The sequence below is a fragment of the Arachis ipaensis genome, chromosome B1 (assembly GCF_059453495.1).
Source record: "Arachis ipaensis isolate K30076 ecotype BB chromosome B1, ASM5945349v1, whole genome shotgun sequence".
In the NCBI taxonomy this organism is placed as follows: Eukaryota; Viridiplantae; Streptophyta; class Magnoliopsida; order Fabales; family Fabaceae; genus Arachis; species Arachis ipaensis.
In genome coordinates this window covers 18,298,190-18,370,278 of record NC_142436.1, presented here as the reverse complement: position 1 = coordinate 18,370,278, position 72,089 = coordinate 18,298,190, and the positions used below count along the sequence as shown (strand labels likewise).

Sequence of the window (72,089 nt, the reverse complement as noted above, 5' to 3'; positions counted from 1 at the left end):
TCTGGTTTTATGGTTATGCATGGTAATGGTATGAATGAAAAATCCTCCATGTTGTGGCATCGAAGGTTGGGACACATCTTTATTGAGAGAATGAAAAAACTAGTAAGTGATGGGGTTCTTGAACCTCTAAACTTTACTAATTTTGATACTTGTGTGGATTGCATTAAGGAAAACCAAACCAAAAAGTCTCAAAAGGGTGTTAAGAAGAGTTCTGACATATTAAAAATAATTCACACTGACATATATTGTTCTAATATGTCCTTAAATAATCAGAAATACTTCATCTCCTTTAGTGATGATTATTAACGATATATATATATATATATATATATATATATATATATATATATATATATATATATATATGCTTCATAATAAATATGAGGCATTGGACGCTTTTAAAGTTTATAAAGCTGAAGTGGAAAAACAATGCGAAAAGCAAATTAAGATCGTGAGATCAGATAGAGATGGAGAATTTTATGAGAGATATACTAGAAGTGGATAAGCATCTGGTTCATTTGCAAAGTATCTTCAAGAGCATAGTATTGTGGCACAATACACCATGCTTGGCATACCAGATCAAAATGGTGTAGCTAACAGAAGAAATAAGACTTTGGTGGATATAGTGAGGAGTATGCTTAACAACTTCAATCTTCCTTTATCCTTGTGGAGTGAAGCCCTTAATACAGCTGCATATATATTAAATAGAATTTTAACAAAGACAATTTCTAAAATGCCATTTGAGTTATGGAAAGGTTGGAAACTTAGTTTGAATCATATACGCATTTAGGGTTGTCCTATTGAAGTTTGGGTTTATAATCCACATGAAAGGAAGTTGGACCCAAGGACGATAAGTGCCTATTTTATCGATTATGCAGAAAAGTCTAAGGGTTACAGATTTTATTGTCCCTCCCATTAAAGTAAAATAGTTGAATCTAGAATTGCAAGGTTTTTAGAGCATGGTGTAAAAAGTGGGAGAAATCATCCTCTTAAAGTTGTTGAGAATGATAATGTTTGTCAAACCTCTCCATGTACAAGAGTGATTGTTCAATACAATGTTCATACAGATAGGATCAATGTAGAACTACCTATTACTAATGTTCCACATCATGAAGATAATGTTCAAGTAGATCATATGGTGGAGCATCAAACTCTTCATAATGAAAATATTGTTCAAGAGCAACTTCAAGAAGAAGGAGAACCTGTTATGCCACTACCTTTATAAGAAGTTGATGATGTAACATTAAAAAGATCAACAAGAATAAGAAAGCCTGCAATTTCTAGTGACTATGTAGTGTATCTTGCTGAGTCTAACTATGATGTTTGTGATGAAAAGGACCCAATGACGTTTTCACAAGCAATGGAAGTCGTAATTCCAATTTATGGTTAGATGCTATGAAGGATGAAATGAATTCTATGGCGAATAATCAAGTTTGGGATCTTGTAGAATTTTCTGATGGGAAAAAGGCAACTGGCTGTAAATGGGTCTTTAGGATCAAGAAGGAGTCATCAGGCAATATTGAGTGCTACAAGACTCGACTTGTTGCTAAAGGATTTACTCAAAGGGAAGGAGTTGACTACAGAAAATTTTTTTCTCCTATTTCAAAAAAAGACTCTTTCCGCATCATTATAGCATTGGTAGCACACTTTGACAAGGAATTGCATCAAATGAATGTGAAAACGGCCTTCTTTAATGGAGATTTGGAAGAAGAAGTTTATATGAGATAACCCAAAGGGTTTATCTCAAGTGCTGGTAAGGAGTTAGTTTACAAGCTTAAGAGAGAAATGTATGGTCTTAAGCAGGCTTTTCGACAATGGTATTTGAAGTTTCACAATGTGATTTCTTTATTTGGATTCATTGAAAATATTTCTGATCAATGTATATATCACAAGGTTAGTGGGAGCAAGATCATATTTCTCATCTTATATGTAGATGACATTTTACTTGCAACAAATGATTTAGGATTATTACATGAAGTGAAACAATTTCTCTTTAGACATTTTAATATGAAAGATATAGGTAATGCATCTTATGTCATTGGCATAAAGATTCATAGAGATAAACATAGAGAAATTTTAGGTTTATCTCAAGAAACATATATTAATAAAGTTATTGAGAGGTTTAAAATGCAAAATGATTCACCAAGTATTGCACCTATTATGAAAGGTGACAAATTCTGCTTAGATCAATGTCTCAAAAATGAACTTGAAAAGGAACAGACGCAAAATATTCCTTATGCTTCAGCCGTTGGAAGCCTAATGTATGCTCAAGTCTGTACAAGACCTGATATTGCTTTTGCTGTTAGCATGTTAGGAAGATATCAAAGTAATTTAGGAATTATCCATTGGAGAGCTACAAAGAAGGTCTTAAGGTATCTTCATGAGACCAAAGACTTTATGCTTACATATAGACGAATCGACAATTTAAAAATTGTTGGATACTCAGATTTAGACTTGGCAGGATGTGTTGATTCTAGAAAGTCAACGTCAGGATGCATCTTTATGCTTGCTGATGGAGCAGTATCTTGGAAGAGTGCAAAACAATCACTTATAGTCACTTCTACCATGGAAGCCGAGTTTAATGCTTGTTTTGAAGCTACATCACAAGGTATTTGGTTAAAAAATTTCATTTCTGGGCTTAAGATTATAGATTTTATCTCTAGGCCTTTGAGAATATATTGTGACAATTCAACTGCTGTATTTCTGGCTAAGAATAATAGAAGTAATAGTCGAAGTAAGCATATCGATATTAAGTACTTAGCCATTAAAGACTGAGTTAGGTCTAATGAGGTACAAATAGAACATATTAGTACTAAACAGATGATAGCTGATCCTTTGACAAAAGGCATGCCACCAGGATTGTTTAAGGATCATGTTATTACTAGTATGTGTTTATGTTATGTAACGTCACTTATATGACTTATGTTATATTATATGACATATTTGGATATGAAATTCTTATTATTGTTTGTTTCTCATTTGGTTAGTATATATGCGCATATATGATTGAGAATGACTAATAAAATTCAGTGAAGGACCTAGAATAAGCATTAGACTTATTCCTAAAGAAATACCACATAAAGAGTTTATTCAATTAGGAGATGTTATATTGTAATACATAGAAGGTAATACTCGATTAATGAGAACTTACCACTATAATTCGTGTAATTTGTCTTAATTGTTTAAGTATAGTATGTAATTATAGACTATACGTAACAAATGTTGGATCAAGTAGGAGAATGCTAGAATTTTTTATTCTAATTATGGTCCAATTTGTTAATTTAGAAATTAGTTTGGGTGGTGTTATAATTATTAATTAATTATATTGGCAGTTGGTCTGTTCTTTGATGGAAAGAACACGACTGCTGATGAACTTTATAAAGTTTGGGTCCTCAATTCTGATCAAACAACAAAACAAACACATTTTGATTCCATCTGACTTTGTGATTCAAGAATTGGAAGTTCCAAATTAAATCAAAGAATTTATTGGCAATGGCTAGATGTACGTAAATTACTGATTTTATAAAATATCTAACATCACATCATTAATAGACTATACGTCAAAGAAATATTACCAACACCGGAACAATTTTATTTTTTGAGTTTGTTGTTTTTTTGTTGTTCACGGTATCTCTCAGCAACCGGATAGGTTAAGAACTAATCTGTTGCAGATTTGAGCTCCATTTAAAAATTTGTCGTTGGCTAATGAGTTTCTGTATACACAAAGTGGAATTTGAATCCCAACACTTACTTAATTAGGCGAGTAAGTTGACCACTCGACTAACTCAAATTTGTTTTTGAATTTTTTTGTTTGTATTCTTAAAAAAAATTTAAAATTAAATTTTTTTGTTTAAAAAGTGGATATGAAGCTGTTGAAGAGAGAAAAAAATTTAAAAATATTAAGATTATAAATTTATTTCCATACATTTTTCAAATAGATAGAAATATAAAATATTAACCACTACAAAAAATCTAAAAGAATGTATTTTAATATATATATATATATATATATATATATACCATATTTTCAATTAAAATATCGATAACATAGTTAGTATTTTCTATTAAAATGGTATGTAATTATTTTATTTTATACCAATACATAACTATAATAAAATAATCATGCTTTAAAAATATTATTTTATATAAATTAACTTTTTTACTATTGACCAAAATTGTAATTTATTAAAAAATTTACTTATATTTATTCTATCCAAAAGTACTTGTATAAATATATTTAAGTAAAAAGTATTTTTTTTCTGCAAGCGAGGCAATACTTTTGTTAAATGTATTTATTAGCATACTTTTCCAATTCTTAGAAGAAAGAATAAGTAAAAAGTGTGTGTAAAAAGAAAATGTTAGAGAAGAGTAATTTTATGCGCATTTGACCTAGTTTAATTTATTTAAAAGGTTAATTATTTTACGGGTTTTATAGTTTTATCGAATTTTTAATTAAATTTTTATATTTTTTTTAATTGAATTCCTAAACATTAAATTTTTTTTTAATTTACTCCTTATCATGACAAAACTGTTCGAGATAACAGAATATTCTATTAAAAAATCGAATATTTTCATAATTGGATTAGAGTAACTAATTGAACCCACCTTCATTTTTTTAAAATACCAAAACAATCCTTGGCATTTTGTCTCAAAATTAAAGAACCCTATCCAGCGTTTATTCTCTAAAGTCAGTGGCGTTTCTCCTCCATTCGTCCATCTGCATCGTTGTCGTCCATCGTCCTAGGTCTGTGCTGCTCTGCTCTGCACTATTCGTGCATTTGCTCTGCTCTGCTCCGTGGCCTTCGTTGCACTCCTGTGGCTTCCGTCGCACTCCTTTGCTGTGCCTCGCCACCACCAGCTAGCCATGATCCTCTTTCTCACCCAACAAACTGAAACTGAAAATTTAAAAGAAAAGAGTTTGAAGTTTCTTATATATGATGGTGTTTTATTTCTTTCTTCGTGTTGGTCAATTGTAGTTAGTGGTGAGGTTTCTATAGTTTTAATAGATTTGGTTTTTCAAGAATGATTTATTTCTTGAAGTGTGAAGTTTTTTTGTTCAATTTTACCCTCTTTTAAGTATGACTATATTGGTTTATAGATTGAGAGAGATTATTTTTTCAACAGTTACAAGTTATGTAGTCCCTCTCTAAAAGAAGAAAATTGATGTATTGTACATTACATTACAATGTGATTGTAGAAATGTTTATTTTAAATTTTTTTGTGTATATAGCAACTAGTTGTTTTCTGCTTTTTCTCTATCATTTCTTCATCTCTTTTTAGATTTGTTCTTCTTTATCATTTATTTGTTAATTTTATGGTGCATTACAGAATCTATTTGTATTTGTTTATATTTTCAGTTGTTGAATTTGTTGACCAAAAATGGCCCAAGCCATGTTATTTTGGTTACTAATGAGTGAAATGGTGAGATTTCTCTTAAATTGATTAATCTGTCTTATGTCTCAACAGTTTACTACATTTCTTTTTCAAAGTCTTAAGATTTATGATTATAATTTATGAGCATTTTAGGTATGTGAAATGTTGGCTCTTATGTGATGTTTTATTGGTCAACAATTCGGAATTACTACATTTATTCTGGATCTCCCCCACCCCTCTTTTTTTTGTTTGATGGTTGGGGTCATTTTATTTTCCGCAGTGGTATATATGGTCTATTATGAATGAAGAGCAATTAAATTTTTTTTTTCAGAAATTTGGTATCATGTAATTTTAAAGATTTTCATTGGTTTGCTTCAATATCTGAAGAGTTTAAGGAATCATTGAATAGGGATTATAAGAATACCTTTTATAGTTTTATTGAATATTTATAATTTTGTCGAATTTTTAATTAAATTTATATATATATATATATATTTTTAATTGGGTCTCTAAGGATATACAAGTAATTTTACAATTCACTAATATTTTTTATAGTTAATATTAATTAGGACTAAATTAAAAAAATATATAAAAATTTAATTAAAAAAATATAAAAATCTAATTAAAAATTTAGTAAAATTATAAAAAATTGCAAATAATTAAAATTTGAACATGTAAAAATACCATTTTATACTTTATTTTAAAGTATAAAAACAGTAGTATTTTATAGCATAAATCAACTTTTAAAAAAATATATATATATAATTTGAAGATTTATAATATGTTCTAGATCCCCTTTTCATATAACACCGGGGACCAAACATAAAATAGAGTTGCATTTTGCACGTTCCAATTGGAGATTGGTGGGTCAACTATGGAATTGGAAGATTTGAAACAATTGTGTTTTTGTATATTTGACTATTTGAGAATGTTGTCTTCTCGAATGAAATCATCAACATCAACGTCCTCGTTGTTGTTGTTGTTGTTAAAAGACGGAAAAGAAAGATGGGAGTCCGAGATTTCAAACCAGCTAACCATAAAACCAAATGTTAACTGAGGGCAGGAATTATCCCGGTTTTTAATTTGTGTCTTCCAATAGTAATTTCAAATAATGTGAAAATTTGTAAACGAATTATAATTTAAATAATATAATATTTTTAGTTTTGTCACCAAAAAATAAAAATAATGTGAAGATTTAATATTTTTTTTGTGAAGAATATAAATTTAAGAGTTAAATTTGTGATTTTTAATTTTTTTAAATATACAAATTTGAGAGTCAAATTTGAGTTTTTATTTTAAATTTTTTAAATATATAAATCTAAAAATCAGATTTATATTTTAGTATTAAAAATTTTTTTAAATGTACAAATTGAATCCTAAATTTTAAATCCCAGACAAAACTAAATCTCCGATTTATTCATCACCTTCACTATGTCATGAATTTTGACCCTAAATTTTGTATCTCAGACAAAATTATAGGGTTGTATATGGTTTAGTTAATCCAAAAATTAAACTTATTTTTTGGTTAACTAAAAATTTAATTTTAGTTAATTAACTAAATTAGTTTATATGATAAAATTGATTATTAACCGGTTATAAAATTTAAAAATTGATTTAAAAAGAATAACTGGTTTTTGAATAGAAAAATTGGTTTTTAGGAAAATAAAATCTACTTTTGGACAAAAAAATTGGTTTTGGACCAAAAAAATCGATTTCCTAAAGAAAAAAGCTCTACATCCATGTAAAAAATACATGAATGTTATTCAAGTAACTTTTTTTACATACGCGTTCCCCCACCCCACAGTAGTTTGTTATACACGCGCCTTATATAACGTATCGCGTTATAACATATCGCGTTTTCGTTCTTCTTATTCTTCTCTCTTCAACCTAATAAAATTCGTTGTTCTCATCTGTTCGCGTTTTTCTTCTCTGCTCGCATTCTTCATTATTGATCTGCATTGAATTCAACGTAATAAGCTCCATCGTTCTTCTTCTTCTTCGTTTTCTTCTTCGATCTACACTTCTGAATGGAAATAATGAATGATTCAACTTCAAATCAGTTGAATGAGGTTATTACGTTGAGACAGTTAGGGAATGATTACTGCATGCTATCACAATAATCTTAAACATTGAACAAAGTAAAAGGAGGCCACCGAACCGAATAACATTCATTTGGTGAATCAAAATCACAAAGGCCACCGAACTAAACAATGTTCATGTGGTGAATAAATGGTGATCAACTTTCAATCAACAAGAATAGTATTTTTCCTCTTCTTCCTCTTCCTCCTCTTTCTTCTTTCAAATTCGCGCACATAGGTTTTTCTTCTTCTTCAGTTCAGTGGATAGTTTAACTAGGGCTTTGAAATTGGTTGTTACTATGTTCAATACTTCTTTTGCATGGAGAAATACTATTCTTGTTTATTGAAAGTTGATTACCATTTATTCACCATATGAACATTGTTCGGTTCGGTGGCCTTTGTGATTTTGATTTGTAGGCAGAGTTATTTGAATTCGATTTTATATATGGATTATGTTTCGTTCACTTAGTACTATACAATTGTTTCACCATGAGTACTGTGTTCGGTTCATTCTGCAGAAAACTGTTTGAATTTGATTTTATATATTGGATTATGTTTCGTTCGCTCAGTACTATACAATTGTTTCACCATGAGTACTGTGTTTGGTTCATTTTGCAAAAAGCTGTTTGAATTTGATTTTATATAATGGATTATTATTTCACCATGAGTACTGTGTTCGGTTCACCATGAGTACCGTGTTCGGTTTATTCTGCACTATTGAAAACTCTTCTTTCTCACCTTCTACTGCTTCTTCACTCGAGAGAGAAGGAGGAAAAGAAAAAAAAAATGCAGCAGCAACAACAACAAAAGAATGACGATAAGGAGAAAACACGTGAAGAAGAAGAAACGCGAAAAAGGAGGAGAAGGAGGAGGAGGAGGAGGAATGCGAAGAAGAAGGCGAAGAAGAAGAAGACGCTCCATGCGTAAACGAGCTTGAGAAGAAGCGTGTGGGAGAAGAGAAGAAGAAGAAGCGTGATGGAGAAGAGAAGAAAAAGAATTGAGGAAGAAGTAAGGTTTTTTCATAATGAGCGGACGCGTGTTTTCACTCTGGGTGACTCTATTTGGGATTGAGGCAATTTGGTTACATAGTTACATGGATATGTAGTGCGCCCCTTTCCTAAATTGGTTAACCAGTTTTTTAAATTGGTTTTGGTTAACCGATTAAAAATTAATTTTTTTTAAATTTGATTTTGGTTAATCAATTTTAAAAAATATAAATATAATTTTTAAACTTATTTTATTAAATTAGTTAATCAAAATATAATTATAATTTTTTAGTTGGTTAATCACATTTTAAATTTTTAATGTACACCTCTATAAAATTGAACCTCTAATTTGTAAATTCTAATTTTTAAAAAAAACTTATATATTCATAAAAGATTCGTCATATTTCTATAACTGTATAACACATAATAAATCTCCATTACTAAAAAATTAGTCAAATTATCCATTTAGGCCATGTCATATATAAGCTGTGATGTACCTTTTGAAAATTTCACAAAAAATTGAGTCCAGTAATTATAGTGATTTTGGTGTTTTAAAATATGTAATTAGAATTAAAGTAATTTTTTTATTATTTATAATATTTTTTAATTTAAAAAATAAAAGATATTATTAAAATATAAAAAATATAATTTTAATTTAATAACACTTAACACTTATATATATATATATATATAACGAACTAATGTTAAGTTAAATTTTAATTAGGGATAAAATTAAAATATACAACAGAGCAAAAAAAAAATTTGTTATCAAAAAGAAAAATAGTCAAATCACTCTATAAGATGGATTTTTTATTTAAATTATTTAAATATTTTATTTATTAAAATATGTAATGTGTAGATAAAATATAATTTTATATACAAATTACACATCTTAAATACACTGTCCAAAAAATAACTAAAAACAAAGTTTGAGTATTGTGCACTTTATTTAGGATATATTATAGTTTAAAAAAATAATCTGACTGCACTCAGGATATGGTATAACTGGATATTTGTATATATCTAGGGTGAGTATCCGAAACAAGACTAGAAAATAATTATAGTTAATGTACTTGGGATGTGTGTACAATTATTTAGGAGTTTTTTATATAGCTACATAAAAAAAAAAAAAAAAAAAAACTCTAGAATTTGAAGGTTCTAAAGCTACTCATACTACATCTATACCACTACTTTCTATTCTCCTTCTCTTTCTTTTTCATAGATATGGCTAGAAATTAGTTTTGTTTTTGTGAAAATTTGTCCTAATAGATTCATAAGAAACAGTGAAAGAGAAATGACATTTGAGTTTAGGATATAATTATTTAGGGGTCTATGCATCCTATATATAACTACAAAAAAAAAAACCTCCTATATAATAAGTTTGAAGGCTCTAAAACTATTCACATTACATCTACACCACTACTCTCAATTCTCCTTCTGTTTCTTTTTTTTTTTTTCATAGATATGACCAGTAATTAGTTTTTCTTTGTGGTAATTTATTCTAATGGGTTCATAAGAAACGGTAAAAGGAGAATAATATTTGAGTGCAATTGACCTGTGATGTTGCCCATTTGCCATCTTGATTCCCTAGATACGCTGAAAAATGTCATATTGAAAAACATGGGGACAATAGGTTCCAAAGAGATTGGGAGAGTTGTCTATAGATTCCTATCAGTACTGCCGAATGGAGGGTTTCTTGACAGGACATTTTGGGTCGAAGTTGATGAGCATGTGAGCGTAATGTTTGATGTACATGCTATACTAATGCCGCAACATGTGATGGAGTGGTATGTTGCAGTTTGTAACGTAGGTGGTGTTTGTGGGTTATCCTCTTCGATCCCGTAGGTTGTCTCGGTAGCGGGGACACCGAATCACTATTCCGAGCCTTATGATCGTGTGTCGAAGAAAATGAGAATGAGTTTGATTCGGATGACGTTGCTGAAACTGGGTCGTCTAGTGAGAGCGATTCTTCTGATGAGTATCTGCCAGAGACTCCAACCGGTGGGGTACTCGGTTTCTTCTTCCTCCGTCTTTGGCAATTCTACAAGTATCAGATGTTCCAAGTTATTATCACACTCTTAACTTGAATGCTAGGCAACTAGATGATCCTTTCAAACTTGGTGAAGTGGAAGATTATAACACGGATGATGGCATGAAATTTTGGATGGACCATAGGTTAGGAGTAGAGATGTTGTTCTCATGATAGTGAAAAACTACAATATTCGAAGGAACGCTGAATGAGTTAAGCCTCACAGTGGTCCTTAAAGTTGTACTCGAGACTCAAAGTGGTCCCTAAAGTTAATAATTACTCAGTTTTGTCCTCGAAGTTACATTATCTCTCAGGCAATTTTCATCCATCATTGGCCAACGAAAAGATGAAGTGGGTTGATTCCTGCCCCGTTGGCATGCCAACGGCTACCTGACATGGCAAACTAAATTTTTTTTGTTTGCAATGTGGTTCTTTTCCCATTTTAAAATCCTAATTCCCAAATTATGTTCACCAGATTCTCTTTTTCACTCTCTTATTCTTCTTCAACTCTATTTTCTATTCTCACTCTTTCCAATCCAATCATCACAGCAATAAAATGATGGTTTTATGTGCTAATATACATTCCCTAGAAAGCAATGATTATCCAAGCTTCAGAATGTAATATTATTTCTTCAAAATTTTACTAAAACAAAAGTTTACTCACTTTAGCATTGCTACCATAAATTGAGAGTTGTTATCGAACGATACTGACAAAAAATTAAACTCAAAATAATTAACATATAGCCTAGTTGTAAAAGCATAGGACAAATCTTGCCAAGTTATGTTTTATTACCGATTTTGAAAATAGTAATTGGTGCTCCATATATGATTGCCTAGCTATTTCCTAATTAATCATAAATTATGACAACAAATGAAACATTATAACAGGAAGCAGTGCCTCGTAAACCTACTGATTCCAACTTAATTGTAGATTCACAAGTTCATAATAGACATTTGAAAATGATATTATGAAAAATAAAATATTTATAGAACATTTTAAATAAGTGAATCACCTAGAATTAGGAATTATGCCATATATTTCTATGAGGTTAATAACACATCCAACAAGTCAACACAAAATTCCCTCCAATTGAACTCAGAATTGGTTATGTAAAATTTACTGATTTTTGAACTCCAATTGGTGTCTCACCAAATATATCATCATAAAACATGTCATCTGATCTTTCACTATGTAAAGATCAGAAAGAAAATTCAAAACCCAATAAATAGAAGTATGAAAAAAAATCAAATTAATCCAATTTCCAAGCCCATCATCCTCCTTTTTAACTTTAGAACTCACTCTTACAGTAAAGAAAAATAGCAATAAGGGTTTGCAAGACAAGAGCTTCATTGACCCATCTTTCTGTTCTTCCAGCGCGAGTTCGCATGGCACAGGGCTTCATTGAGTTTAACCTGAAGGAGCTTGTCGGGGCAAAAATGAGGCTAAACAACCAGCAACCTTGGAGACCTTAAACACACGGTGGTGTCCCTCAACAAAAAAGACACCGTTTCATGCGCATCATCGTTTCCCTGCTTCAAAGAGGAAGAAGCACGACGATAAGATGGAGGCCGATGAGAGGCGACGATAGAAATAATTGAGTGTGAGAGACTAGGTTGGGGAGGGGGTGAGCATCGCGGCGCCGAGACGGAGGCTGGCAAGAGATGGCGATAGAGAGGGTTGAGAAAAACTTTGCTTCTGTCGTGTGTTGAGTTATGAGAGTGTGGGATAGTATGTTGGGTAGGGGGCCTCGGAGCCCATTAGGTTTTTTATATAAATATAAAACAATGTAGTTTCAGTGCCAGCGTGGTAGGAATCACTCCATCTCAGCTTTTCGATGGCCAGTGATAGACAAAATTGTTTGAGGGACTACTATGAGTTCCAGAGTATAACTTTGAGGACAAAATTGAGTAACTATTAACTTCAGAGATCACTTTGAACCTCGAGTGCAACTTCAGAAACCATATTGAGACTTAACTCAATGTTGAATACAAAGTTTTGGAGTCAAATGGGTTTAAATATCATTATCAATATAGGCAATTCTCTACTGGGTGTCCATGGTGTCTTTATGCAGCACTTCGGCAAAATTTGAGCTACTGGTAAATGTCGTTCTTTATAATTTATAAAATTAAGGGTTAAGTACTTTTTTCATTCCTAAGGTCTTGGGTCAAAATCAAAATTATTTCTGACCTTTTTTCTTATTAATTTCATCCTCAACGTTAGAAATCATTTTAAAATCATCCTTTTCACAAAAAATAATAATGCTTAGACAATTTTGTCCTTAAAACAAAAATAAAAAACCTCTCCCCCACCCTCACCAATAACCCCCTTTGTTCCCCTGCATCTTCATCATCTACTCATCAATATCACCCTCTCTCTCTCTCTCTCTCTCTCTCTCTCTCTCTCTCTCTCTCTCTCTCTCTCTCTCCACTACCACCACTCTACCCGCTACCCTTAAGTCTTTCCACTTGAACCTTTACCCAACACAACCCTAACACCCAACACAAAACTATACTCAAACCTCAACAAGCCCCAACACAGAAAGTGAGGATTTAGGGATGCGACGGGAAGGAAAGCCGCCGCTGGTTCACCGGAGAGAGAGAAGGTATGCGAACAGAAGGAGGGGGTTATTGCCGTGTTCACCGCTTCTGCCGCTGGAGCCTATCGAGTGTGGGTGTTGCTCCGGTGATACTAAACTCTACTTGAGACAATGCTGATATTCGAAGCCATCAAGCTCTTCCACACTCCATGGAACTAATTTTGCTGTCAGTTAACCATTTGTGATTCTCACTTTAAAATTGAGTTGTTGTTGTTTGGATGAAGAGGTAGCTAGCGTTGTGATGGATGAAGAGTTATGATTGGTGTTAGAGTTAAGGGTAGTGGATGGTGTGGTGAGGATAGTGTTGGAGATGTGAGAGAGAGAGAGAGAGAGAGAGAGAGAGAGAGAGAGAGAGAGAGAGAGAGAGAGAGAGAGAGAGAGAGAGAGAGAGAGAGAGAGAGAGAGAGAGAGAGAGAATTGCGTTGATGTAGGGGGAGAAGGGGGTTAGTGGTGAGAATGGGGGAGAGAATTTTTTTTATTTTTGTTTTAAGGGCAAAATTGTCAAAACAATATTATTTTTTGTGAAAAGAATGATTTAAAATTATGTCTAACATTGAGGATAAAATTAATAAGAAAAAAAGGTTGGGGAAGATTTTGATTTTGACCCATGACCTTAGGAACGAAAAAAGTATTTAACCCTAAAATTAACAAGTAAATGTTGTTTATGTTATATATTACATGATAAGATTTTTAAGTAATTTTGTAGAAAAGTGGGTAGGTTTGGGAATAAATTATGTTTAGTAAATAATATTACAAATAGAAACAAACAACAAAAAATAATAATAAGAATTAATTACCTCGATGCAAAGGAAAACCTGAGAACATTGTAGGCAGTTGGATAAAAAAAATGGAACATGTGATAAATCGACGACAATACAAACGGTATGCATCATGCAATGTTCATCACATCACGCCGAGTAACGCTACATAATGAATGGTAAGTTTGCACCAGCAATGCAGACGCTAAAACAATCGTCTGCAACTGTTAAAATTCTCGAAGAGCGACAACCCTCCCCCTTCGCATTTCCTTTCGCCCCCACCCCCAAAAACGCGTTTCCTCCCCCTCCCCCCAAAACGTGATCTTTTCTTTTTTTTTTTAATTTTATAATTTTTTATTAAAGTAGGGGTATTTTAGGAATAAAATTAAAATTTTTTAAAAAATAACGATTTTAATACAAAAAACACGTTAAGAATGATTTTAAATCAAAAGATACATCAGGGACGGGTTCGATTTCGACCCTCAACGTGAGGGACTAAAACAATACTTATCCCTTTAATAATAGAATTGGGTTTTCAATAGCTTTATATTTTGGTATTTCTGTTTTTACAATTTTCTGAAATAATTCATCGACATAAATTCTCTCTCTGTTTTTAAATATTATACTATGATGACTATTTGTTAAAGCATAATTTATTGCATATGTAATTGAAAATGGTTCATCATCTTGTTCCATAAACTTTTTCTATGAAATTTATAAGCTAAACTTATAGATCTTCCAAGATTTTCAGTTGATAAAGGTATAGCATATCCAAGATGGGCATTAAATTTAACATTTACATTTGCCAAATTTCTATGAACAATTCCAATTATTTGATTTATTGGGTCATGAGTAATTCTTTTGTCACAGATTGCTAAACTTATTGGTGAATTAATTCCTTTCATATATGTAGATTTGATTAAGACTTGTATGGTACTAATATGAATCCATCCAATTTTAGATATTTTTGTTGATCCTTAATTTTCTCAATATGTTTACTCAATTCTTCATCATTTATCAAAGCTATTTCAAGTTCTCCATTAGCAGATTTTATTTTTACAGGGGCTTCAAATTGAATTTTTTCATAGTATATTATATTTTTTCTATTAAAAACTTCTTTTAAAAGACTTTGTTCATTAAAATTTTCATTTGATTTGAAATTTAGTTCTGTTTTTAGAATAGCCTGTTTTTCATTATCTAATAAAGCAGTTAATCTATAATAATCAGATTCTTCCGTTAATTCTAGGCTTTCTAAATAATTCATAACTAAGAGACTAGGATAAAGATGTACCTTTCTGGATAAAAACTTCCTTTATTTAATATATTTTACATAAGGTGTTTTTATCTCCAGAGGGGAGATCGTAGATATTAACTCCAGAGGGGAGTTTAAAACTATTTTTCCCTAAGGAAATTCTTTGTCAGACTACAGAATCGCCTCGACAGCTTCCTCCTTGCTCTCCTAGCATATGAGTACTCTTAGCCTTCTGCTTTCTGTTTTCTGATATTTTCTACAATTGCCTAAGCAATCTATTTATAATGGTTGGGTCTGATGGACAATTCCCATCCTTACCCTTCTTATGACGTCATTGCTTACGTCATTGTTTACTATTTTACACCAGCTACATTATTGGTGCTTTATGACCTAAGCGCTTACGTCATTATGCAATAATGTTGAGGGATGCTTCAGATGCACTGTCCTCCTCTTTTATCATGTGGGTGGATCTCATTTCATTATTGCTTCCTTCAGATATTTCCGAGGCGCATAGCTGGCCTGTGGTCTTCTCTGACTTTTATCAAATAGCAGAGATTCCTTCTTATCCCTTCAAGGAGCTTTTCTAAAAGTCCAGATAAATTGTAGAATGCTGATTCAAATTCCACCAAGAGTCTCATTTCTCTTTCTTCAATTTCATTTCTTTTACTGGACACAAGTAGAGTATTTCTACTTTTATAATTAAATCTTGTGTGAGATTCTTTCGTTATTTTTTGAGTTTTTTCAAAGACCCTTGCTAATGTGCTGGCTAGTCTTCCTTCGTGACTGTAAATTGTTAAATCTTGAATTTGATCAATTGGTTGAAAGTTTCCTGAAAAAATAGACATGAATATTACTTGGTATGCTGGAACCAAGCATTCTTCTTCTTCATTAAAAATAGGTTGACTATTTGTAAATTTTAGGATACATCCCTTGGATTTACATTGTCAATCATATTTTTAAATCTCTTTACTGCATCAACGAATCCTGCAGGAAACTCACTAATAATTTTTAGATCATTAAAAATTAAAATTGTATCAATTAATCCATACTGGAAAAATTGATAAGTGTCAGATGGGAAAGCATCTGGAAAAATAACCAGCTTTGTTAGCTGTTCTTTGGCAATAGGATAATATCCCAAAATTGTCCTTTTTTCTTCAGTCCAATTTAGGATTATATTAAGGGTTTCTCTGAGATTTGATCTACAGACCCTTTTTTTTCCTTGATTTCATCCCTTGTAAGAATGTTTCTCATTATTCCTGTTCTCTGGGCTTGAATTGGAGCTTTATCTGCTCTTCTTAGGGTTTGCTCTGGGTGAAGAGCTTCATATTCCCTGAAGGACTCCTTTGCCTCTTCCAACGTTAAAAATTCTCCTTTATGAATTATCTTTGATTGATGTGTGAATGGTGCTGCTTTTTCCCAGGCATCATATACTCCTTTCATGGGGCAATTATAAATTACATAATATTTTTTATCTTGGGTGGATTTTTTAATAATTTCAGCAATTGTTTTATTTTCTGAAATTTTTTCTCCTCCTAGTTTGTCCACCATGCTTAGCTGGCTGAACTCTAATGGTTTTGCTTGTTGTGTTGTTTTCATTGCTTCAATGGCCTTCTTGAGGGATTGGATCTGTGTCCTTATTTGCTGATAATGCTTGCATTTTTCGAGTTCTTGCTCATATTTTTGAATTTCTTGATCTAATGCGTTGTAAACAAACTCCATTCTCTTGTTAATGTATCTGCAATAATATTTTTGTCACCCTTGATATATTCAATTTTTATTGGATATTGTAACAAAAATAATTGCCATCTTACCAATCGTCCATGATTATAATCAACTTTTAAATTATATCGCATGAAACCTGTTAGGTAATTTGAATCTGTCCTTAATGTAAATTCTTTGGGTAGTAAATCAATTTTCTATTTTTTAAGAGTTCTAATTGCTGCTAAAGTTTTCTTTTCATGAGTAGTATATCTCTGTTCTGTTGGTGTAAATGTCCTTGAAATATACCTGCAAAGTAATTCCTTTGGGAAATATTTAGAATCTAGTGATTCTTTTTCTTGTTCCAAGCTTTTTATAGCTTTCTTAGCTTTTAGACATCCTGACCAGGTTATGTCTGAAGCATCTATTTCTACTATTAAGTAGTTGTTTTCTTCTGGAATATAAAGTTCTGGAAGCTTTTTACATAATTCTTTGACTTTTTGAATTTGCATACTATCTTCTTCTTCCCATTTTCATTCTTTTTTAGTACTTATTTTTGGAAATAAATTTTTAGTGTATTCTATTATATTCTTTAAAAATCCTTGATCAGAAATATAATTTATACATCCTAAAAATCTTTGTAATTATTTTCTATCTTCTATTTTATTAGGAAATAAATTTACCTTTTCTAAAACATTTGGTTGAAGTTTTAACTTTTCTTGAGTGCATAGAATTAATCCAATAAATTCTATTTTTTGTTTTACTATTCTTGCTTTCTTTTTGCTAAGAACTAATCCTTTTTCTTTACATCTTTCTAATACTATTAATAATTTTTGAAGATGATCTTCTTTATCCTGTTTTGTAAAAATTAATATATCATCAATGTAAACTAAAACAAATTCATTTAACTCTTTTAGATTTTCTTCCATAAATCTTTGATAGATACATGGGGCTTGTTTTAATCCGAATGATAAAATATTCCATTCGTAGAGTAACACACTTGTTGATTCTTTTGTTGGGCAAGTAAAAGCAGTTAATTTCTTTGTTTCTTCGTCTAAACGAAGTTGCCAATATCCTGATTTTGCATCGAGAGATGAAAACTAAGTTGCTCCTTTGATTTTTTCTAAAATAAAATCTTTTCTTAGAAGTTTATGAGCATCACCAACAGTTGCTTCATTCATCTTCTCATAATTAATTACCATTCTTCGTTTTCTCCTTTTAATTTTATTATTGTTTTTGACATAAAAGGCTGGAGCCGCATGAGGACTTTTACTTAATCTTATAATTTCTTTTTCCAAAAGATCTTTACATTCTAATGAGAACTCCTTTCTATCTCTTACGGAATAAGAAATTTTATTTGGAACATTTATTTCCTTTGTAAGATCTTTTAATTTAATGCTTACTAATTCTTTATTTGTATTTTTAATATCTAAAGGATTATCAGCGCAAATTTCACCCAAAAGTTCTTCTATTTTTATTTCAAAATTATTTTTTGGGATATTTATCTGAAAATATAAATTTAAATAATATGTTTCTAATATAGAAAATATTTTAAATTTTAAAATCTTATCTATAGTAATAGTTGGTATTTTTATACGTTTTGATTTTTGATTTATTGAATAATCGTGTGGAGCTTTTAAAACTATATATGTTAATTCTTGAATGAATGGATGATATAACTTTAAGAAATTATTTCCTATGATAAAATCCATTCCAGAATCTAACATATATATAGATGGAACAATGAACCTATAATTTTGAATAAATATTTCAACCATTTCTACTTTTTGGTCAATTTTATGTATTGATTTGTCAGCTATTCTAACTCTTAATAGTTTCTTTAATTTTTCCAATCAAGTTTTATATTTGTACTAGCAAAGCATTGTGTTGCTCCAGTATCTATGAAAGCATTTATAAACTTTTCTGTTATTTTTATAGTAATAAATGTAGCATTATTGCTCAGTCTCTGAGTCTGTTTCTAAGACATATTAAAAAATATAGTCTAAATTATCATCTGATTCTTCTAATAGTTCCATGAAACAAGACTTAGCAATTTCTAATTATTTGGTAAGGTCCTTTTTATCCTTCTTTTTTGGACATTCATTTGCATAGTATCCTTCTTCTTGGCAATACCAACACTTACAATTTTCTTTTTTATATGGACAATAGTTATTTTTTTGTCTTTTGTTTTTATTGTTATTTCTTTTTCTAAAATACATATTTTTTCTCCAGTTTGGATAGTATTTTCTTTTTCTAAATTGATATTTTCTTTTTCTTTGAAAATTTTTATTAAGACCATATTTTTGAGGAATTTATTCATTATCTTGACAGCAAATTCTAATTATAGTTTCAAATCTTTTTTGAGTCGCTTCTTGCATACAACGTTCTTTTATTTCCTCTCTTATTGCAGAGATTGCTCCGCCAAACTTATTTTCAATTATTCCTCTATTTATTTCTCTTATAAATCTTCCCATTATAAATTCATTAGCAGAGTATAGAAATTTTGTTATATACATACCAAGATAATGGTCTTTATCTTCTTCTTTTAATTTATAATATTGTATTCTATATTCACATATATAAGATTCCACATTACATAAATCATATATTTGAATATTAGCTAAATGGTTTTTTACTTCTTGATATTCTTTATTATAAACTTCTTGTCTATGATCTATAATATTTTTTTCGAAAAATTCTCTATACAGAATCATCATTATATATAATATCTTATCATAAACTGTTATTTTTATTGTTAATTCTTCTATTATTTGGTTTTCTATTGATGTCATATAATCTCTTACAGTTCCTTAAGTATGAAACCCTATATAATTCCAGATATCTCCTCCAGACAATTTACTAAGTTTTGGATTAGTAAATGCTTTTAATAAGAAGGAATTCAACCAGTTCTCGAAAATTTCTTTTTCATTCTTTTTATAGTCTAAATCGAGCATTCTTTCTCCTTCCAGTTTCTGGATTTTAGGAACGTATTTTGATGGTATTTTTGTATACTTTGAATTTTTATTCATAAATCCCTTTTTAAAAGCATAATTTTCAAAACCTGTTTTCCATTTAAATTGAGATTGATTATCCTTAGATGTTCCAGCTTCATTTTTTACTTGTATTGGAATTGCTGGTTCTTCGTCACTTGAATAATCTAGGATGTGTTCTTCATTTTCTATATTTTCAGAATTTACTAGTTCTTCTTCTATTTGAAATTCTTGTTCCATAATATTATTTTTTTGAGCCATTTTTAATTGTTTAAAAAGGATTGTAACTTCTTCTAATTTTTTTTTAATATTCATCATTTTAATGGTGGTTTTACTTTTAGTTCTGTTATGTTGGCTATATTTTGAAATTTTTCTTTTTTGGAATTATCTTTCTGAAAATATTTATTTAATATCTGTTTAATTTCGTTTATATTAGGTTCTTCTTTTTCCTTATTTCTTTGAAATTTTATAGATACTAATATTTCTTCAAGCATATCTACTATAGAATTTAATTATGGGTTAAAAGTATGATAAAGATGTGAGGAATTATTTCCATGGTAACATTTTTTAGAAACTCCTTGTGAAATATAAGTTTTTTCAGATTTTTGAAGTCTTTCAATAAAACTTATAGTAAAATAAAGATTTTGAAAAAAATTATTTTGTATTGATTTTAAGAATTCGGTGTCATTACAATTAGCATTAGTTAAAATCATTAGTTTTTGATCTATTAATTTTGATAATTTAATTATTTTTTCTTTTAAATCTTCTAATTTACTTTTTTCCATTAAGTGACGCTTTTCTTATAAAATGCTATGGTTTTAAGTATTTTGTAGTAAAAAATGACAAAATGTGGCTTAAAATATATGATTTAAGTCTTACCACGTAAGTGTCTTTAACAAAAGTTGTTTTTAGAATCTTTATGTTAATGGTAGCCTTCTTGAAATTTATAACATTTATGTTGTATCATATTCTGATAGTTAAATATCCAATTTTTGTTTTTTTTTCCGTATTTTGGGTCTCAATATGTGAAATGTGATACATTACCTAAACCGATAAATTTTTAACACGTCATATATTTCAGTAAATATAATATTTTAATATTTAAATTAAAAGACCCTCATAATAAATGTACAAAATAAACCTAGGTTCATAAATATATGAATTATGCAGTCGTTATCGGATAATAATACTCCAAAGGGCAACTCTGTGCAAAAAGATACCAATGGTCGTTGAAACAATATTTTTGTTCCTGTCCTAACTCCAAACAAATATAATTTTTATTTTAACGAAATTATCCCTCACGAATATCCTAAGAGTTTAATTTGGCTAATTTTTTATATTGATTAAATATATATATAATACATTATTATTGAAAATTTAGGTATTTTTTTTATATGGCATTATTTTTTAATTAAAATTAACAAAATTAAATTATCCGATTTGTTTAAAAAAAAATAAACTATATGTCGAAAGATTTTATTTATACTTTTAATTTTTTTATTTTTAAAAAATAAAAAATAAAAAAATCAATTTTATGTAATTTTTATTCATTTTCAAAAATACAAATCAAAAGATTCGATTTATTATTTTTTAAAAAAGTTAAACAACATAAATCAATCGGTATAATTTATGGACACCTTACAAAAAAAAAAAAAAAAAACGAAGAAATCAGTGCCTCGACTTCCTGAAGACCCTAGCAGTGGAAATCACATTCCATGGCTCATCTTTTTGTGATACACACTCAGATGGAGCACAATAAAAATAAAGAGCGGTTTAATTTTAATAAAAATTTTACATAATTTCTTAATTAGCTTTATTCATTTAGATGAATTTTTTAGCAATGAATTTGAAAAATCAATCATTTTTACTAATGTGATTATAAGTTTATTTGAGTGAGTTAAAAAAAAATAATTTTTAACTAAAAATATTATTTATATAATTTAATTCAGATATCAAATTAGTTATTATATATTTGTGTATAAATATATGTATTGTTTAATTTATTTTTAATGTATATTTTATATTTCAATTTGACTAATTTGATGGATAATTTTTAGTATATACATAACATAATTATTTTTTAAGTGATTTTTAAAAGACTTTTAAAGAAATAAAAATAATTTAATATTTAAATATTTCATACAAAAATACTTTTTATCTATTAATTATATTTAGATATATTAAATTAAAATATTTATTTATTTATTATGTTAAAATATGTTTAGAAAAGTTTTTTAAAAATAAAAATTTTAATTTTAGAACAAATTGGAGAATATAATGTAGTCGTAGTGGTGAGGGTTGGAAAATGAAAATTGGGAGTGTAATAGGAATATAGGATAGGGTAGGTTCATAGAAGTAGTTTATGCATTTTAAATAATATTTTAGAATTTTGATAATTTTATATATAATATTAATTTTGTTTTTTCTTAAATAAATTTATCAGTATTATAAATATTTATGGATAAAAATAATATTATTTAATTTATTTTTAATATATATATATATATATTATAATAAAATTTAGATGTAGTTAATTTTATGCAAAATTAATAATTAAAAATCATTAAATAATTGAATAAATTTGATCTAATGATCTCAACTATCAACTTTACATAAAGATAATTGTATATAAATTTTTACCATTTTTTACACTTTAATATATATCCTATACAAGTGATTTATTTAATAGCTAGTTTTTATTGTAAATGAAGTAAGATTGAATTTATCTATGATGTATGAATACTAACACAAACATAGAATCTGTGGACACACAAATTTTAAAATCTTATAAGAGATGAGAACACGACATATATAAAAAATATATTAGATAAATGATAATGATATTTTGATATTTTATTGATAATAAAATATAAAATAATTTATAATATATTTTTTTAATTATATAAAATATTTAAAATATCTTTTATTTAATAAATAATAATATATATTATTTTTAAACTCATTTCAAAGATATGTATTAAAAAAAAGTTCGATACATTGACATGTAATAATATTTAAATATATCTAAAAAATATTTCATTTTTTATTAAAACATAATTAAATACGCATGTTACAGTTTAAACAAATAGGATTTTGTTAAGTAGATGCTGACTTTTGTGAATAATGTGAACAATAAATTTTAAAATTGGCTCAATAAAATAAAAATATACTACACTATCAAATTACTCATTTAAATTTTAATATTAAAATAATCATCCACACACCTAATAAATTGAACATCCAATATATCTATTATTCATATTATTTAATATATTTTTATTGTCTACTTATATTTTTCCAACCAGATATCAATATTTTATTGTGACTAAAATATATCCAATAAACGAATCCAACCACTCAGCAAATTATCTTAATAAAATATCCGTATTTCATATAATTTTATTATAGCAAAAGCTCCTTGGAAATCTGGTCAAGGAATACTATGCGTGAAGCCATTGAATTTTTTAAACATCATTATACGTAAATTGACCATTATAATATTAATATTAATATTAATTAAGTCTTCTCTTTAGCGGACTCTGCCTTTTCATATGACAATGCAAACTTTTTGGTTCCCAACACCCTGAATCATATAAACTTAGTTCTGTTTTCGGTTTTCCTTCTCTGTCTCTCTTGTTTTGTCATCTTCTTGCACTGCACGACTCTTTCTTCTTCTTCTTCTTCTTCTTCTTTGTTATTATTTAATCTTTACTACTCATTTTCCTTCTCTCTCTCTCTCTCTCTCTCTCTCTCTCTCTCTCTCTCTCTCTCTTGTGTTTATAGTTTCTTTCAAAATAATTCTAATCACAACTAGCAATTTCTCTTCATGATCGTGGTCCTATAATTAGCATGGATTTTGGTGGCTCTATGCAAGGTTATGTGAAGGCTTCTTATGTGGTCTTTGCTTTCTTCTCTGCCTTCTTCTTTGGTGCCATAAAAGGTGCTTCTCTTTTTTCCTTTTCTTTTCACCCTTCTTTTCCATTCTTTATAAAGTTCATGATTGAATATTAACCTTTTGAGTTTTGACCACTAAATAAATATTAAATCTTTTACTCTATTTTATTTATAAGTTCTTACATGTAAAATGAATTAGGATGATGAGTTGTTGAAATTTTTTCTTCAAATTCTGCAGGCTTAGTTGTGGGTCCTATTGCTGCTTTGATACTGATTATAGGCAACGTTGGTGTGATTCTTGGATTGTTTCCTTGGCATGTGGCATGGACCGTATACACGCTTTTGAAGTAGACCATAATATTTTCATTATTTATTTATTTATTTATTATTATATAGAGATTTTTTCAGTTATAATCTCAATTCTCATAATTTTATCTTCTTTTTTATTTTTTTTGTGTTAATTTTAATTTTGCAGGATTGAAATATTTGATGCAGCGTTGAAAGTTGCATTTTTGATTGCTTTGCCTGCTTTATTTGGTATATGGTTAGGTATAGGAATAGCTGGAAGCGTTCTTCTTGGTGTTGGCTATGGCTTCTTCACTCCATGGGTTTCAACTTTTGAGGCCTTCAGATATGATAATGAGTCCAAGAAATTCTTGCACTGTCTTGTGGTGAGGTTCCTTAAGATGTTACTTCTTGTGTTCTCATAACATTATAGCAATGACAGTATAGCCTTTTGAAAGAAAGAAACATGTCCCCAGCATCAGGACTGACGAACCATGTTTGGGGTTATGAGGAAATGCCCTTTTTGGTCCTAACCATTAGTCCGAATGGCCAGGCGCCCCTCCACAATTCAAAAATCTCTAATTGGTTTCCATCCATCCAAGTAATTGGGCTAAGCAATCCCTCATACATCAGAATGTTACTGTTTACAGGAACTGCCTAGACCAGTTATTGGATGGTTGAGGACCGATTTAGGAATTTTGAATTGTGGAGATGTGTTTAGTCTTTCGGATAAATGGCTGGCGCCCGAAAAGGACATTTACTCTGATTCAAAATGTAACTATTCATATAGGGTTCCTGCAATTTGAAACCATGCTTGTGGTAGAAATTAGTGGCTCATTTTGTGTGTTCTTTCTGGGCTCAGGATGGAACCTTGGGAACCATTAAAGGAAGCTGTACTGTAGTAAGGGATTTTGCAGATATGTGTTACCATTCGTACCCAAGTTACTTGAAGGAAATAAGAGAATCACCTAGTTCAAATGAGTGTCTGAGACTAAGGTAATAATCATAAGGTTTCTTACATTTTTCATTTTCCTTTATTTGCAAGAAAGACAAAAAACAGTGATAATGTACTCTTTTTTTTATAAGATTGTTGAGCTGAGTACTGTTGCAAAACAATATCATGATTATGAAAAATTGGAATTGTAATTGAGGGTTTAGGAATTGAAAGGAAGAATAGCCCTTAGTTCTTGATATATGTACCTGAACTTTTTGCAGGTTGATTCATGTTCCTGCATGTATCATTGTGGGGATCATGGGGCTAATTGTTGAGATTCCGCTTTTCACTGCAATTGCCATAATAAAGAGCCCTTTCTTGTTATTCAAGGGTTGGTTCAGACTCTTGCATGACTTAATTAGCAGAGAAGGTCCATTCCTTGAAACAGCATGTGTCCCCATTGCTGGTTTGACCATATTTGTTTGGCCACTCGTTGTCATTGCCAGCATTTTGTTGGCCATTTTCTCAAGCATCTTTATTGGACTTTATGCATCTGTTATAGTATATCAGGTTTGATCACACTCTTTTATTGTCCTTTCATCTCTAAGGCCTTCTTTGGTAAGTGTCTTAAGACAGAAATATTGAGATGCGACTTTTCTATCCTAACTTTTAGGAAACTTACCAAACACAGCCTAAGTACTTTCCATTGAGACATTGCTCTCACCATTTAGTCTTTCCTATGAGTGTAGGAAAGATCGTTCCGCCGAGGTTTGGCCTATGTGATTGCAATGGTTGCCGAGTTTGATGAATACACAAATGATTGGCTCTATCTTCGTGAGGGGACATTCCTTCCAAAGTATGCATTTTCCCAATTATTTTCCTTCTCCTGTCAGCCATTCTTTTTTCCGTTAACATCAGCGTTTAATTTGCTCGCAGCCAGGCCCCAGTATCGAAAGAAAATGGTTTCTCAATCGTCAGAGTTCTCGGTTCGAGGAAATAATAGTGTGTCTGGCAGAGTAAATACTTCTATGGAGGCACCTGCAATGTTTATGCCAAGCTTGGCTCCTTCAAGATCAGTAAGAGAGACCATTCAAGAAGTGAAAATGGTGCAGGTATGCGGTTTTCCTCCTAATGTTTGATCCAGAACTTTGTAAATTTTTATCCTATTCATGCAATTTTCTTCTGAGAAACTCGTTATCTAGTAGTATGTATTAGGTAATAGTTTAAAGTTTAAAGCATGAATTTAATTTTGATGCACTGTCAATTAAAGCAGTTTTATATGTGCATCCAATTATGTAATGACACATCAACAAAAATAACTATCTTTTATGTTGACTACGTGAATGGTCATCCAAAAGAATGTGATTGGATGATTGTGTAAAGCGTTTTGCATGGTCAGTGCATTAAAGTTAAACTCTTAATGCAATAGGGGAAAAATATGTAGGATACTTAACCAACGAAATTGTCAAATAATGTGCATATCTTATATCAAAAGTAGTATGCAAAATAGTAAACAAATAAAATTGTTAGAAAGATGTGCATTTTCTAAAGTGACTTATCACACCTTACATTGTTATACTTCAATTTCAATGTGACAGATATGGGGAAATATGATGAGGTACTGTGAGATGAAAGGGAAGGAATTATTGGATGCTAATGTATTATCACAGAGTGACCTTTATGAGTGGTTAAGGGGAAAGAATGGTAATGAGGCAGCCATAGTTGGTGTCGGCTTGCCTTGTTATTCACTTCTACAGACACTCCTCTTCTCCATCAAGGCCAACTCGAGCGGAGTGTTGCTCCTTGAAGATTTCGAGATCACGTATCTAAACAGGCCGAAGGACAAGCTGTTGGATTGGTTCTTCAATCCTGTGATGGTCCTGAAGGAGCAGATAAGGGTGATTACATTGGTGGAAGATGAAGTGAGGTACTTGGAGAAAGTTGTTCTCTTTGGAAGCAACAAGCAAAGGTTGGAGGCTTGGGATAATGGCGGTTTGGTGATTACTGATGCTCTTAGAGCTGCTCAAATTGAGGGGATTTCCAGAAGGTATGTGATTGACTTGTATCTTTGACTCAATAAATTAGAGAAGTAAACTCTTGTTTTTTATTTTGAGAAGCTGAATATGAAGTGGTAATTTTTTTTGGTTAAATTGTAAGATTTTGGTCCGGTAAAGTATTTTTTTGTCCTTAACATTCGTTATTTTCTTCGAAAATATCTTTAATGTTTAATTTCATTTAATTTTATGTCAAATTACCCTTGGACCTTAATTTCATCTAAAACGTAGAGACAAAATTGAAAACATGCATAGATAACTTTGACATGAATCGAAAACATTAGGGACAGGATTGAACAAAATTAAAATTGAGAGAGACAACAAGTATACTTTACCTTTTTGGTCAAGGATAAGAATAGGGGTTTGCTTTTGTATATTATTAAGGAACAGAGAAATCTTTCGCCAAAAAGTTATGTTTTAAAATTCTTGACATATTGAATTCATTACAACCATCAAAAGTTTCGGTTTTTTCTTCCCTAACAATTTTGTGTAGTGACTTGTTAGTAAACTCCTTGTATAATATTTTGTATTAACTATTGTATTAGGATGATTGGAATGATAAGGAGTGTATCAAAGTTTCCAACTTACAGAAGGAAGTTTCGGCACGTTGTTAAAACCTTAGTTGCTCACTCTCTGGAGAAGGATGCTTCTGAAACTGCTTTAGTTAGCCGTTATGTGGAGAAAGATGTTGCTGAAAAGGCTTTAGTGATTCATTCTTTGGAGAAAGATATTGCTGGACCTGGTAGATCAACCAGGTCTATAGTATCAGTTCCCTCAGATGACAATGTTTAAAAATTAACAGAGACAATTTTATTTCTTTCTTTTTTTAGATTGTTGTCATTGAATCGTTGTAAATTGCTATAGATTGTGTTGATTGATTTCTATTAAAGAAGAGATAATTGAGATTGAGATTCATTACAGATTGAAGATATGTTTTCTTTTGTTACTTTTGTAGTTTTGAGAACCAATTTGGCTTCAAAGGGAACAATTTAAACTGAACCAAGTTTGTGAGTAAGTCAAATTAATGAAACTGGGAATAGAGCGTGGAATATTTATAAAGTGAAGCTAGTTTGGTGCAACTTAACAAACCCAACGTGAAAGTGGAAGGTACTACTTCCTAATTGTTATAATTCAGTTGTATACTCGTATTGCTCATTCATATTGCAAAAAATCAACCAAGTTTTTATCAGTGGTGGTTGACGGTATTTAATAGTACCGACGGAACCGGAGTTCCCATCTTCCTATTTATAGAATAAACTACCATTTCTATCTACAAATGTTTATAATACTGGCAAATCTACTCACAAAAAATCAAAATTAACTTTATATCAATAAAAGATGAATTTCTTTTGGCAAAACTATCTAAACCTTAAAAAATATTAAAAATTTTTTAAATTATTCTCTAATCTAATTTAACCTCCAACTCTAATCTTACTCCATCTTCAATTCTCAATCCTCATCATCCACCGCCACCACCACCACCAATCACAAATCTACCATTGCCACTTAGGGTAAATTCAGATATGACACTCCAATTATTGGATGAGCTATGTGTAGTTTCATACTATATATCCTGGAATCTTGAGTAGTATTTGAGAATTATAAATTTGAGATAGTTATCTATGACAACACATAGACCAATGGCAATTCACATTTTTGCTATGGTAATTGATGAGCGAAAATTGAAACTCATGGATACTGATAAGTACACCGGATTGCATAAGTAATACAACGGTGAGTGGATATCGTTTCCACGAGAATTAAAGGATTGAACAAAAAAATTTTCGATTAAAAAGCCTAATTAGATTAATAAGACCTGATTGATGATCGAAGAGGGCAAGAGAGTATCTTGCTGGGAGCCTTGAGAATCTTGAATGTTGAATGCTTGGATGCCACGGATACTGAGCTTGAATGATGAATTGAGAGAAGACAGTGATAATGAGAGTCAAGAGTTTTGGAGATGTTTGTACTCTTAGGAAAACCAATCTTGTTTATTTATCTTGAAGTTTGCAAAGATCTTTCATGACAAAACTTTTAGTAACCGATTTTTAATTCCTTGGCTCCTCAGTTTCTCAAGCATTAATTAGGTGTTAATTAATTAATAAAGACATTAAGCACAAAAACTGATTTTAGATTAAAAAGAATTTAAAAGTAGTTCTTAGGTCAAATTATATGTCATGTATTCAAGCTAGTATTATCCAGTTAAATCTTAAAAGAAAACATAATTTTCAAAAGTTGTTCTAATTCGAATTATATGTCACCTATTCAAAATTAGAGTGAATGAGAATCATGTATGTGTCCCACACTAATTGAACCACTATTTCTAGCCGAATTCAAATAGTCATGTGAAAGAGCTTTCAAGCTTTGATTTAAATATCAAATTTTCTAATTTTAATAAAAGAATCTAAGAATAATTAACTTTCCTTTCGATCCACTAATCTGAATGAAGAATGAATAACTCAATCATAAAATAGATCAATGCAAGATTTTGAAATAAAATAAACGTAAATTAATTATCCATAGAAAACATAAACAGAGCTCCTAACCCTTTGATAGAGAATTAGTTACCCATAAAGAATTAAGAAAAACAAGAAGAAAAGAAGTAGTCCGAGGACTTGATTCCATTCTCTGTGAGCTATGCTCACTTATTTATAGCCTAAATTCTAGAATTTAAATTCAAACTAAAGCTATTCTTATCTAGAGAGAGATAAGATAACTACCTATTTCCGGAGAGAAAGATAAGCTACTGACTTTAATTTCAAATTCAAAACGAAAATTTAATTCAAACTCTAACAACCAAATCTCTTATGCTTCTAGAGAGAATCAATAACTAATATTCTAGATCTTCAACTCTTCTGAATGTGATTAAGGCTTTTGATTATGTGGATAATTAAGTTTGGGCCTTAATTGTTGAATCCATGAGTTGTAATTGTGCTTAACCTGGCTTGGATTAGAAAAATTTTGGGTGGAGGTTGAATCCCAGGTTCCACCACAAGAAAGAAGGACAATTGGTAGTTCCCTACGAGGAAGTGCTGCCAAACAAAAAGGGACTAGTCTACATCGGCCGAAAAAAAGCCCAACATTCAACTTGTAGAGGGGAAGGTCCGCCAGGCATAGGAGAGGACGCAAGGGGGCCGCTGTGGGTGATGTGTGGGCCGCCGGGAATGGAGTTGGGCCACCGGGCGTGGGGAGTTTCCATCAGGCATGTTGCTTCGCGTGTTGGCGTGCCTCCTATGCACATGTCTTCATTTTCTTTGAGCCACGCTTCTTAGGCCACGTTTTGTGCTTTTCTTGTGAAAAACCTTGATTTTTGCTACTTTTTTAGCCTAAAATTTCTAAAAACATAAAAATACTATCTCAATTCTAAATATTTGATTATTTATTAAATTTTATTAGAAAACATAAAAAATTTAATTAAACCTAAAAAAATAAATAAGAAAAAGAATTTAAAATTGCTTAAAATGATGTGTCATCATAACACCAAACTTAAATTTGAATTAAGATTTAGTTTCACGTGCGACGTAGGATTTTGGACACTCTCTAGGGGGATTCAAACTAAGCCACTAAGTCTTAAATTCTTCATCATTCATGTGGTCAATCAAAGGCTCAACTTTGGCCCACCAATCACAACATTAATTGAAGATTTACAAGAGGAAAAGATTGAAAGCATGGCTAGAGAAAAATATTAATTAGTTATATTTGATTTTATTTGAATTTTGATTCTGTTTTAAGTTTTGAATTTGAATTTCATTAGGGTTAGTATTTAAGGAGAGAAGTCAGACACTTTGGGGATTATCTTCTCTTCTTCGCCACTTTTTACTTTTCATAATCCTAAGATTTCTCTGAAGAACATGAGCGACTAATTCTCCTTGGTTAAGGTTAGGATTTCTGTTGATTCCATGGATTAATTAATACACTAGCTTTTTTTTTTTACTTTTGATTTATGCATTGATATCTTCTTAAGAAAAGATTTTCGTTCTTCATCCTAAAAGGTTTGAATGTGTTGGGAAACAATTCTTCTCTGACTTGAATTTCTTTAACTTCTTGAAAAAGTTGATTAATTAAATTAAGCTTGAAAACCAATTCTCACAACTCTTAAGTTTTGAAACTAGACTTGATAAGTGACATTGAATCAATTAGAAGAGATTCTTAGAATTGTGTGGCTTATAATAAGTGGAGGTGCTTAACTCTTTTCTTAAGTAATTGACTAAGGAATTAGTGGTTAATTAGGTTAAAGAGAAATTGAATTATCAAGGGATTAGGATTTAATTACTAATGATTTGCCATGGATATATCTTTGCAAAATCAAGGTGGAAAGTGAAAATTATTGATCTGGACGTCTTAACATCTCTAAAATCTTAACTTTTTTAATCATATTATCATTCAATACTCACTGTTTTCTTTTACATTGCTGTTTATGTTCAAACCTTTGAAAAACCTAATTTTGATTGCCTGGCTTGATTAATCGATTGACCATTGCTTGCTTAATCCGTTAATCTTTGTGGAATCAACACTCACTCACCATCAGTTTATTACTTAGTACGACCCGGTGTATTTGTCAGTAGTATTGTGATGCAAAATTCGCATCAAGTTTTTGGCGCCGTTGCCAGGGATTAATCATGGTTAACAAACTACTAATCAATTGATTACCTATATTAGCCCTTTTTACCTTTTATTCATTTACTGTTTTTATTTTATTTTCCCACATGGGAATTCCCTTCGTCAATGTGAAGGGAGTTCTAATTTTATTTCCTTGTTGTTTTATTTATGCAGAATAACAGGGATAAAGAGCATCTTCACTACGATCATGAGACAGAAAGAACTCTTTGGCGACAAAGAAAACAAGTTAGAGATCAAATGGTTGAAGAAGAGATTGAAGAGGTAGTTGAAGAAGAGACTGAAAACACCATGGCTGAGAATGCAAATCACAATGCTAATGTTGATGAGTGATTTTATGCCGGTGTAGAATTTATCAATAATTCCAATCGTAGTATAGTCTAAACCGACACGCAATTCCACATCAAACAATCTAAAATCAATAACCGAGAGTATGAGTCTCGAGTTGTTCTCCCTAGGAGTGCTCCAAGATGCACATTGTTGTTTAGAAAGTGTATTGGTGTTTGGAGTTTCATACAAGAGAGGAACAAGCTAATAGTGTAAATGAGAATCAAGCAATATAAAGGCCTTGGCTAGAAGTGAGTATCGGACTTCCTATCATCATTATCTCCATCAATTGTGATCACAATTAGTTATTGCTTCACTTAGTTAACCCCTAGTATTAAGGAAAGTCAAGTGAAAGTAATCAATTTGAGTTCACAAATCCTAGTCTAACCCTAGGGAAGTCTAGCTTTAGTGACATGCAAATCAATTAGTATTCTCCAATTGATAATCAACAAAGGACATTAACAATTCAAGTGTCTCCAATACCTCAACCCCCAAGCCAAGTAGGAAAAGTCTACTCCATAGTTAAAGTTTGCATTTTCTCAAACACTTGGAGAGCAAGGATGAAAGACATTATAAAATTGAGAGTAAACTTGCAATCAAGGATATACACTACAAGAGATTAACAACAATCAACAATTGAGAACTAGGAACATGAGATTACCTCAATGAATTAATGGAAATAGAAGTAACAACATCCAAAAGCTAAGATCCACAAGTAACTTGAACAACAAGAACTAAATTGAGAGTATGAGAATCTAGATCTACAATTGGAAGCAAGGTAGAAGTGAATTGACAATAGATCTCACCAATGGATACAAGAGAATTCCAATTCGAGAAGCAAAACCCTAGAGAGAAGCTAGAGTTTCTCTCTCTACAAAAATGTAACTTCCAAAACTAACTAGAAAAATATCTCAAAATGAGTCAACAGATGAGAATCCCATCATCCCTTGGTCTTCTTATGGGTTTTGGCGCCAAAATTAGTTTCAATTGGGCCCCACAGCTTCTGTGAATTCGCTGGGCACATTTTCACTTAAAAAATCACATGCGGGCATCGACGCGTACGCGTATAGCACGCGTGCGCGTCCCTAGGGCTTTCATGATCCACGCGCAAGCGCCAAGCACGCGTGCGCATCCATGAGGTTCTGGCTACGCCGCGCGAATGCACCGGCTTCTAGCTTTGGCTTCCTCGTGCCGATCCAGTAGCGCGCATCCACACGTACGCGCAAAGTACGCGTGCGCGTCGCTGCTCAAGCTCCAAAGCTTCATTTTCCATGCTCCTTCCATTCATGCATGCTTTCTTCTTCTCTCCTAAGCCATCCTTGCCCTAAGAACTCTGGAATCACTTAGTAAACGGATCACGGCATCGAATGGTAACAGGAGAGGGTTCAAATATGGCACATTCAGTGTAAAAGAGGCATATTTTCATCCATGAAGCAAAATCGGGAAGGAAACTCAAAACCATGCATTATTTATGAATAAGTGTGAAAAAAAATCGATAAAACCCTCAAAATCCATACAAGATAAACCCTAAAAACGGGGTTTATCAAATGTTTCTTAACTTAAGAGGACTCTTGGATCTTTCACTACTCATAATCCAGGGAGCTGTGGAAGTAGCATTGTGACACCTACTGTTAATGCCAACAATTTTGAACTGAAACTTCAACTTGTTACATTGGTTCAACAAAATTACCAGTTTGGTGGAAGCCCGCAGGAAGATCTTAATTTGTTTATCTCTAACTTCCTGCAAATTTGTGACACTGTCAAGACAAATGGCATCCCAGCTAAGGTTTATCGGTTGTTGCTATTCCCTTTTGCTGTAAGGGATCGGGATAAGTAGTGGCTGGATAATTGGTGCGCGGAAATCGTGACGGTTCATTCCTTGGTAACGGGGCTAAAAACTTAATACGCACGTTCATAATCTTAGTTCTTTGTCACAACTTTGCACAACTAACCAGCAAGTGCACTGGGTCGTCCAAGTAATAAACCTTACGTGAGTAAGGGTTGATCCTGCGGAGATTGTCGGCTTGAAGCAAGCTATGGTCACCTTGTAAATCTCAGTCAGGCGGATTTAATTGATTATAGAGATTTAATAATTAAAAGATAAATAAAATATAAAATAAAGATAGTGATACTTATGTAATTCATTGGTGAGAATTTCAGATAAGCGTATAGAGATGCGTTCGTTCCTCCTGAACCTCTGCTTTCCTATTATCTTCATCCAATCATTCATACTCCTTTCTATAGCAAGCTGTATGTTAGGCATCACCGTTGTCAATGGCTACATCCTGTCCTCTCAGTGAAAATGGTCCAATGCACTGTCACTGCATGGCTAATCATCTGTCGGTTCTCGATCATACTGGAATAGGATCCATTGATCCTTTTGCATCTGTCACTATGCCCAGCACTCGCGATTTTGAAGCTCGTCGTAGCCATCCCTTCCCAGATCCTACTCGGAATACCACAGACAAGGTTTAAACTTTCCAGATCTCAAGAATGGCCGTCCATGGATTCTAACTTATACCACGAAGACTCTGATTAAGGAATCTCAGAGATATTCATTCAATCTAAGGTAGAACGGAAGTGGTTGTCAGGCACGCGTTCATAGGTTGGGAATGATGATGACTGTCACGATCATCACATTCATATTGAAGTGCGAATGAATATCTTAGAATTGGAATAAGCTTGAATTGAATAGAAAAACAATAGTACTTTGTATTAATTCATGAGGAACAGCAAAGCTCCACACCTTAATCTATGGTGTGTAGAAACTCTACCGTTGAAAATACATAAGAATAAAGTCCAGGCATGACCGAGAGGCCAGCTCCATAAAGGTCTAAAATAGCATAAAACTGATCAAAGATGTCTAATACAATAGTAAAAGGTCCTATTTATATCAGACTAGTTACTAGGGTTTACAAAAATGAGTAAATGATGCAGAAATTCACTTCTGGGGCCCACTTGGTGTGTGCTTGGGCTGAGCATTGAGCTTTACATGTGTAGAGACTTCTTTTGGAGTTGAACGCCAGTTTGTAACCTGTTTCTGGCGTTTAACTCCACTTTGCAACCTGTTTCTGGCATTTAACTCCAGCTTGCAGCATGGAACTGGCGTTGAACGCCAGTTTGCGTCGTCTAAACTCGGGCAAAGTATAGACTATTATATATTGCTGGAAAGCCCTGGATGTCTACTTTCCAACGCAATTGATAATGTGCCATTTGGAGTTCTGTAGCTCCAGAAAATCCATTTTGAGGGCAGGGAGGTCAGAATCCAATAGCATCTGCAGTCCTTCTTCAACCTCTGAATCTGATTTTTGCTCAAGTCCCTCAATTTTAGCCAGAAATTACCTGAAATCATAGAAAAACACACAAACTCATAGTAAAGTCCAGAAATGTGAATTTTATTTAAAAACTAATAAAAATATACTAAAAACTAACTAAATCATACTAAAAACTATGTAAAAACAATGCCAAAAAGCGTATAAATTATCCGCTCATCACAACACCAAACTTAAATTGTTGCTTGTCCCCAAGCAACTGAAAATCAAATAGGATAAAAAGAAGAGAATATACTATAAATTCCAAAATATCAATGAAACTTAGCTCCAATCAGATGAGCGGGACTTGTAGCTTTTTGCCTCTTGAATAGTTTTGGCATCTCACTTTATCCATTGAAGTTCAGAATGATTGGCATCTATAGGAACTCAGAGTTCAGATAGCGTTATTGATTCTCCTAGTTCAGCATGTTGATTCTTGAACACAGCTACTTTATGAGTCTTGGCCGTGGCCCTAAGCACTTTGTTTTCCAGTATTACCACCGGATACATAAATGCCACAGACACATAACTGGGTGAACCTTTTCAGATTGTGACTCAGCTTTGCTAAAGTCCCCAATTAGAGGTGTCCAGGGTTCTTAAGCACACTCTTTTTTTTTTGCTTTGGACCTTGACTTTAACCGCTCAGTCTCAAGCTTTCACTTGACACCTTCACGCCACAAGCCCATGGTTAGGGACAGCTTGGTTTAGCTGCTTAGGCCAGGATTTTATTTCTTTAGGCCCTCCTATCCACTGATGCTCAAAGCCTTGGATCCTTTTTATTTACCCTTGCCTTTTGGTTTTAAGGGCTATTGGCTTTTTGCTCTTGCCTTTTGGTTTAAAGAGCTTTTGGCTTTTTCTGCTTGCTTTTTCTTTTTTCTTTCTTTTTTTTTGCTATTTTTTTTCTCTTTTTTTTTCCTGCAAGCTTCTGTATTCACTGCTTTTTCTTGCTTCAAGAATCATTTTTATGATTTTTCAGATTATCAAATAACATTTCTCCTTTTTCCTTATTCTTCAAGAGCCAACATATTTAACATTCAAAAACATCAAATTCAAAAGACATATGCGCTGTTCAAGCATTCATTCAGAAAACAAAAAGTATTGTCACCACATCAAAATAATTAAACTAGTTTCAAGGATGAATTCGAAACCCTGTACTTCTTGTTCTTTTGTTTTTAAAACAGTTTTCATTTAAGAGAGGTGATGGATTCATAGGACATTCATAGCTTTAAGACATAGACACTTAAACATAAATGATCATATAGTAAAGACATAAACATAATTAAACATGAAGCATGGAAACCGAAAACAGAAAATAAATAGACAAGGAGATTAAGGAATGAGTCCACCTTAGTGAGGATGGCATCTTCTTCTTCTTGAAGAACCAATGGTGCTTTTGAGCTCCTCTATGTCTCTTCCTTGCCTTTGTTGCTCCTCCCTCATAGCTCTTTGATCTTTTCTAATCTCATGAAGAATGATGGAGTGCTCTTGGTGTTCCACCCTTAGTTGTCCCATGTTGGAACTTAATTCTCCTAGGGAGGTGTTGATTTGCTCCCAATAGTTTTGTGGAGGAAAGTGCATCTCTTGAGGCATCTCAGGGATTTCATGGTGAGGAATTTTCTCATGCTCATGTTGAGGTCCATGATCTCTTGTTTTGCAGTCAAATGCTCTACTACTGAGCTATGGACCCTTGAGATGAATCTCTCCATCTCCCATGACTCAGAGGTGGAAGCTTTTGTCTTTTCTTTCCTCTTTCTAGAGGTTTCTTTGGCCTTAGGTGCCATAAATGGTTATGGAAAAACAAAAAGCTATGCTTTTACCACACCAAACTTAAAATGTTTGCTCGTCCTGGAGCAAAAGAAGAAAGAAATTAGTAGAAGAAGAAGAGAATGGAGGAGATGGGGGAAGAAGATGTATTCGGCCAAGGAGAAGAAGAGAGGGTTGCTTTGTGTGAAAATGAAGAAGGAGTGAGGGGTTTATATAGGAGTGAGGGGGTTGTAGGGTTCGGCCATTAGGGTTGGGTTTGGGAGGGAAAATAGTTTGAATTTTGAAGGTAGGTGGGGTTTATGGGGAAGAGAGGATGGATGTGAGTGGTGAAGAGGTGATGGGAAAGAGTGATTGAGGTGATTGGTGAAGGGTATTTAGGGAAGAGAGTTATAAAAAGGTGTGAAGAGGAGAGAAGAAGATGTGGGGATCCTGTGGGGTCCACAGATCAAGTGGGGTCAAGGACTTAACATCCCTGCTCCAATTAGGCGTGTAAAACGCCTTTGCTGTGCAATCCTGGCGTTTAACGCCAGACTGCTGCTTGTTTCTGGCGTTAAACACCCAAATGTAGCCTGTTTCTGGCGTTTAACGCCAGGCGGATGCTTGTTTCTGGCGTTTAAACGTCAAACTGCTCTCTTTCAGGGTGTGCTGTTTTTCATTCTGTTTTTGATTTTTCAGTAGTTTTTGTGACTCCACATGATCATCAACCTACTAAAACACGAAATAACAAAAGGAAAATAAAATAGATATAATTAAATAACATTGGGTTGCCTCCTAACAAGCGCTTCTTTAATGTCAATAGCTTGACAGTGAGCTCTCATGGAGCCTCACAGATAATCAGAGCAAGGTTGGAACCTCCCAACACCAAACTTAGATTTTGAATGTGGGGGTTCAACACCAAACTTAGAATTTGGTTGTGGCCTCCCAACACCAAACTTAGAGTTTGACTGTGGGGGCTTTGGTTGACTCTGCAGTGAGAGAAGCTTTTCATGCTTCCTCTCCATGGTTACAGAAGGAGATCCTTGAGTCTTAAACACAAGGTTGTCCTCATTCAGTTGAATGACCAATTCTCCTCTGTCCACATCAATCACAGCTCTTACTGTCGCTAGGAAGGGTCTTCCAAGGATGATGGATTCATCCTCATCCTTCCCAGTGTCTAGGATTATGAAATCAGCAGGGATGTAAAGGCCTTCAACCTTTACTAACACGTCCTCTACTTGTCCATAAGCCTGTTTTCTTGAGTTGTCTACCATCTCTAATGAGATTCTGGCAGCTTGCACCTCAAAGATCCCAAGTTTCTCCATTACAGAGAGTGGCATTAAGTTTATTCCTGACCCCAGGTCATACAGAGCCTTCTCAAAGGTCATGGTGCCTATGGTACATGGTATTAAGAATTTGCCAGGATCCTATTTCTTTTGAGGTAATTTCTGCCTATCCAATGCATTTAGTTTATTGGTGAGCAAGGGAGGTTCATCTTCCCAAGTCTCATTACCAAATAATTTGGCATTCAGCTTCATGATTGCACCAAAGTACTTAGCAACTTGCTCTTCAATAATGTCTTCATCCTCTTCAGAGGATGAATACTCATCAGAGCTCATGAAGGGCAGAAGGAGGTTCAATGGAATCTCTATGGTCTCTAGATGAGCCTCAGATTCCTTTGGTTCCTCAAAGGGATACTCCTTATTGGTCACTGGACGTCCCAGGAGGTCTTCCTCACTAGGATTCACGTCCTTCTCCTCCCTTGTAGGTTCGGCTATGATGGTCAAATCAATGGCCTTGCACTCTCTCTTTGGATTCTTTTCTTATTGCTTGGGAGAGTACTAGGAGGAGTTTCAGTGACTCTTTTACTCAGCTAGCCCATTTGTGCCTCCAAATTTCTAATGGAGGACCTTGTTTCATTCATGAAACTCACAGTGGCCTTAGATAGATCAGAGACTATATTTGCTAAACAAGATGAATTCTGCTCAGAATTCTCTGTATGTTGCTGAGTGGATGATGGAAAAGGCTTGCTATTGCTAAACCTGTTTCTTCCACCATTATTAAAGCCTTGTTGAGGCTTTTGTTGATCCTTCCATGAGAAATTTGGATGATTTCTCCATGAGGGATTATAGGTGTTTCCATAGGGTTCACCCATGTAATTCACCTCTGCTATTGCAGGTTTCTCAGGATCATAAGCTTCTTCTTCAGAAGATGCCTCTTTAGTACTGTTGGATGATTCCTTCAATCCATTCAGACTCTGAGAGATCATATTGACTTGATGAGTCAATATTTTATTCTGAGCCAATATGGCATTCAGAGTATCAATTTCAAGAACTCCCTTCCTCTGAGGCGTCCCATTACTCACAGGATTCCTTTCAGAAGTGTACATGAACTGGTTATTTGCAACCATGTCAATGAGTTCTTGAGCTTCTGCAGGCGTTTTCTTTAGGTGAATGGATCCACATGCAGAATGGTCCAATGACATCTTTGATAGTTCAGACAGACCATCATAGAATATATTCAGGATGGTCCATTCTGAAAGCATGTCAGAAGGGCACTTTTTGGTCAGTTCCTTGTATCTCTCCCAAGCTTCATAGAGGGATTCACCTTCTTTTTGTCTGAAGGTTTGAACATCCACTCTAAGCTTGCTAAGCTTTTGAGGAGGAAAGAACTTGGCTAAGAAAGCCGTGACCAGCTTATCCCAAGAGTTCAGGCTATCTTTAGGTTGAGAGTCCAACCATACTCTAGCTCTGTCTCTTACAGCAAACGGGAAAAGCATAAGCCTGTAGACCTCGGGATCAACCCCATTGGTCTTAACAGTATCACAGATATGCAAGAATTCAGTTAAGAACTGAAAAGGATCTTCTGATGGAAGTCCATAAAACTTGCAATTCTGTTGCATCAGAGAAACTAATTGAGGTTTCAGCTCAAAATTCTTTGCTCCAATGGCAGGGATTGAGATGCTTCTTCCATGTAAATTGGAATTTGGTGCAGTAAAGTCACCAAGCATCTTCCTTGCATTGTTATTATTTTCAGCCATGTCTCCTTCTTTTTCGAAAATTTCTGTAAAGTCCTCTTCAGAGTGTTGTGTTTTAGCTTCTCTTAGCTTCCTCTTCAGAGTCCTTTCAGGTTCCGGATCAGCTTCAACAAGAATGTTTTTATCCTTGCTCCTACTCATATGAAAAAGAAGAAAACAGAAAAGAAAATATGGAATCCTCTATGTCACAGGATAAAGATTCTTTTATGTGAGTAGAAGAAGATATGAATAGAAGAAGGAGAATCCAAACACAAGGGTGAGAAGTAGGTTCGAATTCTTAGATGAAGAGGAGTGTTAGTAAAGAAATAAATAAATAGAAGGAGGTGAGGGAGAAGAATTTTCGAAAATTAGATAAAATAAAATAAAAGTATTTTTGTTTTTAAATTAGAATTAAAATTAAAAATTCAAAAATTAAGAAAGGAACACTTAAATAAAATTAAATTAAAATTAAAACAATTAGTTAATTTAAAAAGGAATTTTGAAAAATATGAAGGTGATTTTCGAAAATTAGGGATAGAATTAGTTAGGTAGTTTTGAAAAAGATATGATTGAAATAGTAAACTTTTAAAATCAAACAAAAAGTTAAGTGATTAATTGAAAAAGATTTGAAAATCAAATTTTTGTAGAGATAAGAAAATAGAAAAGATTTTGAATTTAAGTTTTGAAAAAGATGTGATTGAAATTTAAATTGAAAAAGATTTGAAAAAAAAAATTTAAAAGGATTTGATTTTGAAAATTAAAGTTGATTACTTGACTAACAAGAAACAAAAAGATATGATTTAAAATTTAAAGATTGAACCTTTCTTAAGAGACAAGTAACAGACTTAAAAATTTTGAATCAATCACATTAATTGTTAGCATTAATTTCGAAAATATGAAATAAAAATAAGAAAAAGATTTTGAAAATAATTTTTGAAATTTTCGAAAATCATAAAAGAAAATGAAAAAGATTTGATTTTTGAAAAAGATTTGAAAAAAGATAGATTTTTTAAATTGAAAATTTGATTTGACTCATAAGAAACAACTAAATTTTGAAAAGTTTTGAAAAAGTCAGTCAAATTTTCGAAAATTATGAGAGAAAAAGGGAAAGATATTTTTTTTATTTTTGAATTTTTAATGATGAAAGAGAAAAACACAAAAAAAGACACAAGACATAAAAATTATGAATCAAAACACATAATGCATGCAAGAACAGTATGAATGTCAAGATGAACACCAAGAACACTTTGAATGTCAAGATGAACACCAAGAACTTATTTTTAAAAATTTTTTGAGAAAAGAAAAATATGCAAGACACCAAACTTAGAGATTTTTCATGTTTAGACACTATGAATGCAAAAATGCATATGAAAAATAACAAAAGACACAAAATAAGAAAATATGAAGATCAAACAAGAAGACTTGTCAAGAACAACTTGAAGATCATGAAGAACACATGCATGAGTTTTCGAAAAATGCACAAATTTTAAAAACATGCAATTGACACCAAACTTAAAATTTGACTCAAGACTCAAACAAGAAACACAAAAATTATTTTTGATTTTATCATTTTATAATTTTTTTTTTGGATTTTCGAAAATTATTTTGGGAAAAACGAAAAAGAAAAAAAAATTTTTGTATTATTTTCGAAAATAAGAAATAAAAGGCTTAAAAATAAAATAAAATTACCTAATCTGAGCAACAAGATGAACCGTCAGTTGTCCAAACTCGAACAATCCCTGGCAACGGCGCCAAAAACTTGGTGCGCGGAAATCGTGACGGTTCATTCCTTGGTAACGGCGCTAAAAACTTAATACGCACGTTCATAATCTTAGTTCTTTGTCACAACTTCGCACAACTAACCAGCAAGTGCACTGGGTCGTCCAAGTAATAAACCTTACGTGAGTAAGGGTCGATCCCACGGAGATTGTCGGCTTGAAGCAAGCTATGGTCACCTTGTAAATCTCAGTCAGGCGGATTTAATTGATTATAGAGATTTAATAATTAAAAGATAAATAAAATATAAAATAAAGATAGTGATACTTATGTAATTCATTGGTGAGAATTTCAGATAAGCGTATAGAGATGTGTTCGTTCCTCCTGAACCTCTGCTTTCCTATTATCTTCATCCAATCATTCATACTCCTTTCTATGGCAAGCTGTATGTTAGGCATCACCGTTGTCAATGGCTACATCCTGTCCTCTTAGTGAAAATGGTCCAATGCGCTGTCACTGCATGGCTAATCATCTGTCGGTTCTCGATCATACTGGAATAGGATCCATTGATCCTTTTGCGTCTGTCACTACGCCCAACACTCGCGAGTTTGAAGCTCATCGCAGCCATCCCTTCCCAGATCCTACTCGGAATACCATAGACAAGGTTTAGACTTTCCGGATCTCAAGAATGGCCGTCCATGGATTCTAACTTATACCACGAAGACTCTGATTAAGGAATCTCAGAGATATTCATTCAATCTAAGGTAGAACGGAAGTGGTTGTCAGGCACACGTTCATAGGTTGGGAATGATGATGACTGTCACGATCATCACATTCATATTGAAGTGCGAATGAATATCTTAGAATCGGAATAAGCTTGAATTGAATAGAAAAACAATAGTACTTTGTATTAATTCATGAGGAACATCAGAGCTCCACACCTTAATCTATGGTGTGTAGAAACTCTACCGTTGAAAATACATAAGAATAAGGTCCAGGCATGGCCGAGAGGCCAGCCCCATAAAGGTCTAAGATAGCATAAAACTGATCAAAGATGTCTAATACAATAGTAAAAGGTCCTATTTATATCAGACTAGTTACTAGGGTTTACAAAAATGAATAAATGATGCAGAAATCCACTTCTGGGGCCCACTTGGTGTGTGCTTGGGCTGAGCATTGAGATTTACATGTGTAGAGGCTTCTTTTGGAGTTGAACACCAGTTTGTAACCTGTTTCTGGCGTTTAACTCCACTTTGCAACCTGTTTCTGGCGTTTAACTCCAAAATGCAGCATGGAACTGGCGTTGAACGCCAGTTTGCGTCATCTAAACTCGGGCAAAGTATAGACTATTATATATTGATGAAAAGCCCTGGATGTCTACTTTCCAACGCAATTGAGATCGCGCCATTTGGAGTTTTGTAGCTCCAGATAATCCATTTTGAGTGCAGGGAGGTCAGAATCCAACAGCATCTGCAGTCCTTCTTCAACCTCTGAATCTGATTTTTGCTCAAGTCCCTCAGTTTCAGCCAGAAATTACCTGAAATCACAGAAAAACACACAAACTCATAGTAAAGTCCAGAAATGTGAATTTTATTTAAAAACTAATAAAAATATACTAAAAACTAACTAAATCATACTAAAAACTATGTAAAAACAATGCCAAAAAGTGTATAAATTATCCGCTTATCAATAATCAGTGCAAGAAGAGCATAACCATATAGGAGGACTTTGTCACTAAGTTCCTAACTAAGTTCTTCCCACCTTAGAGGTTAACTAAGCTCAAAACTGACATTCAAACTTTCTGACAGCATGAAGGAGAGTCCCTTTATGAAGCTTGGGAGAGGTACAAAGATATGCTGAGAAAGTGCCCTCCGGACATGTTTGCTGACTGGGTCCAACTTCAGATATTCTATGATGGATCACCCCAACCTCATGAGTTTCATTGGATAATTCAGCTGGAGGATCTCTGCATATGAAGAAGACCACTGATGCAACACTGGAGTTGATTGAAATGGTGGTCAACAATCAGTACCTCTATTCTTCCGAAAGATCAATGAGAAAAGGAGTTATGGAATTAGATACCTTGGACACTCTGTTTGGCTCAGAATAAAGTTATGTCATAATAAATTAATGCATTTACTCAATAATTAGGAGGCATGCAAGTTTCAACAGTGAGTACCCAAGAGAATTCATATGGCATGAGTAGTAGACTACCAAAAGTGAAGGTTTGGAGTATGGGCATTCTTCCCTGAAGCAAGTACATTACATAGATAATACTCCAAGGCCACCTCATAATGACCCTTTCTCTAAGATCTATAATCCTGGATGGAGAAATCATCCAAATTTTGGGTAAAAATCAAGGTCAGAGGTCCAATAACTTCAACAACAACCATCCACAAAACCACTTCCACTCCTAACATAATACCTTCAACCCTCACCAACAATAACCACCCCACCCAACCATCTCAAGATTCTCAAAGGCTTACCAATCTTGAACTTGCAGTGGAGAAACTCTCCCAAGTCACATTCTCATTCATGGAGAAAACAAGAGCCAACTTCAAAAATCAAGGTACTTCAATTAGAAATTTGGAGGTGCAAGTAGGTCAAATTACTCAACAATTAGCTAAACCCACTCAAATATTTCCCAGTGATACAATTCTAAATCCCAGGAAAGAGTGCAAGACTATTTATTTGAGAAGTGAAAAGGTGGTGAGAGAAGAAGCCCAAGAGGAAGCTAATCCCCTAGAGGAGCACGTGATCCCCACCTCTCAAGAACATATAATTCAAGCTTCAAAAGTTATATCGAGAGAGAAGGTCCAAGTGCAAGAGTACAAGCCAAGAATTCTGTATTCTCAAAGGCTCCAGGGAAAAAACAAGAAAAAGCAATACTCCAAATTTTTGGAGATATTCAAGATACTGCATATCAGAATTCCTTTTATAGAAGCACTTGAACAAATGTCTTTATATGCTAAATTCATGAAGGAATTGTTGTCCAAAAAAAGATCCTTGAAGGAAGGCTAAACAGTGGTGATGACCAAAGAATCTAGTGCAATTATTCAAAGGAACTTGTCAACAGAGAAGAAATATCCAAGGAGTTTTCAAATTTCCTGTATTATTGACAACACCACATTTGAAAGAGCATTATGTGATTTGGGGGCAAGTATTAATTTGATGCCCTTATCTATGATGAAGAGGCTACAAATTCAAGAATTGAAGCCCACAAAAATAGCTCTACAATTGGCAGACAAATCAATGAAGCTTGCACATAGGATAGTTGAAAATATCATAAGTAATGTGGGAAAATTCTTCCTCCCAGTAGATTTTGTTATTCTTGACATGAAGAAAGGTGAGAATGCCTCCATCATTTTACGAAGACCTCTTTTAGCCACTGGGAGAGCCCTTATTGATGTTGAAAAGGGTGAACTAATGCTAAGGGTGCATGATGAACATTTAATTTTCCATATTGTCAAGACCATGCATCACTCAAGTGATCAAGAAGATTGCAAGAAGGTCAAAGTCAAGGATCCAAACTTGAGGGAAACACCTAATAAATCACTTTCAAGAACTCCTTTTTCATGCTTGGAAAGAAAAAAAGAGAAAAAGAAGGCGCAACAAATTGAAAACTCAATTGAAACTAACAAGAGCTTGCAACCAAAGCCTTCCTTTACAATCAACAAACCCCCTGACATCAAACTTAAGTTTGGTGTTGAGTGTGCATCAAATAAGGAGGAAGCTCCCAAGAAAAAGGTGCATAAAGAGTGGAAGAAAAAGAAAATTTCTACTGTAGATTTCTCACCAGGGGAGAAAGTGATGTTATCTCACCATCTATTATTGCCATATATAGTGAACGAAGTTCTATCTCTTGAGCATATTGAGCTATTACATGAAGACACAGGGAGGAGATTCAAAGTGAGATAGGAAGAGTTGAAGCATTATGATCACCCTCCACCTTAGCAATGCAAGGAACAACTGTCAAGCTAATGACGTTAAAAAAGCACTTGCTGGGAGGCAACTCAATGTTTGGTATTCTCTTTTCATTCTTCTTTTTATTTCGTTTAAGGTTGTGTATGTGTTTCATGGATTAAATTTGGTGCGCTACACCCATAGGACATTTACACTTCACTGGGTACTTGGCCTAGTTTCACATTGATTGTGTCACACTAAGTTTGGTGTTCTCACACAAAGTTTGGTGTTGCCATACTTCACCTAGTTATTTTCCTTTGTTCTAGCTTTCATTTCATTCTGTTTTTTTATTTTGTTTATTTTATTTGAATAAGCCTCTGCATTACTTGATTACCTTTACTTGATCAGCATGTTTATCCATATTTTCATCACCACTATTTTCTTCTTTGTTGCTTGAGAACAAGCAACCATTCTAAGTTTAGTATCAGAGGCTATGCTCTACATAGTCTTAGAGAAGATGAAGGCAACAATGATTATTAAGGTGGTATCGTTTCCTTTAAGCTTCCAGCTTTCAACTCTTCTATGTGCTTTTTATTGTGTTTCTCTATTTTCATGTTTTCTTCGTGCTTACTAAATTTACTACTTGTGAAGTCCTCTTAAGTACTCTAATCATATGAGAAAGAATTGCTTAGATGGAGAAAAATTGAATTTGACAAATATAAGTCATCTGATGATAAGTGATGGTGCATTAAGTGTGATGATCATGAATTGAGCTAAAATGGTTGATGATCTTGTATGAAAAGAAAGGATGATTCCTTATGAGCATGAGGCTTAGAGAGGTATTATGAGATTTCTGACCAAAAGAAAAGAATCCTTGAACTTGAATTGAAAAAAAAAAAAGAGAGAGAGAAAAAAAAACAGCAAAGAAAAAAATCAAAATAAAGATCAAAGGTTGCAAAGCTCTGACCATCAATGGTTAAAGAGCCCAAATTATGTGTTTTTGGTGTGATTGTCCAAGAATAGAACTTAGGCGATCAGATTCAAGGGGTGCTTCATCACCCGGTAACTTGGACAAACTGGTCCGGGATTATCGATCAAAAATCCACCATCAAGAGTTCCCTTGAGACAGAGCATTTAGAAGTCCAAAGAGGCTCTGAACATCGATAGCCGAAAACTTAAAATCTTTAACTATATGCTTGTAGTGAGAACGTATCAAGGAGTGGCTCGGGTAAGTAGATTCGATGGGTGCCTTATCACTCGGTAACTTGGGCCAATTGGCCCGGGATTATCTATCGAACGCCCACTATCAAGAGTTGCCTTGAAAACGGATCACTTAGAGTTGTCAACTCAAAAGGCTCTTTGTTATAAATAAAGGATTCAAGGATCAAGTAGGACTGACCGCAATCCTTGCGTCTACCCATGCAGGTGCTTCACACTGCAACCCGGAGCAAGTGGGACAATGCCTCAACCTTTGCATCTACCCAGGCAAGTGCTTTTCACTTCATCCCGGAGCAAGTGGGACGAACCACAACCCTTACATCTACCTAGGCAGGTGCCTCTCACCACATCTGGGAGCAAGTTGGACAGCGCCTCAACCTTACATCTACCCAGACATGTATTTAAAATCTCAATCTGGAGCAAGTAGGGCGAATATCAACCCTTGCGTCTACCCAAGCAGGTGTCTCTCACCACATCCCAGAGCACGTGGGACAACGCTTCAACCTTGCATCTATCCAGACAAGTATTTAAAATCTCAACTCAAAGCAAGTTGGGCAAACTACAACTCTTGCGTCTACCCAGGTGTCTCAAACTTCAACCCAAAGTAAATAGGACTAAGTCATAATCCTTGCATCTATCCAGGTAGGTAATCAATAATCATAATTAAATTCAATTCATAATCATAATCGAAATCAAATTCATAATTCTTTATCATCACATTTATCATTAATCATAATCACTTTATAGGCTAACGAGCCAAACTTCCATAATCCTACGTTTCAATTTAAAGTATTTCCAAGGTCTTCAACCATTCTCTCAAAATTAAATGAGTTAAATCATAAACCAATTTTTTAAATTAACAAAATCATAGAACTCATTTTTATTTAACCTTGAATAACCAATCTCCTTACTTTAAATTCATTAAAATCATTAAACCATAACTCTTTAATTTGAATCATTCAAATAAGCTCATTTTTTAGTTAATTAAATTCCCAATACTAATTTCAATTTCGTTCTTAAGTTTAAAACATTCTCAAAAGACTTGGAAATCATTCTATTTCGCTAAATCAACTTCGAATACTTCAACTTCTTTAAAACATCACAAAACAAAATTCTTTTCTTTAATAATTCATAGTCAAATAAAATAAATCTTCAATTAACTCTTATTACTTAAAATTTCAGTAACACTCCGAAAAATATAATTCTTTAATTTGAACTAATAAAAAAAAATTCATTTTTGTTTAACGAATCAAGTTCAAATACTTTAAATTCACTAAAAAATTTTTGAAGCATAATTCCTTAATCAAAATTAACCAAATAAAGTTTCAAAACAAAGCCCCTCATTTTTATGAATTTAGCACCGCCTTCCATTTTTCTTATTATTCAATTTTACTCAAATACTTATAAAAATTTCTGCAGTATCTCCTCTAAAACTAGAACTTTACCATCCTTCATGGCCTTCCTCCAAACATCTTTCAAACCCTTCTCAACCATTTCCAATACCAAACTATTTTCAAATATCAAATCATTTCCCATATCAAAATTATTTTCAATATCAAACCAATTCCGATATCAAATCATTTTCAATACCAAATCAATTCCAATATCAAATTATTGCCAATAAATCAAGAAAAACAATTCAACAAAGTCAACAACAAATCAGAATACCTAGCCTTCTCAAACAATCAATAAAACAATCAGGAAAACAATTACATTCATCGAAAGCAACTCAGTTCAATCCATAAGACTCACATAATCACCAAAAAAATATATTTTTCGTATCAATATCTGTTTATAACAATTTCGTAATATAAAATATGTTTCAAGAAAAATCCTACCTCGATCGCGACTTAACTACGCGATAAAACCATTCTTCTCCTGGCCCGCAGCAGTGGCAGCTGCAACCACAGCTCCATTTTACTTCCGCAGTAACAGCGGTAGCTTCAATTGCGACATGCAATAACCAGAACTTAACTCTATGGCAATAACGCCACAAAAATCTCAGCAACATATAATGGAACAATGACTAAAAAAATTTTCGGAGCAAAAAAACTTACTACACAAGAAGGAACTAAGAACGAAGCAGCCGCAGCTCCAGCGGCTAACTCTGGTGGCGTCAACGCCACTTTCAGTGACCATGCACGGCAGCAGCAACCATGGTAGCAGCTGGATGGGTTGCGGCCATGGCAGCAGTAGCAGCAGAGACGAATCTGACGGTGATAAAGCTCAACAGAGGCGCAGGCAGCGACGAACAGAAGGCAGAATGCGACGGTGGTGATTCCTTTGACGGTGACGATGATGCGGGCTCTGCGACGGAATGGCGACGACAGCACAACTAGCAGCTCCTTGTGGCGACGACGGCCTCCCTCTCTCTTTTCTCTCCTTGGGCTCCCTCTCTCAGTGCACTTTCTCAACAATGGCGATGGGAAGCTTTCGCGACGGCATCAACGTTGGCGATGGCGGCGATAGCACCAAGCTGGCGCCGACCTCCCTTTCCCCTTCCTATCTTCTTCCTTCTCCCATTCTCTAATTCTCTCTCTTTCTTTTTTCCTTTTCTTTGTTTTTCCTTCATGGGTGTAAGGGGTGAGGGAGAAGGATGGTGGCTGTTATGAAGGATTAGGGTTAGGTTAAGAAAAAATTAGGGTTTTGGGTGTAATAATCGAAATAACCGCTATAATAAAATAATAATTTTAACTGCCTGAAACAGGTTCGAAAATATAGAAATAATATTTTAAAAATAAAAAGGTAAAATTTGAATTCAATAAATTTTTCTGAGTGAAAAATGTATCTTTTACAGATTTTTTTTTGTAAAAATGCGTATTGGCACTTAAGTCGGCAGTACTGGCTCTAGTCTGACCGGTACCGCGTATTGAGAAAAAAAAAAGATTTTGAAAATTCAATTTATTGTTTTGAAAGGACAAAAATAATTTAGAATCTAAAATCGGGCGCTAATCTTAAAGGTTTTGGCCCAAAGTGGGCCAAATGGACTAAAAACGCTAACGGGTTGGACCGAGCCCAAACCGGACCCAAGGCCCAACATATATATGCTCTATTAATGAGATTTCAGCTCATTTTAATAGAAAAAGAGAGAAAGAGCTCGGGTAGATGAGAAAAGAGGAGAAGAAGACATTATTACTATTCATCTCCTCCTTCTTTTGGCCATATCTTGAGCTACAGAGCTCCGATTGACGAGCCGTTTACAGTCACGCGAAGATCTCGCTGAGCCCATCATTTCTAACAAAGTTTCTCTAGTAAGATTTTAAAACTCAAGCTCCAGTTTTTAGCCCTAATAATTTTGTATTTTTTCGTTTGATTTTTGAGTAGATTTTGGATTTTGTTTGTTTAGGGGTGATCTAGCATTAGACTGTTGTTAGGTTTTGCCTCTAATCTCGTCGGGTAAGGTAAGATCTCACTAAACGCTTGTATTTAGTTATTTTTGTGGACCCTAGGTTGGATGTTGGTATGTTGTATGATGTTAGGTTGAAGTTTGGTATTTGTTGGAGTGAGTTTGATGATTATGGAGCTTTGAGTTTGAGTTTGGTGTTTTAAGTTGCGTGAGAATCGGCCAATGTATAGTTTTGATTTTCTTTATGTAATATGTAATGTTTCGAGAAACTTAGGCTAGTAAACCATAGGATAGGATTGAATTGGATATGTGGTTGTTTGAACTATGTTTGTGGTATATGCATGATGATGGAGATTGAAAAAAATATATATGTTGAGGTATGATTGTGATGGATTCTAATATGATGATGGATTGATGTTAATTGTTGGTGGTTATTGATTTTTGTGGGCGATGGTGATTATTGGGGATTATTGGTGTTGATGATATTTAATGATTATTGATGTTTGTGATTATTTTGATGGACTGGGATGGTGATTGTTTATGTTTGATTATGAATGTTAATGATGATAATAAGTATGGAATATTGTGTTTGGTGTTGTTAATAATTGGTGGTGATGGTGAGCTTTGATTTTGATTGAGTTGAGGAAGTGAGGAGGTTGATAAAAATCTAAGTAAGTTAGTGAGGGTTAAATGGTTTTATTAGTGAATAATGGGAGATGGTTGAGAAATGTTAGAATGAGGCTTTGTGTTGGTTTTGGGTGTATTTGTTTTGGTTTGGATTTGAAATTTTGGAAACTAGAGAATTTTGTTAAATTTGGTAAGACCTTGTTTTTGACGAACTTTGGTGGATCATAACTTGAGCCTCAGGCATTGAAATAGAATGATTTTTGTCTTAAATTAAAGATGATTTCAAAAGATTTAAAACGATATAAAGTTTGAAAAAAATGTAGCTTTGTAGAGGAAGTTATGAATGCTTAAAGTTTGGGGTCTAAAACTGAAATTTCTGCAACTTAAGTTTTTCTGGATTCTGATATACATGCGTACACGGACCCATGCCTCATACGCAGATGGTGGCTTCTGTCCAATACTCCTGCGTACGCGGCATATGTATGCGTACATGGGATGGTCCAATTTTCTTGTATGAATACACGGACGTATTGTATGCATACACGGACGTACTTTTTTAACCCTATGCATATGCATGGCAGGGGTGTGCATACGCACAGCCCCTGTTTTGCTGAAAAATAGTTTTTTCTTCACTTTTCAAGGGTTCTCTAGCTTTCCAAACCTCTTTATCTATTGTTTAAGATTGCTAACTAGTAATTAGGCCTTAAGATTAATAGAGTTGGGTTAGTGAATTAAATTGGTAATTTTCTGTATGAGTTAGAAGACGGAGACTTAAGTTTCTGAAGTTGTGAGTGAGAAGGCGGAGTACTATATTGGCGATGGCTTTGAGATTTTGGTGATGAATGATGATGACTGAGAATGCTAAACTTGTTGGTTATTGAAAGAGAGTGCAGGGCCTATATCCTTGGCGTGATAGATTTCTCTGTTGCAAAAGTGTGCCGGGCACTATATCCTTGGAATGTTAACTTGATGGTGTTTGGAAGAGTGTGCAAGGCCTATATCCCTGGCGTGGTAGGTTTTTCTGTTGCATGAGTGTGCAGGGCCTATATCCCTGGCGTGGCAGATTTCTCTGCTGCAAGAGTGTGCCAGGCTCTATATCCCTGGAATGTTGAGTCTTGAGAGCTGAGAAAAGTTTGAGACGAGAATATGGTGATGATTGATAACCCTCTCTGCTGCATGAGTGTGCAGGGCCTATATCCCTGGCATGACAGATTTTCTGCTACATGAGTGTGGAGGGCCTATATCCCTGGCATGGCAGAAAGGCTACATTCGAAAGGATGTGTTGGGTTGGCACTATAACCGATATGTGATATCACAGCCAATAGGACATACATTCATCATATGCATTTTTTACATGCTTGCTTGCTTTGATTACTTGAGTTATGCCTATTTGAATAATATGCTTAAATGCTAGTTGAATTACCTACTATATATGTATATTACTTGTGTTTTACTAGCTTGCATTATCTGTGATTGTCTGGTGCTGAGGAGGTTAGGTAGGCGGTGGCGATGGGGATCGCACGGAGGTTAGGTTGGCGAAGATTGTGGGATACAGTGGTGTGATTAGTATTAGTTAGAAATCTCCTAAATTTAGATAACCCTATTTATAACTTATGATTTAATTTATTTATTTTGTTATGCTTGAATATCTGTAATGTGAAGTTCTAGGATTGCCTTTGGCGTCCCAAAACCTTACATCTTACATATTAGGCATTGTTACCATACTAAGAACCTCCGGTTCTCGTACCATATGTTGTTGTTTTTCAGATGCAGGTCGTAACCCACCTCGGTGAGTTGCAAGATGGTAACGGAGTGGAGGATCTTTTATCACTTTTTGTAGGTTAATATGTTCGATGTAGTTACTCTCTCATCCTTTGTATTTTTATAACTTTGTTGTCTTAGAGGCTTTATTTCTGAAAACTTTGAGAGATAGGTTGTTACTGTTTTAAAACTTCAAAACTCTATTGTATTCAGTTTGACTAGCCGGCCTAAACTCTGCAGGCTGTGACTAGTCATCTTTTTGTATATATATATTATATATTTACTTTAATTATTATCTTGTGTATCCTAGAGCTATCAACAAGGTTTTATATATATTATGTTTCGTTCTGTTAGTGCTTACACGTTGAGTTATCCGGTGTGAACGCTTCGCGTCCGTAATTCCGTTTTATGCGACTTTGAGCTTTATTCCTTCATCGGGCTTCTAGTTATATAAATTCTTGGACATATATTATATATTATAAGCTTTAGAACTATCGTGGCACTTTGTTATCTTTTGCTTTATGGCTAGAGGTAAGGTTTAGGGTAACGAGGTGTTACATTGTGTAGTATAGGAATTTTAATAAAATAAAACGGTAGAATAGTAATTGAAAACTAAATTTAACCCAATATAATTAGCTTTGAAAATGCTAATTATTCTTCAACTTACAAATTATTTTCAATTGAGTACTCTAATTCAAAAATTAGAAATAATCAAATTAAATTTTTTTATTTATAAAATAAGATTCAAAACCAATATATTTAATTTAAAGCATATAAAATATTCATTATTTTCTAATTACTAAATTTTTAAATTATAAATAAGAAAATACCCAATTACTATGAAATTTATATGAGTTCTAATTGATTTAAAACTCAAAACCTCATAACTTGGCTTTAATTACATTTTCATAAGATAATTTTCTGAAAATAAAGAATCATAATTAAATACAATAAATCTCAATTAACTAATAATTTAATTTTTAAAAATTCAGAATCTTGCAGTTTTTGCTAGATTTCTTCTTGCAAGCGTTTTAGAGATTTATTTTGTTGCAAACAATTTATAAATGGCTTTAATATGATTAAGGTTTGTGATATCTTAAGAAAAACTCAATATGAATATTGAGTATAAGAATTAAAATTGCACTTAAGGATTTTTTGACCAATAATAAAAATATTGAGTATTTTTATTATAAGAGATTTAATGTAAAATCTTTAAGAGAATATCTAATTTATATTTTTATTGAGTAGAGAATGAGATTCTTTCATTATACACAAATACTAATACTCTATTTACTCCATCATATTTAAGAAACAAGAAATTTGATTCAACTGAGGATCATTAATATTTTGTTAAATATTTGGACTACATTTTAGAAACGTTGCTAAATTAACAAAGTTCTCACTAAATCAGTTTTACCCATATGAGATATAAAAATGACATAAATCGAAACTTAAGAATATTAGAATTTGGAGATGTCTTATATGTGTTAAGAGATTGCACAACAATATAATTGATATTAAGTTTGATAAATGAGATTTATTAAATTGTTCTTGGACATAAGATTATTAAAAATGACATTAATAATCCAGAAAGATCAATATATATAATGGTCTTCATTGAATGAAGATTAATAGATCTTATTTATTAAATTATATATATAGATGGTGCATATAGAGATATGACCATCGAACTGACTCACTTTGAGAATTCCAAATAGTTATAATTACTGCATATTTGTCAATAGGATATTTTCAAGATGAACATAGTAATAAAATTTTCTTTAACCTGTGATTTTCATAGTAATTAACAATGTATTTAGAAAAAAGGACAAGTCGATCCCTGACTTTTTGGTTTGCAGACATTTAAGTCCCTGAAAATTTAAAAATGCATTTAAGTCCCTGATCTCTTCAAAATCTGGACACATGGATCCCTAGGTCTAATTTGTTCCATTTTAAAACCCTCTCTCGTGTGCATCCATATTAACCAGGTCAGTACAACAGAAGTCACATTTGATTTTTCCGTTGGGTCTGACAGACCCAAGTGAATATGAGGGATCGATATGTCTAGGTTTTGAAAAGATTAAAGACCTATTTGTCCTTTTCTCATGTATTTATTATACTTTGATTTCTGACACCTAATACTCTAGGGTGCTAGTTGAATGAATATTAGGTATGATTTAAATACTTGTAGAATTAATTATTAATCAATAAGAAATTTGTCAACTCTCGGTAAAGAGTTTGAGCTCTATGATTATAATGACTGAAATGAATAAAACCTTGGCCAAGAGAATTGAATGAATGAAGAAAAGAGTTTCTTAGTTCATTCACAGTTCATTATAATAATGTTAACAAGGTAGAGTTTTGATAAGTAAACCATACTCTAAGGGTTAACCAAGAGCTGGAAAGATGGAAAGAATTATACTTTGTTCTTCTTAGGTTCTTAGTAAAAATATATTACTTCATACTATCGGGTCGTTAAGGAGTGTTGCTAGACACCAACCTTAATTAGTAAATTTAGTATTACTAATTTACTATCCACTTAGTATTGAACCTATGAGATCACACACTGACGAGTATTCTAACCTTTGCTAAAAAAATATTAATTATTATTTTTGATTTAATCAAATAATTAATTATATTAATTCAAATGGAACATTATTATATTCTTTACTAGCACCAAGAATATGATAATAATATGATCATTGAGAATATTAAATAAGAATCAAGAATAACTAGTTATTCTATTTCTAAATTTGAATTTTAAGTTTAGATGAGATCTTAATCAATTCTGTTTCAATTGAATTATGATATGATATGATTAATAAGATTTCAATTTGAAATAAGATAAGATTAAGTGAAATAAGATATGATTTAAATTTGAATTGTGATTTAAATTTGAAATCAATAACAAATCTCATACTATATATATGCATGATAAGAGTAGAGGTGACACAATAACCAACACAAGAATTTTATTCCTTTAATTCTACACACATAAATGTATGTGAGCCTAATTCTTGAAGAAGAATTTTATGGTGTGCAAAAAGTTGCAAAGAGGTTTTTCAATTTAGATCCGATATCCATTGGCCAAAGAGTTGACAACAAAGGTTGGTCTCGGTGTGGATACGCATAGCGCCTTCGTACCATCGAAGGAGAAAATGATTTTTACTAGCGTACTTAGGTATTTGAATCTGATCTATGTGCTTGTTTGGGCGCTATTATCTTAATAAAAAAAATATCTTTTTTATTTTTTAGTACGTTTGGTAAATTTCTAATAGTAAAAGTAAATGCATTAGAAAAATAAAAAATATATTTTTTGAGAAGCTGTAATTTACATCTTTTTTGAAAAGATCTTTTTTCCTTAAAAAAAAGATGTTTAAACAAAAAAAGTATTTTTATATTGTTATATCCAAACAATTGATAGATAAAAAGATCTTTTTGCATGAGATACCCAAACATAAAATTACTTTTACTTTTTCATAAGATCTTTAAAAAAAAGATAACTCGAAAAAAGATATTTTCTTAATAGCTCACCCAAACAAGCCCTATATTACTAGAATACATTTTAAGCACAAAATAAATTTTTAGAATTACTTTCTTTTCTTCTACTGCGTATTATGAACACATGGTAATCCTTTATTAGGCATGTCTTGTTATAATAATTTTTTTTTATTTTGTGAGATATTTATACCCTTTGTAATTAGGTTCATATCCTAAAAACACTGCTATTTCATATCTGAAATTTAATTTATTTGTATCGTATGGACGCATATAAGGGAAACAAGGAATCCAAACACACAAAGAAATGAGTAATCTAGAGAGTGATTTTGCAACAACTCAAAAGAAGTTTCATTAGAGAGAGTTAAAGAAGGTAACCGATTGATTAAGTTGGTAACAGACAAGAAAGCATCATCCCAATGAGTAACATGGATTGATGCACGAGCAAGCATAGCTAGACCAACTTTCACAACGTGTCTATGTTTGTGTTCAACTCGTCCATTCGACTGATGAATATAAGAACAAGAAAAACTATGTAAAATACCATTACTAGCTAAATAGTTTATGAAAGAGTTAGAGAGATACTCCTTGTCATGGTTTGATTGCATAGCTTTAAACTTAAGGCCGGTATAAGTCTCTCAGCTTGTTTAGAAACCTTTAAATGATGGAATTAAAATTCAATTCTATCAAGAAATGAATTCCTAAAGAAATATAATTCAATTCCATAATTTGGAACAACTAACTCATTTAATGAGATAGAATTGAATTCCATTTAGAATTGAATTCCATTGTTTGGAATGACTTGTTAATAAATTACATTATTTCTCTAAGACATTTTTACCGCTCAATAAATATTAAGTATAATTTTATTTATCAATTAAATTAGATAATATAATTATATAAATCATTTATAAGTAAAATTGGTCTAACACAACCTCACCAATTAGATCCATCTTACCTATGAAATCATGATAGGTGGAACATTAGTTTAAATCTAAAAATATTGCTACAAATTTCTAAAAACATTAGTTTAACTTTCCTAAATTCTAGAGTTTAATTGATCCATGTTGAACTCGAAATCACCATTTCTCTCTCTTAGTTTAAGATTTATGCCATCCTGTGAAATCATACTAATTCTAGCTGCCTATTTAACCATCTTTGCTTCTTTTTCTTTTTATATTATATATATATATATATATATATATATATATATATATATATATATATATATATATATATATATAAATAAAAGACTTAATATTCACAGGTTTCAATTAATCCAAGTCTTCAACTATGCCATGTTGGAGAAGTGAATGAACAACAATCACAAAAATCTGGTTGAGGATAGCAGCCTCAGCTTGTTCGGAATTGAGTTCCAAAACCTCCCAGTCATCCTCGGTGTGAGGCTCTATCGTAACAAGAGAAGCATGAGCCACATTGGAAGCAGATCTCACCTGAACAGTACCGTGATACGGCAACGAAATGCGTGCACTCCACAAATTGTTTCGAAACCTATGCAACCGAATTGTTTAGAACACGAATCGAATTTAACAGAAAAAAAAACGTGATAATATGAACGGTGGTGGCAGCAGTAGTTACCTCGATGGCGGAGGGAGAAGAAGAAGTGGCGCCAGGCCAAGCGACGAACCAGAGGTTGGGAGGGTGGGTGGGAAAACGAAGCTCGAGGGCGAGTATGTGAGGGAGAGGAGAGGAGCACGTGGATTGGAGAGTTTGGATGAGAGGGAGAGGAAGGGAGACGAAGCAATTGTCGATGCGGCAACAAGCTTCAGCTCGAACTCCATGGATGGAATTGATGAAGTGTGATGAAAAGAAACAAACACTCTAATTTGGACAGGAGTATTTTTGATATTATACAGTTTAAGTGAGATTTAGGTGAGAATTGATTTTGAAATCAGACCAAAGTAGGTTTGATTTGTAAATTGGGATAAAATGAGAATTGGAATTCTCACCAGAATTCAACTTCATGTTTTTTTCTATTCCAAAACAAGGAATAGAATTCAATTCATTTATGATTTCAAATCAGATGCATTCCAAATAGGCTGTTTGTGTTTTAAATTGTATGAATGCTGTTGAGACTTGAGATTTTGTGTTCAATAAAAAAAATGAAAGTATAGCGAGTAAAAGAATCAATAAAGGACACATAATATCGAAAATCATGGTAAGATAGATTGGGTGAAGGCCCCACACATCAATATGCACCATTTTAAGAGGTGCATGAAATTGGTAAGAATCAAGTTTAAAAGGGAGTGCATGCATGTTTTCCGTGTAGCAATGTTCACATAATGCATGATTTCCAGAATCATTATTAGGAATATTACAATGTTGTAACTCAGTTTTAATAAGTTTTAGGTAAAAGATGTCCCAAATGATCATACCATAAAGAAAAAGATGAACATTTTGTATTAAATACTCTAATATTTGATTTATTAGTATTCATATTGTAAATAGTCAAAGAAGAATTACTAGTACAAACTTTAGGAACAGATATAACAGATCCTAGTTTATTACATTCATTTTGAAAAGTAAACTTGGAATTAGAAGTAGAAGAACATGGTGAAGCAATAGTAACTCTTTCAAATGCATAAACCCCACTTTTAGATGCTCCTTGGAGGAGTATTTTCTGAGTGTCCTGAGACATTACAAAGCAAAAGAGTAAGCATGAAATCGGAAATAGCAGTTATTATCTTCACAGAATTTTTGGACACTAATAAAGTTTTCATTCATATCAGGAGCATGTATTACATTCTTTAAAATAAAAGTCTTATTGTTATCTAGAGAAAGATAAGTGTGGCCAATGTGTGCAATTATTGTACATGTACTATTACCTAAAATCACATGATCAATTCACTAAATTCTGAAGCGCTAAACATGTTTTCTTGATCTAGTGTAATGTGATGGGAAGCACCTGTTTCTGGTAACCATGATTGTTCAAAAAGATCTGAAGATGTTGTAAAATAAGCCCTAAGATTATGATAAGAAAAAGGATGAGGAGGTAGGTAATTTATGTTCAGGTTGCTTGCACTTGAAGAAACAGATCTAGCTTGATATTCTTGACCAAAACAATGAAAGGACTGTAATGTTGAATGCCTTGCTTTTCACACACTTGACAAATATTTCTTGAAGCTTGAAAATTCTGAGATCTAAAGCCTCTTCCATTTCCAAACTAATTCATCTTCTCCTTCTTCAAAAATCTCCTCTGCTAGAACCTCGAGAAAATGGAGCTGAGGATGAAGTTTGAGTAAAATTTAATTGATGAAAGTGTGTTTATTCTTTTTAAATCTTTCAATCACGTCTTTATGTCCAAGCAAAAAAGATTCAACTTCAAATAGTGTGATTTACTTAGATTTAGACAATACAAAGGATAAGAACAAAGCATACTTCTCACTTAAAGATACAAGATAACAAGATATAAGTATATAAGAGAGTATAATAATCATAAGAAACTAGCCGCAGCCCGTGGAGTTTAAGTCGATTAGTATATATAGACATACAGAGTTTTGAAAGTTAAAATAGTATATACAGAATATCTCTCTCAAAGCAAGTCTCTAGGAAAAATATAAATACAAAAGTGAGAGAATAATTCAAAATAACCAAAAGACTCCAAAACATGATAAAGGTCCTCTGCTCTATCACCATCAAGCAACTCACCGAGGTGGGTTGCGAGTTGCATCTAAAAAATAACAACAAAGTATGGAATGAGAACCGGAGGATCTCAATATGGTAACAGTGCCCAGTAATGTAAGTTATAAGACCTCGGGACGCCAGAGACAATCCTAGAGCTTCATATCAATCATAAGATTCAACTTAAAGCATAACTAAAATTAAAACCATAACTTTAGATCCTTTATGAAAAGGGGTAACTATCCTAAGGTATTTCTAACTATCAGTTCACTGCTATCCCACAACCTTCACCAGCCTAACTGCCATGCGATCCCATCGCCACCGCCTTTCGAACCTTCTCGATCCCAGCAGAAAACAGTAGTAATAACAATGAAAGTAAAGCATATATATCAAGAAATTCAAGAAGCAATTAATCATGTTATACAATTAAGCAATCAATTCAAGTTGGCAAAGCAAACAAACAGATAGAAGATGCACATGATGAATGCCTGTCCTATTTGGCTGTGATATTATATTGTCGGTTCAACTGCCAACCCGACACATCCCCATGGAGATGTCGCCTTTCGGTCTCAGAATGATAACCTTCGAGATATCATGCCCAGAACACGGTCCAAAATATAGTGCCTGCATACTCTAGTGATTCCGAAAGGATGCGAGTGGGATACTCTTGCCACGGACCTCACATCTCAACATAAGCGGGACTAGCCATAGCCCTTCCACCGCCGCCACGACCTCGACAGGTGGGATTAACCTATCGTCCCTGCCAGGTGCATAGCGTCTCAATAACCTCAGTATAAAACAATCTGTAGTTTTTAGAAATTATTTTCAGTACTTAGTCCACTCCGAGTCTTAAACTCGTCTCAAAGCATCGTCAAATCCACAACTCCACAAGTTCATCATAACAGTTGTCTTTACAGTACCCTATCACTTCTCTCAACTAATCCACTCTCAATACTCCAGAATCATAAGTCTCCGTTTTCTAAATTCACATAGAAATTCACTAAAATAATTCACTAACTTATCTTTAGTAATATTAGAGTCTAAATATTAGACAATACTCTTAATTAGCCTTTGAAGAAATTTTAGAAAGTAGGAGAACCTTTGAAAACAGAAAAAAAATCATGTTTCAGCAAAACAAGGGTCTCACGTACGCATGCTATTGAAAAAGGGGTGGTCGCGCACGCAACCCCCTACTCGCGTACGCGAGATGTCCAACCCGAATGGGTTGCTCGCGTTGCGTGTTAAAGTTCGCATACGCAAGGGTTCATTTTTGAATAGCTCGCGTACGCATGAAGTGCCTCGCGTACGCAACTCTCACCAGACTCAGAAAAATTTCAAAGTTGCAGAATTCAGTTTTTGGCACCAAACTTTAAACAATCATAACTCCCTCTACAAAAAACTATTTTCATTAAACTTTATATCAATTTAAAGATCTTTAAATGAACTCTTAATTAAGACAAATTTCAACAAATTTTGAAGATTGATGCTCAAGTTATGATCTGTCAAAGTTCACAAAAAACTTATTTTTACCAAAAGTTAACAATGTTCTCAACTTCCAAAATTCACAACTAAAACCAAATATCCTACATCTAAAACAGTTCCAATGGACCTAAATGATGTCTATATACCTTCCAATTTATTCCACAACCTATTGACATGCAATTCCACCAATTTTATCCCAAAATTCTCATTTACCTTCCTCCAATTCACAATTAATCTACACAAGGCATTATATCACCATTTCCAACATTTATTAATATCAATAAGCCTCGCAACCATTATCGACACTCAAAATCATCAATTTCAACCTCTATTTCAACAATCAACAACAACTTCTAAGTTCAACACCATAATTCATCAAAATCAACAACACCATCATACATTATCAAATTCAACAATTTCCAACAATCAATTCAATCATATCCTAAAGCCCACTAGTCTAAGTGTCCAGAAATATTATATATTATATAGAGAAAACCGAAATCATACTTTGGCTGATTCCCGATATGCACAAAATACCACTTTGAGTCCAAACAAGCTTTAATTTCAATCACCAACAAATCACCAATCTCACATTCAAAACTCCAAATCAACTCCATCAATTACAAGAACTCAACTAAAATCATATCAATTACTACAAATCAACCTAGAGTTACCAAAATCACAATTTCACAAGGCAAAGAATTTCTTTACCTTTTTCGATGGTGTTTGGGGCACAAACCACCAATAGCCCAATCTTAAATACCACCTAATCAATCAAAACACAAAAACTCACTCAAAACCAAAACCTAAATTTTTGAATTTTTTTAGGGCAAAAACCTGGGTAGATATTTGCGAGAGACTTACCACAATACCTAGTTAGAAATGACGGATTCGGCAAGAGTTTCGCGTAGCCGTAAATGACACGCGAATCGAAGCACCATAGCTCAAGTTATGGTTGAATAAAGTTGAAGATGAATAGTGTTTTGTGGAACCTACCTCTCTTCTCTCAATTTCACGTTGCTTCTGCTGCTTGGAGTTAAAAGTGGCTGAAATGGCACTTAAATGGCTTTATATATGTTGAGATTGGACCCAACTCGGATCCGGTCTAACTCGTTAGCGTTTTTGGCCTATTTGACCTAACTTTGGGCTAAACCTTTAAAATTAGCGCCCGGTTTTCAACTTTAATTTATTTCCTAACTTTTTCTATTGTTTTTGTTATTTTCGCACAGTACCAGACAGACTTAAGCTGGTACTGCCGGTTAATTTACCGGTACGCATTTTTACGCAATTTTTCGAAGAAAATTACATTTTTCAACTCAGAAAAATCTACTGAATCCAATTATCATACTTATATTTTCTAATTAACATTCTAAACTTTTTGGATCCTATTTTGGATACTTAATTTAGTTTAATTAAACGGTTAATTAATCACGATTTTGACATTCTCTCCACCAAATAAGAAATTTTGCCTTCAAAATTTAGTTCACCTATCATCACCATTACATGTTCCCTTAACTTAAATCTATCTCTCACCATTCACCTTTACATTCCTCCATGTCAGCTCAAATTTCTATCTACATCCTTCATTCTTATTTATAACGTCCTATTTTAACCGGATTCAAGCCTATGTTGTATTCATCATTCTCACTCTTAGCTTCCTTTAATTCAACCTCAATACCTCATCAGCATTTCAACTCAATATGTTCCAAATCTGCCTTTCAAATAAATCATTTTCTATTTCAATTTAAACCTAAAATCATCATGATCAATTATCGCAATCCTTATCTTCCAAACACGACAATTGCACTCACCTACCACCCAAATTCCAATCATTCACCTACCCTCGTATCCACAACCTATCCCAAATCATTCTAATCGTACAGCCACAACTAAACTTAGCTTCTTAGAAATTCTTACTTACCTTAACTCACTAAGCTCTTCAAGTAAGATACGTCTAGTCACCCTTCTACTACCTCTATTCACAACTATCATGTTACATTATATTCCTTAAGTTTCTGCTATACTACTTTGATTTTTAACTACTAATTAATTAACTAATCCAATTATTCAATCAAGTCATACATCATTATCGGATTACAAAACCTAGGCTTACTTCTAAACTTTCTCAACTGGACCTAAATAGGGTTTACGCTCATCCTAAGACTAAGTCATAACTTAGGGCCCTATATCATCTCTATGCCTAATTCAACGTCTCTTTAAATCCTCCATCTCAATAATTGTATTACCTAGGACCTCAACAACAATTAGGATACCTACTTATGTTATTCATCTTTAAATGCAACACTACAACTCGATATACTAAACAACTAATGAATTTTCACCTATTATAATTAAACTCAAATGCCACTCATAGTCAAACCCAATAAAAATTCAAGCCTAAATTCATGCCCACTTATTTTTCTCCTTTTCTACTTGCCTCTGCACTTAAATAATTTACCAGGTACCAAATGTTATATCAATCATCCTAAAGTATACACGTAAAAACCAAAATCAAATGTGGACATCTCTATGTGGTAGCTTAACTCAAAATCCTAGTCTTTTAGTAGTTTCATCCATTTCCATAGAGGTAGTTTCCTCCTCGCTCCACATCGTCAACATAGCACAAATGCAGTAGGCTCCAGATCAAGAGTCAAAGAATTCACTTCGTACGACCTCAATCGATGTGACGCATAAACCACTACCTCCTAATGTTAAATCAGAACGCACTCCAAGATTTCTAACAAAGCGTCATCGTAGATCCCAACTGGTTCATGGGGTTCCAGCAACACAAACATTGACTCTGTAGTTAATCTTTCTTTCAAGTTCTTGAGAAATTTTCTCCACAATTTGACATCCATACCAATGGGGCATCCTTGTGTGTCAGTTTAGTTATAGATAACACCATTGGCAAAAACAAAGCTTCACAACTCCTCGTGATGTCGCACGCTCACAAGTTCGTCCTTCGTGTTCAAAATTCGTATCCTAAGGAACTAATATATAAAAGGTTGCGTCTAAGAATTGCATGTGATGTCGAAATGAGTTCAAACTATCTGAAGGAATACCAAGCTCAAAAGAAAACAAACAATTTCAAATAGTATTCGCAAGAAATTGAAAAGATACATTTTGTTGTGATCAGACAAGGTTGTAGGAAATAAGAAAATGCACAAGAAGGAGAATTAAAGTGCACCTCAAGAAAGAAATTCCAAATTAAGAATCCTTGGAAGAAATAATAAGGCACATTGAATCAAAATATGTCTCTGCTGATGGTTTATCTCAACAGTAATCTCCCTCACACTTGATTGGTTCGAAACGAGTTTAGGCTCACGTCAAAGGGTACGAGTTTCAGGCGAGGATACATGAAAGCAAGGGTTTAATTTAGGAAACATTCAAATTTATTATCAAGAAAGATCACTAAATAAAGTACTTCAACCCGGGTTACAAAAGAAAGACAGATTGGGTCATACGCATTATTTGGTAATCTTTTTCTCGTATTAGGTCTCCCATTGCCATCCTCCTTCACCTTTATCTGATGGTAACCGGATCTTAAATCAATATTTTTTTAAAAAAACACTTTAGCTCCTTGCAACTAATCCATTAAGTCATCTATCCTCGGCAACGGATACTTGTTCTTCACAGTCACTTTGTTCAACCGTCGGTAATCCACGCAGAGTCGCATTCACCGCCAAGAGTATATAACCCTCAGCTATAACTGTCCTTCCTTCCACGAAGTATTCAGCTACTTAATATCGCCAACCTAATTCAAGTCGTTAAGGTACTTCATCTTTTATAACTCTACTGTGTCAATGCTCCCTCATGCCTTCCGCTACGTCTCTCTAATTAGTTGTCACTAAGAATCCGAATTGCTTGGCTGCATCCACCAAAACTATCTTCTCCCATTGGTTCCTTTGATGCTAAGTTTGGCCAGCCCTATTAGCAACATTCCATAAAATAAAATTAAGCTAAACTCTGGTCCTAAGCCTAACGTTCAATTTGATATTCCTAGTTCTAAATCCTTGTCCCTATCATAGGTTAGTAAGGAGAGTCGGGTTACAACATCCTATAATGTAATTAAAACTCAATTATCATTCATTACCTCAAAATGGAGATCCTTAACCCCATCGCTGAGACCAGTCTGCACCCTGGTCTTTCCTATAAGGACAACGTATAGAGATGTGCCCTAACAATCCGCAGCGGTAACATCCACTGAACCCAGCCATGCATGACGCTTCCGAATGGTATCTTCCACATCTCGGACACTTTAGCTCCTCTTGTTGATCCCACGCCTGCTTACCTCCTCCTCTCGCCTGGTGATATTAGTCGTGGTTAGTCTCTCCAATATGCCCTTGACCTTGGGAACGCTGAGGGGCATGTCTACCCTTCTTGAAGTTCTGGCCTCTTGATGGAACATACTTTCCACGACCTCTGCTACTAGTACCTTCATGATCATCTCTCACCAAAGTCGTCTCCTTGGCATAATCTTCAATAATTCTTGCCTTGTTCACAAATTCAGAGAATCTCCGAATCTCTAATGGAGTCACAGCACTCATAATGTTTTCACTCAGACCTCCTTGGTACCTTATGCACTTCCAACCCTCATAGGACTCAGGGGCTCCTCGACATACCCTTGAGAACCTACAGAGCTTCTCAAACTTACTCGTATACTCGGCCACAGATATTCAACCTTGCTTCAGCTGTATAAGCTCTAACTCTCTGGCCTCTCTTACTGATTCAGGAAAATACTTCTTGTAGAAAGCAGTCCAAAACAGCTCCCACAGAATATCTATATTCTGTAGTTGCAGAAATTGACACTCTCCCTGCCACCAATACTGAGCTTCTCCCACTAATTGATAAGCTGCATATTCCACGAACTGATTATTTAGGACATGTTGAGTTTGTAGTGCACACTCCACAGCTTTGAACTAGTCGTCTGCTTCAGCATGATTTGTTGTTCCCTTGAAAATTGGGGGATCAACTTTCAAGAAAGCGGTTAGTGCCATCGGGACACCATCCAAATTGGCCCCGGTCCCTTCTCCGTACCCAATTCCAACTGGTCGTCCTATCCTTTCCACGTCTTGAATCGCAGAAGTAGTGTTCGCTTTGCATAGAGTTAGCCAAGTTAGTCATCATGGCCATAAACCCGGCATGGTCATTAGGGGGTTGATTATCCTCACAATCTCTTTGAGTACGTATCTGACGTTGTTTGTGAGTCACCATTCAGGGTCCTGTCCACACCAAACAATCAATATCAAGGTGATCAGTCTCAATATCAAAAGCCTAGTGCTTCAATTATCCCAAAAGACACTCATAAACAAGCATGCTATACATATATCAAGTAGATAACCCAAATAGCATGAAAAAAAATGACACAGAATATGCAATGAAGCACAATCGGTCCATCCTTCAAGCTCGCAAGGATGAACCGCTCTGATACCACTAAATATAACACCCTAATTTACCCTAAGCCTTACCTCATGTCGTAAAGCAAAGGTTAATAAAAGGTTACAACAATTCTAAAGCTTATACATAATACATATAGAAGGAATTAATAATTCTAGAAGCTCGATGAAGAAATAAGTTTAAAAACGGAGTTACAAAAGCGCAAAATACTCACCTGAAGCTACAAACTTAAGGCACAAGATAAAGATACAAGATAACAAGATATAAGTATATAAGAGAGTATAATAGTCATAATAAACTAGCCACAACCCACAGAGTTTAAGCCGACTAGTATATACAGATATACAGAATTTTGAAAGTTAAAACAGCATATACAGAATATCTCTCTCAAAGCAAGCCTCTAGGAAAAATATAAATACAAAAGTGAGAGAATAATTTAGAATAACCAAAAGACTCCAAAACACGATAAAGGTCCTCCGCTTTGTCACCATCAAGCAACTCACCGAGGTCAAACTCACCGAGGTGGGTTGTGACCTGCATTTGAAAAACAACAACAATGTATGAAATGAGAACCGGAGGTTCTCAGTATGGTAACAATGCCTAGTAATGTAAGATATAAGACCCTGGGACGCCAAAGGCAATCCTAGAGCTTCATATCAATCATAAGATTCAACTTAAAGCATAACTAAAATTAAAACCATAACTTTAAATCCTTTATGAAACGAGATAACTATCCTAAGGGATTTCTAACTATTAGTTCACCGTTATCCCACAGCCTTTACCAGCCTAACTACCATGCGATCCTAACGCCACCGCCTTTCGAACCTTCTCAATCCCTGCAGAAAACACAAGTAATAACAATAAAAGTAAAGCATATATATCAAGAAATTCAAGAAGCAATTAATCATGTTATACAATTAGGCAAGCAATTCAAGTCGGCAAAGTAAACAAACAGATAGAAGACGCACATGATGAATGCCTGTCCTATTTGGCTGTGATATCACATTATTGGTTCAATTGCCAACCCGACACATCCCCATGGAGATGTCACCTTTCGGTCTCAGAATGGGAACCCCTGAGATATCGTGCCCGGAACACGGTCCAAAATATAGTGCCTGTACACTCTAGTGATTCCGAAAGGATGCGAGCGGGATACTCTTGCCACGGACCTCACATCTCAACGTAAGCGGGACTAACCACAACCCTTACGCCGCCGCCGCGACCTCGACAGGCGTGATTAACCTACCGTCCTTGCCAGGCGCATAGCGTCTCAATAATCTTAGTATAAAACAATCAGTGGTTTTCAGAAATCATTTTCAGTACTCAGTCCACTCCAAGTTCTAGACTCATCACAAAGCATCATCAAATTCACAACTCCACAATTTTATCATACTAGTCGTCTTTACAGTACCCTATCACTTCTCTCAACTAATCCACCCTCAGTACTCCAGAATCCTAAGTCTCTGTTTTCTAAATTCACATAGAAATTCACTAAAATAATTTACTAACTTATCTTTAGTAATATTAGAGCCTAAATATTAGACAATACTCTTAATTAGCCTTTGAAGGAATTTTAGAAAGTAGGAGAACCTTTGAAAACAGAAAAAATCATGTTTAGCAAAACAGGGGTGCAAGCCCCTGCCTCGCGTACGCAACTCCCTACTCGCGTACGCAAGATGTCTAACCCGAATGGGTTGCTCGCGTCGCGTGTTAAAGTTCGCGTACGAAAGGGTTTATTTTTTAATAGCTCACGTACACATGCAATGCCTCGTGTACGCAAAATGCCTAACCTAAATGGGTTGGTCACGTCGCATGCACCATGTCGCGTATGCAACTCTCACCAGACTCAGAAAAATTTCAAAGTTGCAGAGTTCAGTTTTTGGCACCAAACGTTAAACAGTCATAACTCCCTCTACAAAAATCCATTTTCATTAAACTTTATATCAATTTAAATATCTATAAATGAACTCTTAATTAAGATAAATTTCAACAAATTTTGAAGACTGAGACTCAAGTTATGATCCGTCAAAGTTCACCAAAAACTGGTTTTTACCAAAAGTTAACAAGGTTCTCAACTTCCAAAATTCACAACCAAAACCAAATATCCTACACCTAAAACAGTTCCAATGGACCTAAATGATGTCTATATACCTTTCAATTTATTCCACAACCTATTCACATGCAATTCCACCAATTTCATCCAAAAATTCTCATTTACCTTCCTCCAATTCACAATTAATCCACACAAAGCATTATATCACCATTTTCAACATTTATTAATATCAATAAGCTTCACAACCATTATCAACACTCAAAATCATCAATTTCAACCTCTATTTCAACAATCAACAAAAACTACTAAGTTTAACACCATAATTCATCAACATCAACAACACCATCATACATTATCAAATTCAACAATTTCCAACAATCAATTCAATCATATCCTAAAGTCCACTAGTCTAAGTGTTCAAAAATATTATATATTACATAGAAAAAACTGAAACCATACCTTATCCGATTCCCAATATGCACAAAACACCACTTTGAGTCCAAACAAGCTTTCAATCACCAACAAATCACCAATCTCACCTTCAAAGCTCAAAATCAACTCCATCAATTGCTAGAACTCAACTAAAACCATATTAATTACCACAAAATCAACCTAGAGTTATCAAAATTACAATTTCACAAGGCAAAGAGTTTTCTTACCTTTTCCGATGGTGTTTGGGACACAAACTACCAAAAACCCAACCTTAAATACCACCTAAACAATCAAACACAAAAACTCACTCAAAACCAAAACCTAAATTTTTGAATTGCTTAGGGCAAAAAACTGGACAAAGATTTGCGAGAAGCTTACCACAATACCTAGTTATAAGTGACCGGCTCGGCGAGAGCTTCGCGTAGCCGCAAATGGCATGCGAATCGGAACACCGTAGCTCAAGTTATGGTTGAATGAAGTTGAAGATGAATAGTGTTTTGTGAACTCTACTTCTCTTCTCTCAATTTAACATTGCTGCTGCTGCTTAGTGTTAAAAGTGGCTGAAATGGCCACTTAAATGGCTTTATATATGTTGGGTTTGGGGCCGGTCCAATTCGTTAGCATTTTTGGCCCGTTTGTCTCAATTTTGTGCCAAACCTTTAAAATTAGCACCCGATTTTTAACTTTAATTTATTTTCTAACTTTTTCTACTGTTTTTATCATTTTCGCACAGTACCAGACAGACTTAAGCCGGTACTGCCGATTAATTTATCGGTATGCATTTTTATGCAATTTTTCAAAGAATATTACATTTTCAACTCAAAAAAATCTATTGAGTCCAATTATCATATTTATATTTTTTTATTAATATTCTAAATTTTTAAATCCTATTTTAGATAATTAATTTAATTTAATTAAATGATTAATTAATCACGATTCTTACCGTACTCAACGGCAGTGGATCCTTGCTTCTTGATTGATTTCAGTTGTGACTTTAATTGCTTGATCTAAATCTTCGAGGCCTTCAAAAAATATTGCTTAATTTGTTGTCTGACTTGATATGCATAAGAACATCCCAGCATCTTGTTATTTAATGAAACTTCCATAGATGTAAGCAGTCATGTCATCAAATAGAAATCTTTAGCTTTTCATTCTTTAAATTCTTAGATTCTATTCCTGATTATCAATCTATTTTAGCATTGAATTGTTTTGGAACTTTTTCTTGAATCAGATGGTCTTCTAAACCATTTGCTCCGATTATATGGAGCGCGAGTTGCTCCTAAGTCTTGAAGGTGTTCTTGTCCAATTTGTCGAGAATTGGTAGAAGAAGAAAATATTTTGTGACTGGAGTGGTGGTACACAAAGGAATAATTTGTGCCATGGATTGAGTTTGAAGCTCTTAATACCATGAAATGATCCTAATCTAGAGATGAGAGAGATCAGAGAGCTCAAGAGTAAAGACAGTTGTAATGTGTATTTGATATTGATAAATCATGAATATATTTACAAAAGTCTTGGACACTATGAAGTATGAACACTTTGTTTAAGTGCCATGTCGGTGTGTCGGACACGTTCAGACACGACTTACAAAGACACTCGTTTGACACGCGTGCCTCCCATGTCTAAATGTGTCATGTCCAAAAAACTAAAAAACCGCCCGGACATGGTTCAAACACTCGTTTCACTTCAGTTTTACTCTTACAAAAGATTAAACCCTAACTTTTCACCTCGACCTAAGACCCTTCTCTGGCTCCACATCCACTCACCCTCTCCTCACTGTCGGTCTGACGCCACCTTCAGTCGTCGCCGCCACCTCCGGTCATCGCTGCTGTGGGTGTTCATCGTCTCTCTCCACACCCACTCATTATCAATCTCAGCATCTCCTCTTCACTGTCGCCACTTCCGCAGTGCTCATCGTCGATGTTCACTGTCGTTCGTCGCCTCTCTGGTCGCCACTTTCGTCATGCTCGTCATCGCTGCTCTCGTGCTCGCTGCTGTGTTTGTCGCTTCTTTAGTCACCACTTTCGCCGTTCTTGTCGTTATTGCTCCAGTTCTTGCTGCCGTGTTCGCCGCCTCTCCGGTCGCCACTTTCGCTGTGCTCGTCGTCGCTGCTCCCGTGCTCTTCTATCGTGCTCATCTGGATCCTCCATTTAAAGTAAGGGAGAATATTTATTTTTCCATCAGTCAATTTCTAATTTTGTATTTCTATTTTGCTCTAGTCTCTATATTTTTCTTTGGTTCTGATTTGTTTTGTCACTTTTGTGCTTCTATTTGGTTCTAGACTTTTAATTTGTTTTGGGTACCTTCTTGGTTTTGTTTTGTTTTGTGCTTTTGAAATTATGTATTGTTAGAGAATTCTTTCAAAATCTTTTACTGCTATGATAAGATTAGAAAGACAGAAGAAAGACAAGAGAAAAGAAAACTAGATTGATTGTTAATTTATTTTTTAGCATATATAATAAGAAATTATTTGTTTCAATAAATTTTTATTCATATTTCGTAACAGAGGCAAGTTTATATTTGGTAGTATATTAGTATTATATAACAATTTTTTTTGGTTCTGTTTTGTCTCTATACTTTTTTTGTTCTGTTGTGTTCAAGAAATTAAATTATAAAAAAATAATTTTAGTTCTTAAATTATTGTAGGATTATGAGAGATGAGTTCACAGAGTGTTCAAAACGATTATGAAGAAAGTGTTGATAAGTCTTTATGAAAATTTGTAACAAAGAAAGATAAAATTGCAAGTAGTGGAAATCTTGAATTTCAATATAAATTTTGCAAGATTTTATTTAATGATTTTTATACTAGAGTAAGAGCCACACTTATTGAAGATTTTAGGAAAAGAAATTAGATTTTGTACAAAAATTACATTAACAAAGCTTGAAGAACTTAAGAAACTTGATAGTAAAAGTACATTATTGCATGAAAGTAAAAAGTCTAAGTCAATTCTCTTTCCACTCTTATTTAATGTAAGTGTACTTGATTCATAAAAAAAAAAAAGAACTATTGTACCTTTAGAAAAAACTTTTAATGTGAATGTTAGGGAGACTTTAAATTTACATATTTCAAAAATA

General features: G+C 33.5%; 2 protein-coding genes, 2 non-coding genes and 1 pseudogene across 4 annotated transcripts; 3 read left to right on the top strand and 2 right to left on the bottom strand.

Moving 5' to 3' along the window:
• The first annotated feature begins 23,295 nt into the window (after positions 1-23,295).
• On the top strand, positions 23,296-27,874 carry LOC107626639 (putative membrane protein At3g27390). Its single transcript, XM_016329536.3, has 9 exons — positions 23,296-23,701; positions 23,894-24,002; positions 24,131-24,326; positions 24,803-24,936; positions 25,156-25,444; positions 25,624-25,730; positions 25,815-25,986; positions 26,473-26,921; positions 27,474-27,874. The coding sequence occupies exons 1-9, from the start codon at positions 23,611-23,613 to the stop codon at positions 27,718-27,720; spliced, it is 1,794 nt and encodes a 597-aa protein (XP_016185022.1). The 5' UTR covers positions 23,296-23,610; the 3' UTR covers positions 27,721-27,874.
• An 11,588-nt stretch (positions 27,875-39,462) lies between these two features.
• On the top strand, positions 39,463-39,570 carry LOC148575859 (small nucleolar RNA R71). Its single transcript, XR_015904448.1, has one exon. It is a non-coding gene; the product is annotated as a small nucleolar RNA R71 (small nucleolar RNA).
• A 3,860-nt stretch (positions 39,571-43,430) lies between these two features.
• Positions 43,431-43,534, bottom strand: LOC148575858 (small nucleolar RNA R71). Its single transcript, XR_015903807.1, has one exon. It is a non-coding gene; the product is annotated as a small nucleolar RNA R71 (small nucleolar RNA).
• A 13,748-nt stretch (positions 43,535-57,282) lies between these two features.
• LOC110268645 (uncharacterized) lies at positions 57,283-57,810 on the bottom strand. Its single transcript, XM_021115227.2, has 2 exons — positions 57,608-57,810; positions 57,283-57,520 (listed from the first exon to the last, which is right to left on the bottom strand). Exons 1-2 carry the CDS (start codon positions 57,808-57,810, stop codon positions 57,283-57,285), a joined length of 441 nt encoding a protein of 146 aa, XP_020970886.1.
• A 13,861-nt stretch (positions 57,811-71,671) lies between these two features.
• Positions 71,672-72,089, top strand: part of LOC148575857 (uncharacterized) — a 1,181-nt pseudogene continuing 763 nt past the window's right edge.

Excerpts from the sequence above, each read along its gene's own strand:
- LOC107626639 (XM_016329536.3), top strand. The coding sequence starts at position 23,611 with ATGGATTTTGGTGGCTCTATGCAAGGTTATGTGAAGGCTTCTTATGTG. Across the intron at positions 23,702-23,893 it reads CTTCTTTGGTGCCATAAAAG|GCTTAGTTGTGGGTCCTATT; the intron begins GTGCTTCTCTTT and ends CAAATTCTGCAG. Across the intron at positions 26,922-27,473 it reads ATTGAGGGGATTTCCAGAAG|GATGATTGGAATGATAAGGA; the intron begins GTATGTGATTGA and ends CTATTGTATTAG.
- LOC110268645 (XM_021115227.2), bottom strand. The coding sequence starts at position 57,810 with ATGGAGTTCGAGCTGAAGCTTGTTGCCGCATCGACAATTGCTTCGTCT. Across the intron at positions 57,521-57,607 it reads CTTCTCCCTCCGCCATCGAG|GTTTCGAAACAATTTGTGGA; the intron begins GTAACTACTGCT and ends TCGGTTGCATAG.